The sequence below is a fragment of the Canis aureus genome, chromosome 23 (genome assembly GCF_053574225.1).
Source record: "Canis aureus isolate CA01 chromosome 23, VMU_Caureus_v.1.0, whole genome shotgun sequence".
Lineage (NCBI taxonomy): Eukaryota > Metazoa > Chordata > Mammalia > Carnivora > Canidae > Canis > Canis aureus.
This window is the reverse complement of record NC_135633.1, coordinates 3,218,005-3,290,093: the sequence shown is the minus strand read 5'-3', so window position 1 is coordinate 3,290,093 and position 72,089 is coordinate 3,218,005. Positions and strand designations below refer to the sequence as shown.

The window sequence follows — 72,089 nt, the reverse complement described above, 5'->3', positions numbered from 1 at the left end:
GTGTTTTGGATGGGATTTTTTCCTAAGATCATTGAGTTAGTGTCTGGCACAGCCAGTCCTTGTACCCAGGCCATCTGAGTCCATGGCCCACGTTGCCCATTCATCACCCACTCTCATGGGCTTACATCAGTTCCAAATTGCACATTGGAGGGACGCTTCCTGAATTCTCACTCACCACACAGGAAAACTAGAGTGAATTCATGGCTTACCCAAAAAACAGAAAGAAGGTGGTGATGCCAAGAACATTATGACAACATGAGGGACCTAAGCAACTGATTAATTTATGAAATTCCCCCACTGGAAGGGATTTTGAGAAGCCACACCATTCCTACTTGGCAATGGCTTTTTATCCTGAATACTCCTGCTCCTCTCTTTCTAGATAACATTCTTCCTTGAGGTCTCGGTGTAGATAGCACTTTCTTTTGAAACATGCCCTGAGTAAAACTAGACTAGATTATATATTACCTCAACACCCCACTTGTTTCCCTGCATTCTTCATTATCTGCTTATTTAATTGTCTGATAGGAGGATGAGGGCCCCATCTGTCATCCTCAATAGCCTATCTCCAGACCTACTGAGCATAGCAGCTGGCATGTCAGTTTTTTAAAAATTAATATTTGCTGAAGGAATATCCATATATTTCATATAATCCTATGTATGTATATATGTATAAAATATCTTCTCTGTAGCAAACAAAGATTACCTCTAAAGGAATTCCTTTGAAAGAATGTAAAAAGCTCCGACATCTCATAGTTATTCATTCTAGCATCTTGAGGCCTAACTGCTAGAAAATCCAGCCTTCTGTTGGACACCAGTATCTTGAGGCTTAGTGAATTTCCCTTTTCTGACATCAGCAAAGATGGAGAACATCTGAGCACTAGTGTCTGAATATATTCGTACCGTTATATTTGTTATTTGTTGGCCTTCTCTTCTTTCCATGGTTCATCCAACTCCTCTGTTCTGGAGCTTTCAGGATCTGCCGTTTCCTACATCATTTAAGAATTACTTGCTAGGAAAAAAAAAAAAAAAAAAAGAACTACTTGCTAGAGACCACAAGCTAGACGCTTAACTCTTGATCCTCAGTTTCCTCATTAATATAGTAAGGATAGTAATGTTTTTATATATTTTCTGACACTAAATTAAATGATTTATATGAGAATGATTTGCGTGGTGACTGGCACATAGGAATCCTTCCAGAATTATTCATTATAATTTTTTTCTCTTACTTTTATTTCTTGTGATTGTGTATCCAGAGCTATTTAGTTAGAGGCTACATGGAGTCATTTAATATCTTACTGAGTCTTCAAGGTAATGCCCCAAGATTGCTTTCTATATCATTGTTGTATATAAATAAAATTTGCTAATCCAAGGTCTTTAAATTGCCCTACATTGATCTTTTCTGAGTTTCAAGGGATACCTGTGAGTCCTATATCTTAGAATTTTTAATCTAAATCTTTGATCTTTATCACTGAAGATAGTATTTGGGGATGGTGAAGAATCCAGGGGTTCTGGGGAGTCAGACCAGGAAAGCCAGCAAGATCTTCAGTCCCTATTCTGAGACTAAAGTTTTAAGTCAATAGTAAAGCCCAAAATAGGAGATGACTCTAAGAAATGAAAAGATTCTTGTTCTGTGACAGAGGTAGAGTATCAGGAACCAGATGGATAAGACATTGCAATAGAAAACAGGGATATGAGAACAATAATAAAGACAAATGACCAGTTATACCTTCCTTTGTTCACAATATTCCTTTGTATAGTAGTTTATGCCTCACATTCCAGTATCTGACCCTATCCTATCAAACCCAATATTATTTCATAATCTTGGCCATTGTCCTTTTGGTTTAGGTAGTTCCAATCTAGAAGAATTCTAATTATTTTAGCCTGACCTTATAAACTAGACTTTCCAGTATTCTTATCCAGCAGTGTTATATGACTTAAAAAAAAAAAAAAAGCATTAATAAGGAACCAGGAGATTTGGATCTTACTCTCCAATCTATCATTTACTTACTGTGTGATTTTGGTTCAACCCATTAATCTCTGGGTCTAATCTTCCTTGTCTTCCAATAATAAGGTATATTTTAGAATGAGACTTTCTTCAGAATTCATTGATCTCTCCCCGCCAAAAGAATTCATTCATCTCCCAATATCCTAAAGATGTCATCAATTTAGTCTACATACAGTATTCCAGTTGTCCATGCAACATAGTTTTTCTTGAGGAAACAAATCATGTGTGTTCCTTGTCCTCATTACTGTCCTAAGAAAATTCAAAATTTTATTGGCATTTTGATCACAAAAAGCTGCTAGTCTCATGTCCAAGGTAATTTAGCAAGACCTGACTGAGAACAGAATGTACATGTAGGTGGGGTGTATATCATCCATAGTTGTAATCAGACCAAATTTAAATATCACTTAACTATCACCAGTAATGTTCAAAGTATACATGACACAGTATTAAAGCCAACTGGTCTTTTCTTAGACCCACAGCTATGCTTTTACATAATTTACATTAATATGCTACTATTGTTAAAATAAATAGCTCCAATCTTTGTCTTTTCCTGAACTCTACAAGCATATATTCAACTGCTCACCATACAACTTCATCTGCTTACCCTCTAGGCACTTAAACTCAATATACCCAGTATGGAACCTGTTGATCAGCCCTCTTAGATACCAATATGCTCTTCTTGTTATTATTTTTTACAGTGGTTAAGAATATCTTCCACCCAATCACCCAAGCAAGTCACCTGAGAGTCATCCTAACCTCTTCATTCTCTTACCCCATTTCCACATGTAATTAGCCAAAAGTCCAATTGATTCTATTTATTACATCCCTCTCCATTGAAAGTCCACGTCTCTGTCACCATTGCTACTGCCCTAAACCTAGCCTTCATATTTCTCCCCTGGACTATTACAATATTTTTATAACTACTATCTCTCTGGTCCGAGTTACCATTACTTTTATTATTGGGCTCTTTGCTTGTTTCTTTGTTCCCACACTGCTCCCTTTTCCTCACCTCTATATTGTCCATTCTTCATGTAGTAACCAAATTGATTTTTAATAGTTAAAAAAAAATTTATGTCATCTTCCTGCTTGAAATTCTCTAGTGGCTTTCCATTTCACTTACAATAATCCGCATTGCTCACCGTGTCTATAAGACCTATGTGGCCTTGTCACTGATTCCTTTTTAAGCCTCTGTGTCCCAAACCCACTCTTCACTATATCCCAGCCATGAGAACTTCTTCCTATTCCTGGAACATGCCAGACTGAATGCCACTTCAATCTTTTGTATTACCTGTTCCCTTTGCCTGAAACAGATTTAATCCCAAATCTTCATCTAGTTGGCTCCTTTTTTCATTCAGGTCTTGGTCAAATATCATCTGAAAGAGGCCCTACTGGGCCATTCTATTTAATGCTTCTTTCCTACCTTACATATTACTCTTCATACTACTATTTTCTCTATAACTTTTTCATGGTCTGAAATTATTTATTTATCAATTTGGCTACTGTTAATTTTCTGTGTCCAAGCAAAGATAGATTTCCCTGCTTATCCTGGGTTGTACAGATTTACAAAACCATGCAAACTAGACACTCAATAGTGAATAAAAAAAAAATGTGTGATTTGTTGGGAAATTGAACTAAATTCCTTAGGGAATAGAAATCTTACTTTACTCTTCTACGATGTCTGAATTTACTTTTAATACAAAAAATATAGTTTTTGCAATAATAATTATATATAAAAATAAAATATTGTATGACATGATATAAAACTTGTTTTCTATTCTTCATATCAAAAGAAAACTGTTTAATTTGATGATTTGCTATGCATTTTCATTGTGAAATGATTCCCATAAATAAGTGAATTAACATGTCTAGCACCACACATTATTAAATTTAATGAGAATGTTTCATATCTACTCTCTCAGCAAATTTCAAGTATATTATACAGTATTACTCACTATGGTCACCATGCTATACATTACATCATCAGAACTTATCCATCCTGTAACTGACAGGTTGTAGTCCCATTTCCCCCACCCCACAGCCCATTCTATTCCATTGTTATGAGTTTTATAATTGTGCTTTAATAAAGCTGGAAAAAAAACCTCTTGACTCCATATAGATCATAGAACTAAATGTGAAAAAGAAAACAATAAAGCTCTAACTATTAGGGAAAAGAAGAGTATATTTTAGGTGGGGGTCAAGGAAATTAACATAACACTATGGAAAATAAAAGTTTTTCAATATAAATAGTTTCAGATCTTTTCATTTAAAAATAATTATAGGGATCCTTGGGTGGCGCAGCGGTTTGGCGCCTGCCTTTGGCCCAGAGCGCGATCCTGGAGACCCGGGATCGAGGCCCACGTCGGGCTCCCGGTGCATGGAGCCTGCTTCTCCCTCTGCCTGTGTCTCTGCCTCTCTCTCTCTCTCTCTCTCTCTCTCTCTCTCTCTCACTCACTATCATAAATAAATAAATAAATAAATAAATAAATAAATAAATAAATAAGATAAAAAAATAAAATAAAAAATAAAATAAAAAATAAAAATAATTATAAACCCACAGGAAGTTGAAAGGTATGCCAAGCCCCACGCACACTTACGCCAATCTTTCCCAATGTTAACATCTCACAAAGGATAGTGCAAATCAGAACCAAGAAATTGGCATTGCTGCAATCCACAGAACTTATTCAGATTTCAGTAGTTCTATATGAACTAGTGTGTGTGTGTGTGTGTGTGTATAATCCTATGCAATTCTATTACATGTGTAGCTTTGTGTAACCACACAGCCATCAACATACTCAACTGTATCACTGCCACAAGGGTTCCTGGTGTTATCCTTATGGCCATACCCATCCCCTCTTTTCAGTCCTAGCCCCTGGAAATCCCTAGTCCATCTGTTCTCCATTTTTATAATTAGGCTGTAACATAAATAGAATCATGCAATATATCCTTTTGGCATTGGCTTTTTCTAGCAGTAGAATTTCTTTGAGGTCCAACTACGTTGTTTTACATATTGATAATTTGTTCCTTTTTTTTGCTGAGCTGTGTTCTGTGGTATAGATGTACCACAGTCTGTTTTTGAGTGATTGATGTACTTTCCAGTTTGTATCTATCACAAATAAAGCTATTATAAATACTTGTGCTCTTTAAAAAATAAATAAATAAATACTCATGCATAAATTCCTGTGTGAAAGTACTTTTCCAGTTTGTATCTATCACAAATAAAGCTATCATAAATATTTGTGTATAAATTCCTGTGTGAAAATAAGTCTTCAATCTTGGAGGATAAATACCCAAGAGTGCAACTGATGGGCCATACAGTAAGTTCCTTTTTAGTTTTGAAAGGAACTGCCAATCTATTTTCTAAGGTAGTTATGCAGTTTTCCATTCCAACCAGCAGTATATAAATGGTCCAGTTTCTCTGCATCCTCATCAGCATTGTGTGTTATCATTATCTTTCACTTTACTTATACCATTTTTAACAGATTAAAGGTACAATGATGTTTGCTCATTCAAGTTGCTTTTTCAGTATCATACTTTCTAAACAAAATATTTATTAAACAATTCTCTCATAAAGAAATCAAATACTCCCTGAGATCTTTCAAATCAAAAATGGAATTTTCAAAATTATGTCACATGTGAAAAGAAAAGAAAAACAAGAATATCAATGTTAAACAATTACAAGATAAAAAACAGCAAAGTATTGAGAAATAATTTTTCTTTACGTTTTTCAGTAAATCCCCCAATGATTAAAAATCTGATTTTTCTTTTAAATCATAATATAGCTGCACAAATTCCCAAATTCATTAAGAAGATGCATGCATATTTGCTATTTTGATGAAAAAAAAATTAATTGAACAAGTTCCTCAAAAGGTAGAAATAAGTGTAACAACCAGTGAAAATGTTGAAGAATACTTTCATCCAAACAAAAAACCTATAAGAAAACAAGAAATTTGGCAAGAAAAAAAAAAAAAAGAATATAAAGGAAGAGTGGATGTCTTCCTGTGGCTTGACTGACTCATGAAAGCCATACACAATTGGAAATATGAGTTATAACTTTATATTTTCTGGGCACCGATTCAGGGTTAAATAAGGTTATTAAGCTAGCAAATAATCTTTGTGGCTGGTCACATGACTTGGCTGAAATTAATCAGTAATTATTGCCTAGTTCTTAATTCATAGCATGATTCATGGTAAAACCCACTAGCATAATGGGAATATTTCATACCAGGCTAAACAGAATCAAAGTGACTAGTAAATGAAAATGGCACATGGAGGGGAGCTTGAGTGGCTCAGTAAGCTGAGTGACTTACTCCCGGCTTCAGCTTAGGTTGTGATCCTAGGGTCATGGGATGGAGCCTCACATTGGGCTCCACAAACATTGATCATCCATCTGGGGGTCATCTTTTAAGATTCTCTCTCCCTCTTCCCCTGCCCCCCACCCCCGGCCCCACCCTGCTCAAGCGTGCACATGTGCTCTCTTTCACTCTCGCTCTCTCTCTAAAATATATAACAAATCTTTAAAAAAAAAAAAAAAGGGGAAATTCAGTTGAAAAATGAGTTTATTGGAAGTAATGATTGTATGAATAAATTAATAGATACTCTATTGGTTTTCTAGTTAACCTACTTTAATCTGGATTTATTTCCTATTAAACTGTAATTTCAAAACTAACCAATAATTCAAACAGCTATATCTAAAAACCTTTACTCATTTTTTACCTAGATTACTGAAAATATAAGTGAAGGTATCAATGTAAACTTAGGATACAACTCCTGGTCCAGTCCACTGAAGCAGTACCACCCTTTATCACCTCCGTGATATAGTAGATCAATAAAAGAATATTCAAACTTGATTATGGTGGATAGTAAAAGGAAGGGGAAAAACAGGCCAAGTCACATGCAACCAATCAAATCAAGAAAAACCAGGGAGGTTAGAGGCTTTGAAGAGAAATAAATAAGTCAGTTAAGAGCCTGCTCTCAAAAAATCCCAACCTATGGAAAAATAAAAATTCCAAAGTGTTTGTGGTTCATGTTAGAGTTCTCATGCTACAAATATTTATTAAAAGGCTAAAAGCTTTGCAAATATTGGAGAAAAATCAAGGAATGTTTCAAAGAAGGAGTGGTATAGAGCTGAGCCTTAAAGGAAAGGTCGAAGTCAGATGGGTAGACACAATGGAGGAGAAAATTCTAAGTCAGAAAGATACAACAGTTGAGGTGAAAGTGTTGTATTCAAGGCACATATAAGTGTGTTCGTCTGACTGGTATGAAAATTTCCTTTTGGTATAGAGGAAGATGAAAGTTGACCAAATAATCTTAGTTTAGAAATTCCAGGACTGAAAAAAAAGAAAGAAAGAAATTCCAGGATTGATAGTTTGTACTTGATCCAATCGAGAGAGGTGGTTTAACTTTTAAGAAGATTAAATTCAGGGACACCCAGGTAGCTCTGCCTTTGGCTCAGGTCATGGTCCCAGGGTCCTGGGATCAAACCCCATGTCAGTTTCTCCCTCTCCCTTTCCCTTTGCCCCTCTGCCCCCTACTCGTGTGTGCAGGTTCTCTCTCTCTCTTTCAAATAAATAAATGAAATCTTTAAAAAAAATAAAAATTTAAAAAAGGAGATTAAATTGAAAGGACAAATTGAGACTAGAGACAAGCCAAAAACTTGGAAGAGACAAGCCAAAAACTTGGAAGTCAATTAAAAGATTAATGGTTAATCTTCTAGACCAATGTAGAGTGGCAACTCCGGGAATAAGAAGGGAAGATAGATATTTTTGAAGTAAAGGAAAAACTTCAAATACATTATATAAAATATAAAATTTGATATTTTTTTATTTAAAACTTCTAAGATAGTATGTCTATGGCCTAATATATATATATGGCATAAAAGATTGAGTCATTCCACAGAGGTTTAGAAAAATCTTGGAATGTCTATATTTTTCATTTGATCTTTGTTTGTGTATAAAAGAAGACCACAGTAAAATGATCTGCTTCTTACATAGAAGAATATTGTTCTGCTTATTAAGGAAAAAATCATCTTAAAATTTATTCCAGATATGTAATTTGAAATTGTCAAAACTTCTTTCTTTTCTTTTTTTTTTTTCTTGATTTGTTTATAAGTGATTCTTATTCTGTGCTACCTAAAGTGCCACATGCTGTCCAAGGTTACACAACAAGCTAATGAAAGAAACGGGATTAGAACATGAGTCTACTGGATCTTGGTCTGATGTTCTTTCCATTACGTGCTCATGTCAGAAAGGGTGCCAGTTTATCCCTTGGCTGAAATGGGTTGGGGGGAAAAATGTGATGTTCATCTGAGGGTTCCTTTGGAAAATCTCTCCCTCATTCGATTGTTGAGTTTTCAAATATAATGGCATGACAGATAAATAAATCAACATTAACCCAGTATGGACTCTCTTGGGACCTAAAGTGGTGGTCTCGGCTGCACAATCAATCTCCATCTTGATGTAGCGTGCAAATTTGATCCAAGGGCATTTGTAAAAGTAAGAATAGAAAGATTGCAAAGTACTGGAGAAATGCAAAAATTTACATAAAGAGAGTACCTGCCTTTCTGTCAGGGGTGGGGCTGAGATGGTTATGAGCAGGATCCCTCTCAATAAAAAATGTCTCAGAAATCCAGAGGCTATCAATAGCCCTGGGTCTCATGAAATATATTAATTCTTCTATTAAAATTTGAAAAAGGAGGCATAGTTGGTTAAGCAGCTGACTCTTGGTTTTAGCTCAAGTTGTGAGCTCAGGGTAGGGGGATTGTGCCCCGCGTCCAGCTCCTCACTCAGTGCAGAGTCTGCTTAGGACTCTTTCTCCCTCTCCCTCTGCCCCTGGCCCCCACTCTGCACTCTCTTTTTTCACCCTAAAATGAATAAATACATCTCTTAAATTTTTTTTAAATTTGAAAGAGAAGGATATACTAATGTAGAAAAACAATTCTCCGTGTTTCTGCATATCTTGCCTTTTGTCTGAGATAATTTTTTCAAGGATATCGGTACAGTGAGCAGCCTTAATAAAGATAATGTCTTCCTCTAGAGCAGAGGAGAAGTTTGCTTACTGTTAAGGATAGTGTCTCCATCTAAGGCAGCTATCAGGCGGATTTGCTTGGAGTGCATTAACTGGGCTCTCCTAAGCTCAGAGCTCCTCAGCTGTGGTGCAAACCAACTATGTGTGCAGAATCCATGTGAACTATACCATCTTGCTCCCATGGAATTGGAGGGCAAGAAGAACCAATACAAAAATAAAATTCACGCTATGTGACTCTGCCATGAATGCAACTTTGACCTAAAAATATGTCTTCTTCAAGCAACCAAGAAACTATGGTAGTCTAACTTGTTACCTTACAAGCAGGATGAAACCAGACCCCTCACAATTCTTGACAAGTAATGTCTAGTTAGACCTCAAAATAACCATGTGGTTATTTCTTGGTATTCATGATAAATAGATCTTTATTCAAAGGGATCTTGAAAAATAAAGAAATTAGGTATTAAATAATGTCTCTGGGTTGAGTTATGAGATCTCAAAATAGACATCTATATTGAGAAGCCAGACCGGAAGTTTCTATTCTGGATTCAACAAGGCTGGTTTTGACTAATGAGCTACATATGGTTCTAAGCCAGTATAAGAATGCTTTTACTGAAATTGCTTTTACTCCATGGGCCAAGAATTCAATGTGTGGGTTCCACCAGTTCCATATATGTCCATTCCAAATATATGTTCAGAAACCCGAGAAATAAGCAGTGGGTGCACCCTTATTTGTTGTAGACCCCCTGTGAGATAAACCAGTATTAGAACTCAATTTATTACCTGATTCTCATATATCTCTACTCTCACAAGAGAACCACACAGCACTTTGGCTCCCTGGGTATTCATATCAGCTTGGACTTTGTATCAAGTGGACCTTAAAAATCTGAGCCTTTACCTTTCCCCATTCTAAATGGTCAAATGTTCTGTTTGGGGAAGGATTGGGAAAATCACAACTAAGGAGACGGGATCTCTCTTTCAGCTGATGGGTTCTGAGGAATAGAACTAGCCAGGATTTAAACATTGGTGATGAATTATGACTTGTTATTGAGGGGGCTGACTCTTACTGCCTTTCCATCTATTTTGATTTTAGGAACACCATGTTCTCCGAGGCATAGCCATAGATCCTTATAGAGCAGGACCTTCCGAAGGCCATTAGCACCTTCCTGCCCATTATAAGAATCATGCTTACCTTGCCTCTAATCATTAAGTGTTGTCACCTGGTCTCTGCTGTTTGGGAATTCTATCATTTCTCTTGTTACCAGGGAATCTCAGTTCCATAACAGCATCTTTTACCATCTGAATGAGGTTGAGAACGTACACTCTCTGTCTTCAAGTATTACTATAAAGCATGTGGTGCCATTGTAAAAATGGACAAAGAGATTATAGAATGGAATAAAAAGCCCAGTAATATGCCATTCTTTTACAGTCAAGGTACCTAAATGAAGTGAGGAAGGGCTCTTCAACAAATGGCCCATAATCTCATATGGAAAAACATTGAAACTTCGTTGCTACATCAGATCATAATTGGTCTTAATTTTATATGAATCATATCTCACACTTAAAAGTTGAAATTACAAAGCTTTTAGGAAAATGTCTTTGCATCTGGAGGGTGGGTAAATATTTCTTATTCAAGGGCACAGAAAGTAATAAGCATAAAAGGAAAAAATGATACGTTAAATGTAATTATTAAGTGTCCACTTAAAGATAACGAACTAGGCTTATGTCTGTCCAAGCTCTCCCTCCAGGGACCCTAATAAAACTGGTATATTAGAACCTTAAAGTTGTTCAATTCTAAATAATAAAGATGACAGAAAATATCATCAGTGGATGGGCAATTCAATAAAACCCTGCCAAAAGCATGATACTTTGCAGCACAGCACAGTTTCAAGTGTTAGCAAATATGTATATAGAGAGAGAGAGAAAAAGGGGAGTAGATTATCCACAAAGACTAGAGAGTCATGGAATCCAGCAAAGATAGATTTAGCAGTGGAGGATAGGAATGGTATGTTGGGCTTAGAACAGGAGAAGGGAATCTGCTACAAAGCATGACAGATGTCAGGGGCATTCACTCGTATCTGGGTTTTGTTTCTTCCTGGCACCTGGCAGGATGGTACTGCCCGCCCCCAAGAATTCAGGAGCCTACGTGACTCACTTTGTTAAGTTAAATGCTAGTTGAACTGATGCATCTCCCTTCCTTTACTGTCTGGGACAACCTACTCTCCTGATTTTCACCTCATTCTCTAGCTGCACAAACACACTATTTCACAGGCATTGCTTTCTCCACCCATCCGCCAAGTTGTGTCTTCTTTGTAATTCTGTCCTAGGCCTCTTGTTTTATTACCACAAATCTCTAGGGGTGATCCCATCGTCTATGGCTTATTTACCATCTGAACTCCTGACCCTTAAATCAACATACTCTGCCAAGATATCTCTGCTGACCTCCAGACCCACACATTTAACTATTTACTGGACATTTTCCCTTAGATATTCCATAGACATATAAACTAAACATAAAAACCTTAACTAAATCTTTTTCAAAACTTCCTCCTTCTGACTCTTCTACGAATGAGGTCACCACTGATGACATCACCATAATAGTTGTTTTTGAGTCTCATTTATGTAGAATCTTCCCTTCTCAACAATGTATGACAACAGACATAAAATAAATAAACTTCAAAATATTGTTTTTCCAAATGGCTGACCGTTTTTGATCAATGCTAAAAACATCTTTTTTGAGGTATAATTTACATTCGGTAAAATTTGCACATTTTAAGTAGACTTTTGGATGAATTATAACAAATGTACACACTTGTATAACCAATACTACATTCACAGAATAGTAAATCTCCATTATTATAGAAAGGTTTCGGGGTGCCTAGATGGTTAAGAATCTGCTTTCAACTGAGGTCATGATCCCAGGGTGCTGGGCTCTCTGCTCAGAGAAGAGCCTGCTTATCCTTCTTCCTCTTCTTACCACTCCCCCTGCTTGTATTCTCTGTCTGTCAAATAGATAAATAAAATCTTAAAAAAAAAAAAAAAAAAGTTTTTTTTTTTTTTTTCTTTCAGTAAATCATCTCCCACTTCCAATCCCAGGCAACTATTGATCTGGTCTCTAATTCCACAGATGAGTTTTGGTTGTTCTAGAACTTCATTTAAATACTTAGACTATCTGCTTATCTTATTGAGATGAAAGAGTTCTCCCTATTTTTAATTTAATACAAACCCTTTGTATTAATACAACTCCTTTGTTAGATATGTGTATTGCAACCATTTCTTCTTAAGAGTACCTTGCATTTTCATTAGTTTTATAGTGTCTTGAAGAACATAAGTTTTTAACTTTGATGAAATTGAGTTTACACGCATAGGTTTTTTAGGGTTCTTGTGTGTTTGATTCCTATTTTAAAAACACTTTGCTTACCTCCAGGTCATAAAGATTCTTTCCTAGAAGTTCTACAGCTTTATTTTTAATATTTAGATCTATAATTACTGTTCCATTATTTTTATGATATGAGATAGGAGTCAAAGTATATTTTATCTATGTGGATAAAGTTATTGCTACTTCATTTGAAAGCAAAACAAAGCAAACTATCTTTCCCCCAATAAATTGCCCTGTTGCTTTGTAGAAAATCAAATGGCCATATGTGAGTGGGTTTATTTCTATGCAGTGTTTTCTATTTTACTGATGCTTGTGTAGCCCTATGTCGATGCCACAATCTTGATTATTGTATCTCTATAGTAAGTTTTGAAATCAGATAGGGCATCTCACCTAAATTATTTTATTTGCTTTTCTTTTTTCTTTTTCAAATTTTTTTTGGCTATTGTAGGTCGTCTTTATTGCTATGTTTCAGTTTTAAAATCAATTTGTCAACATCTGCTAAAAAAAAGTAAGCCATCTGAGATTTTGCTTGCTGAATCTATAGGTCAATTTGGGAATGATGAGCATCTTGGGAAAGGTGTTAAAAATTTCGGAGCCTCTGATCTTTTACATGAAAAATTAAAAAACAAAAATGACTTAGATGTGTGTTGTACAGATTAAGTAAGACATTTTGTGCCAAATTCTTAACCTTACCTGGTATGTAATAAATCGTTATCATTATTACTATTACTGTCATTATTATTAACCAAATAGTTTTCTATGAGTCAGTTCATGTGATTCTGAACCTAATCATGTAAAAGCAGTGGCACTTAGTATTATCAAGTATCAAACCAAGCAACTAGCAAGTAATGGAGGAAGGTCTTGAATCAAATAAGATGTCTTATTCTGATACTTTTTTAAAAAAAAATATAATAAGCATTTAGAGTCATAGGAAGAGTTAAGGGGGCAAAACTAAGGTCAAGAATTCATTCTTAAGCTCCAGGATAAGGCTGACAAAAGAAGAGATTCAGGCGTCTTGGTTCTTCTCTGTGTCTACGCCTGAGCTCACTATACCTTCCTTTCTCCTGTCCTGCCACTGCCCCCCCGCCCCGCCAAGTAATCCAGAGAATCATTTTGTCAGCCTTCCTACAATGGACCTAACATCTTACACACCAATGGAGGCCTGGCTTCCCCATCCTTGGGTCACCAGATAAGCTGGGAGCTTAGTCAGCACTTCATCTGCAACTGTGTCCCAAGCACCACCCCCACAGCAGCCACATGTGGGTTGGCCCTCAGGCCACTTCCTGACAGATGACACGCAGTTGAGAGAGACCAGAGATGTGTTTTGGTGCAAATAACATGCTTAGCTTTGCATGCTTGGTTTGATAATTTCCACTTTTCAGGATGACCTCATGTTAGAAGCTTCTGGATAATTAATAAAATTTTCTCACACTCCTTCTCTCATGTCCTGTCCATCTCAGGTGCTGTTTTTTAGTCATTGAAAGAATAGCCCAGCTGAATTAGCAGAGAAAGGCTATGAATTGAGAATTTTCATGCCTGGCAGGCCTATCATTTTGTAGAAACCACTGAGTTAATATTTGAAAGGATGTGTAAACATTTACTTTGTGGTTTGGTGCCAGGTTCAGTGGAATATTAATTTTTATGGACACACTAATAAACTTGTGCTACTTCGGGATAAGAAAAAGGAGTGTAATGGAAACACTGACATATCCCTGAAAGATTTTATTTTATCCAACTCAGAACTATAAACATTTTGCTGGCTAAAAGGCCTAAAATGAATTGGGTAAACTATGGGATATATTTTCTAATAAAATATTTCAATAGAATTGGTTTTGTTTCTTAAAATCAGTTACTGGTAGGAAATGTTATGCTCAAACAGTCCAATTCCCCAACTTCACACCTACCAGCACACATATAATTGAACAGTGACAAGCACTCAGGTACCAAGATTCACGCAAAGTCAATGACACTTGGAAAATCACAGTCTCTGCTCTTAAAAAACAAAAACAAACAAAAAATTCAAGGAGCTTCTTCCAACATCTGAAAGGTTCCCAAGAGCTTCAAATGTTAGAGGAATGTTCACACCTGCACAGAAGGGGATGGCTGGTCTTATAGAAAGGTCCCAATGAGGTAAACGGATCTCTGAACTTGAGGTCAACTTAAGCCCACTCCTGAGGCACAGGAGAGTCCCAGGCATGGTTTCTGAGTGTTTAGCTATAAAGCATCCCAGGAAACACAGGGCTATGGAGGGGTGTTCTGTGACACTTGGATCAGCCATTTTGGTTTAGGTCAGTGTCTAGGATTCAAAGAAAAGGAATATAGGTTTAATTAAAACAAGTTTTCGTATTAAGTTAAGCCTCTGATTTGACAAGTTAGTAGGAATTCTTTCCTTAGGGATTGTTTTTTAAAAGCATATTCATGGGAGAAAAACTTTAAAAAAATATTGTTTCACTTATTTAGGAAACCTAAAGGTATCTAGTACATTTTGCAACTTGTTCACATCACATCATTTAACAATTATTTAACTGTTTGGGGTTTTTACATGAGCTACTCTCAAGCCTTATGGAGCTTGGATTAGGAGAGGATTCCTTGTGAGCAATTTAGGAAGGCACAACCATAGCATAAATGTCTCTCCAGGAAGCATCTCAATAGTGGGAGGAGACATAGAAGTTAAAAGCACAGGCCAACTTGAATTTGTACCTTATCTCCATTATTTACCAGTTATTTGATGCTACGTTGAATGATTTGACCTGTAAGGGCGACTTGCTTAGCTAACAAATGGATAAATGTGGTCTCTACTAAGTAGAGTGAATGCAATTTAAAGGAGACATAATATCGCTCAGCGAATACCAGCTAGTATTAAGGCAAGACATTGGTCTTGGGTAAATGTCATATCTTTCTGAAACAGAGGCTGCCTGTTTTCTGCCCCAAAACTTGACACTGGTCACAGACTATTCTTCACATACTAACAAAACTACGGGAATATGTTTTTGTGATCGGAATGGTGATCATTAGGGCTGGTAGGTGTGGTATAGGACCCCCACCCCATCAGCAAAGGCAGGGTTTCATGATGCTGGGACTGAGCCCCTGAGAATCCCTCATAAGTCTAACTGGGGCAAGAACACTGATATCCTTTGATGTGGAGGAGTGAGGATAGCTTTGGGGAGCAGAGATGGAGGACAAAGGGCAACAAGAAAAAAAGACACCATGTCATACCGGGGAGCTAATTTACCTACTTAAGTCAAAGACCTGTCGACTGCAAAGTAGACGACCTACCATGGCTCTAGTGAAAAAGCGTTCTGTTTTGTAGATGTGGGAGAGGAAAAATAATTTTACAAAAGACCTACCTCAAGTCTACCAGGGAGCTGCAGGTGTTGAAAGCTGTAAAATCTGACAGCAATCAAAATTAAATCTCACTTAATCACATTGAGGGGAGGACTCCATGAGCTTCACAATGGAGCTATTTCATCATCTCCACAAACTTCCCCTGGCTGCATGTCAGGCTGTGTGCGCAGAAGAGAACTTGTCTAGGTCACCCTTTCATTACTGCAAAGGGAGCCAGTGGTGGTTGGAGGAGAAGCAGAAGACTGACTGGCATTTTATTACACAAGATCTGTGCCAATTCCAGCTGTGCTTATGCAGTGCTATCCCACTCTCTGTCCACTTCACAATAGTTTTCACATGTTGCTATATTTAAAAATCCAAACTTTTCAATTGGATGAATATATGTATTTGCTACCGTACCTAGTAAGACCTCCAAGGTTGCCCATGTGATCCGTGGGTTTGGAAGCAAGACAGGGGATACTTTATGTTTGGTATAATTGATATGTAAACTCATGTGAACACAGTTCTAATTGACTTGATGGAATGTGCAGCCTGGATGGTGGTTTCAACTTTACTTACCTCCAGCTAGGCTATTTCTTTTCATTCTTTCTCCTAAAGAAAAATATGATTATTTATATCTGTATTATTAGAATAACCCCAAAACTACTCTCTTCAGGTAACTTCACAGTTCAGTTACTTATTTTCATAGAGTTCATAGCCTGTCCTCTTTTGCATATCACACAAGTTTTCTTTGTCTGTATATTATATCCACATTTCACCATTTTAAGTCAGGATGCTTCCAGTTGCAAGTAACAAAAATCACAATTATCAACCATTTAAACTGTAAAGACGTTTATAACCTCACTTAGAATGAAATTCACAGGTCTGTGATTTCAGGCTTATTTCAGCAGCTCAACCAAGTCTTCAAGGCTTGTCACTTCTTGGACCCAAGATGGCTGCTGCTTTTCCTGGAATCTTGTTCTCTTACAAATGTATGGAAAGATAGAAAAGAATACTTATTTTTAATAAATAAAGGAAAAATAAAAGAGAAACCCTTCCATCGAAGTCAATGAGTAGTCTTTCCCTGAGGCCTATTGTCCAGGATCCGGTAAGTAGCCATTGTAGTTGTCTGATTAGCAGCCTTTAGAAGATATTTCTATGCCCAAACCTCTAGAAACTATGAACCTTAGCTGATTTGGAGAAAGAGATCTTTGCAAGCTCTGTAATTAAGCGTCTTGAATTTGAGAGATCATTCTGCTTTATCCAGGTAAAGAAGGAAATTCCATGGCAAGGGATGGGAGTGGTGGGGATTATAGAAACATATAGACAGAAAGAGGAAGAGGAGGCAATGTGACCGTGGATGTGACTGAAAATAGAGAGACTCTGTTAGTGGTCAAGGAATGTCCATAGCTACGGAAGTTGGAAGAGGCAAAGAACAAATCCCGCCTTAGAGGCATCAGATGGAGGGCAGCCTTCTTGTCAACCTTGATTTCAGATTTCTGGCACCCAGAACTATGAGAGAATAAATCTCTGTGTTTTGTTTGTTTATTTGTTTGTGTGTTTTAATAAGATTTTATTTTTTAGAGAAGTTTTAGGTTCACAGCAAAATGTGCAGAAAGGACAGAGTTCCCATGTATCCCTCACTTCCACACAAGCATAGCCACCCTATTATCAACATCTTACACCAGAGTGGTACTTATTTGTTACAACCAATGGAGCTATAATGACACGTCCTCAAGTCAATAGTTTACATTTGGGTTCATTCTTGGTGTTGAACATTCTATGGGTCTGGACAAACGTTTACTAATATGTACCCACCTTTGTAGTATCATACAGAATAAAAATCCTCTGTGCTCCCTCTTTCATCCCTTCCTCCCCTCAAATCCCTGGCCACTGATCTTTTTAATCTCTGTAGTTTTGCCTTTTCCAGAATGTCATACAGTTGGAGTCACCACTATTATATTCATCAGAGTTCTCCACAAAAACACAATCAATAGTGTATGGATAGTGTGTGTGTGTGTGTGTGTGTGTGTGTGTGTGTGTGTAGAGACAGAGAGAGAGAGAGAGAGAGAGAGAGAGAGATTTATTGTAAGGCATTGATTCACATGGAGCTAGTCAATCCCAACAGTGTGTAGGGCCTATTAGCAAGCTAACCCAGGGGATCCAATGGTTCAGATCCAGCCCAAAGGTTAGCAGGCTCAAGACCCAGGAAGAGCTGATGTTTCCATTTTGAGTCCAAAGGTAAGGAAAATATCTCAGTTCAAACGCCATCAGGCAGCAAGAATTCTTAGTCAAGGGAGAGTCCGCCTCTATGTTTGACTCAGGCCTTTGAATGACTGGATGAGGCCCACCCACACTCTAGAGGGAAAGTTCCTTTACTCAGTCTACTGATTTAAATGTTAGTTTCATCCCAAAACATATTCACAGAAATACCCAGAATAAGTTTTTCCAAATGCTTTTGGGCCCAGTCAAGTGCACACACAAAATCAATCATCACAAGTATATAGTCTTTTCAGATTGGCATCTTCTACTTAGTCATAATGCATTTAAGTTTCCTCCATGTCTTTTCATGGCTTAATAACCCAATCTTTTTTAGTGCTGAATTATACCCCATTGTCTGGATATACCACAATTCTTCATTTAACTACTGAACTACAGACATCTTTGGTTGTTTCCAATTTTTGGCAATTATGTATAAAGTGGCTATAAATGTCTGTGTTAAGGTTTCTATGTGAACAAATGTTTTCATTTCATTTGGGTAAATATCAAGAAGTGATATTACTGGATGAAATAAAAAGAGTATGTTTAATTATGTAAGAACCTTTTCTATTGCTTCCAGTTACTAAATTTGTGCTAATTTGTTGAAGCAGCTTTAGGAAACTGATACAACCATCCTTATTTGCGATGAAAGAAAAATAGAAATTTGTGTCTAGTATTTTGATCTTAATAGAGGAAATGAGGCCATTCTATAATAAAGAAATTTTTGAAAATGGTCCTTGGCTAGGGAACCAACATGTCTGAAATACTCAATTCTTTAAGATGCTGGAAAGGTGGAGCTGCACGGCTTTTAACTACTTGAATTTTCCATGATATTATTGTAGCTTATACTCTAGTTTCAGAGGCCAGAGCCCTTTAATTAAACTAACAAGAACCAACACTTTCATAACTGTGTAGTATAGATTTATAGAAATACTAATCTTCTATACTAATCTTTTTCCGCATTCATTAGCTCCCAATAACAGTCCTGGGAGGCAAATATAACTATTGTGCTCATTTGGTGGAGACCAGTAGAGTGCAGGACACAGAAGCACAGATTGTGAACACCAGCTCTAGGGCCTGTTGTCTGGCAAAACCCAGGCTATGGCACTTAACCTCACTGAGCCTCAGTTTGTCATCTATAAAGTAGGTCTACTACCAATTCCCACCTCATCATCGTAAATATTAAACTAAATTATAAATATATGTGGGTTGGGACACAGTAAGCACTCAATAAACATTAATGTGATTTATATTTATTACTGTAATAAGAGCTGGGAAAGATTCAATTACTTTCCCGGGATCAAATAGTTGTAAATGGCAGGTATGCTGGCTCCAAATCCATTGACCATGCTGTCCCCTGAAAAGGGAGAGTAAAATATATGTTTAAATCTTTGTAAAAATTGAAATCACTGTCTTGCATGGTGTCAAGGGGAAATTCATCACACGATACATATGAAAAGAATGTAGATCGGTACTCAAGACTGAGTAAGGCTCTCGTGTGAGCTTCCATGTATCCTTATATATATTCCATGAAAATAATGTAATTTTTATATAGTCTGCCTGAAAAATAAGAAATTGGCCTGGGACAAGTCAGAGCATGTGTTGTTTTATTTTCTTTCCCCAGAGACATTTAATATTTTGGGCAGCAGACTAGGAAAAGATTGTGCAAATAAATTATAGTTGTAGAAAACACATGAACATGTTTAAATACATATGCCTATCCATATGTACATAATTATAGATTTATTTTACTTTTATTTTCAGAACTCTAAGTACTATCATTTTACAAATACCATGGAGATCCACCATGGTGATATTTAGGAAGAGGAAAGTAACATATGCTGAGGCATTGCGCTCTGTGCTTTTCATACACTTACTCATTTAACCCTTACAACAGCTCTGCGATATACTTACTGTTACTCGTTTTATGAATAGGGGCACTGAGGTTCATTGAACTCCTGTGATTTTTCCCTAAGTTATTCAGGTCTTAATGCTACAGTAAAGGCAGACACGGTCTGTCTTGATTTAAATCTTATAGTGTGCTGGGGCACCTGGGTGACTCAGTCAGTTGACCATCCAACTCTTGGTTTCAGCTAAGGCCATGTTCTCAGGATCATAAGATTTAGCCCTATGTTGGGCTCTGAATCTCAGTGCATGAGATCCTCTCCCTCTGCCCCTCATCTTGCTCGTGCTCTCCCTCTCTTTCTGTCTCTCTCCCCCAAACAAATAAATAAATCTTTATGATTCTTATAGTATGTTGACAGTACCATTTTCCTTGGAAGTCTAACAAAGTTATACTGTATAATACTTTAGTTAAAATAGAATGAAGATGAAGATGGATGAAGCAAAGGCCAGGAAAAGCTAATTACTCGACAAAGCCATGCTTTCATTCCTGAGCTGAAGTCAACCCTGCAGTTCCACTTAGCAGTGAAGGTTTCAGGTAATGAGCCAGTGGTGAATCTGGGCTTTGTTTCTGGACAGTGGCCACAGAGAGACTTGCTGGAATTTTTCTAGTATTTTATGCCAATTTAAACAAACTAACAAACTCTGGAGGTTTAGAAGAGATTCTGTGCATCTGAGAGCAGAGGCAGAAAACCCACAATGCTAAAGAAAAGTACATTAGAGACGACAAAATGAAAACATTAAAAACTAAATTTTCTGCTGTAGATAGATGCTGCCTTCCAAAAGGGGAAAGAAAAGAATCTGTAGGATTAGATGACAGTTAGAGCTGAGAGGACCTACAAAGAACTCTTATTATACACAAATGATCTAATTTATTATTTTGACTACTTGCTTTATGAAGCGTAATTATCAGATCATCATTAACAGAAAAAATAAAATCAGGTAATCATTAACACAAAGAAGTAAGAAGTGGGCTAGAAAAATTACATCCCTTTGTCCAGATAAGTTCAATGATTTGTTTCAAACTCCAAACTATCAGAATACAGAAGAAAATTGGTAGTTTCACTGATTTGTTAGTCCTTTAATATAGTGACTTGCTTTTATAGTGATTGTTTTAGTGAGTTTAATTATCACTTTCTAGAGACCTAACTGTATCTGAATTAAAATATCTTTTAAAAAGTAAAATTAATTAGAAAGCAGACACACACTCACACACATACACTTATGCACACAGAAAGTTAATGAAGCTAAAACAGCTAATTCCCTAAGAGTTTTTTTTAAAAGACTTTATTTATTTATTCATGAGAGAGAGAGACAGAAGCAGAGACACAGAGGGAGAAGCAGACTCCATGCAGGGAGCCCAAAGTGGGACTCGATCCAGGGACTCCAGGATCACACCCTGGGCCAAAGGCAGGCCCTAAACCGCTGAGCCACCCGGGCTGCCCCTGAAACAGCTAATTCTCAATTGACATTATGTACTTCAAAGAATAATTATAATGAACTAAGTCCTGATGGGACAAGTAAGATCTGCCCATAAATTGATTAAGCTTGTGTTGGAGTAAAGAGCATGAAAAATATAAACATTTGAAAATATTTCCTAAAATGCCTGAGGATTTTTAGATTTCAGGTATGCAGATTCTTAACTGTTGTTTCTTGAACAGTTCTCTCTAATGTTAATGTGCCTATGAACCACCTGCAGATCTTATTAAAACAGCTTCTAATACAGTAGGATTGAGTTGGGGCCAAGACTCTGCATTACTAACAAGCTCCGAGGTAACACCAGTGCTGCCGGTCTCTGTCGTAGAACGAGCAATCCACCCAGTGTGCCTGAAACCAAGGACTCCTCCTACAACAAGGGATTTTGTAGCTACATCTGCAATAGCCATGTGCAAGCTGAGATGTTTAGTTACCTTAGGAAATTTTGAATAAAACGGTGTAGACTACACCTGAAATTCAACAAAAGAATTTCTGATCATGCTCAGATTTGTTTGTAAATGAGAGCGACAGGCACACCCATAGGGTTATATGACAGTGCATTAAAATTCTTCTTTCTTTGAAGAAATATATAAATATTTAATTTGCATACAATCTGTATAAATATGGACACTCTGATTAGGTCTGGTCAGAGATGGTTTCATCTCTGATCTAGGTCTAATTTTATTGCGAAGTGAAAGAAGCTCATCTGGAAAGGCTACATACTGTATGATTCCAACTATATGACGTTCTGAAACACATAAAACTCTGAAGACAGTAAAAAGATCAGGGGTTGGGTGTCAAGGGAAGGGATGAGTAAGCCATGAAAATACTCTGTATAATATTAGAAGGATGGGTACATGTTATTATATATTTGTCCAAATCTGTAGGATATACAGCGCCAAGAATCAATCGTAGAGTAAATTACAGATTTATTTATCTGTTAATATAGGTAATACTGAAAAATAGATTCCTGAGAAATTTAGTGGGGTAAAACAGCACACATTTGTTATCTCATAGTCCCTATGGGTCAGGAGTCTAGGCAGAGCCTAGCTTGGCAACTAGGCCTGAAGTCTCTCACAAGACTACAACCAAGCTATCATTTGGAACTGCAGTCATCTCTCAAAACACAGTAAGAGTATTTGCTTCCAGACTCATGTGGCATTTATCAAGCCTCAGGTCCTCTTGGATTCTTGGCCCTGGCACACCTGAATTCCTTGCCACAAGGGCACCTCCATAAAGTCGCTTACAACATGGTAGCCAGATTTCCTCAGGGAGAGAGAAAGATAGAGACAGGGCAAGCTGAGGCCAGGGTTTTTTTGTAACCTACTCTCAGAAGTAACCAACCTTCCATAACTTTTGCCATGTTCTGTTCATTACATCAGCCTGTACCACGGGGAGGGGATCTCACACAGACATGAATATCAGAAGGTAAGAATTATTGGAAGCCATCTCAGAAGCTGCTTACCACAAAAAAAGAGGGAGCTTTTAAGATAACAGAAGTAAAGCTCAAAATAACATCCCTGGCAAAAGGAACCGTGGGACTCGATTGTTCTTCAAGGTCCACTGTAATTGTCACCTGATCTATAAAACTTTTCTTGACCTCTCTGCCTCTCACCAGAAAAGAAAGTCAGTCATTCTCTTTATTCTTTATAGTGCTTAATGCCAACTCTATCCTGCCTGCTACCTATTACATTGGATTGCAATTATTCATTCAATTATTATTAAACATCCATTGCAATTATTCATGACTGTCTCCCCCGAGTAGGTGAGAGGTTCATGAGGTCGAGAGCTGTTACTTGTTCCCTGAGTATTTGTTAGACTAATCAAAGCTGTGACTTCCTCATCATGAGTACTTCTTGGAAGACAGACTGAGGATGAGTGCCTGAAGGTTAAGTGGGATAAATTAGACTTGGAGGGTATGAAGACACACAATACATACAAGTGGCAATATTTGATCCACTGCCGGATGTCTTCCTTTTGCTTCTCAGATCCAATCTCCATGCTTCTCCCTCCCTCCTCTGTGTTCCCGGAGCCTAAGCCTAAGAGAAAATAGCCTGGATTCCCTTAACCTCTGGCTTCCAGCTGTGCTCTGCCAGTAGGAGGCACCAACTGGAGACCAGAAGTAAGGAGATAGTGAGATGGGATATTCATTTCCTTGGTTGATTCCCTGCCACTTCTCCAAGGGTTGCTTGTGTCCTTCTACCAAGACCAAGGTTCCTGCCAGGCCTTTTCCTCCATATAGTACCCTGTCTCTGGCTCCTAGTAACTCTGTTATGCTCTGGTCTCATTAGGTCAATGGGTAGTCCCAGCTCTTTGCTCTTGGTGTCTATGAACAAATGCACTAGGTGCATCATGCTCCCTAACCCCCACCCACATTTTTCAAATTAGTGCTTTTATTAATTTCTCTTCAAATTACGCAGTTTGAGTAAACCACCTATGCTGTGATGGAACTGACTGATAGAACTCCCATTTCTATAAGAGGGCTGGTTTACTCTGTAATTAACCATAACAACAATAACAGCAAAAACCCCATGAAAAATAAAGCTGCTCTTGTTGGATTATATGTACTCTAAGACAGTGAACAAAACAAACATGGTCCTTGGCCTCATGGAGCTTATGACCAAGTAATTATCTCTTCAATCATATCCAGAGGTTTGTGTTTGGTTGGCTGGTTTTTTAAAGAATTGGTTTTTAAATACCATTAGTAGGATTGAAAATAATAATAATAATAATAATAATAATAATAATAATAATAATAAAACACCTCTTTATACTGAAGACCAATTCTTTCAGACTAAAGGAAAGGGAAGAGGAGGAGGAGGAGGTTTGTTGTTACCAATGACTTGTGATAGCAAATGCCACAGGTGGCAATAGTCAATTCACTACATCATAGGGAGGAAAATAAGAAAACAGACTAAAAGCCAGCCTAGAAAATTATGTGGGTATAGAGATAACATGTGTACAGTTGAACATAAGAATAATAACTAAAAGTTATTGAGCACTAAGTGCCAGCCACTACTCTAGATCCTTTATGTGCTTCATTTTTCTTTACCCTTACAAAATACTCTGCAATTGGCACATATTACCCCAGCCTCAAAGATGGGGAAATTGAGGCACAGAGAAATTAAGAAGCCTGATCAAGTAGACAGGGTGTGGGGAATCTGTGGATAAACCTATGATCCATCCTCCCAACCATGACTCAATTAAGGATAAAGGAAAACACTGAATGACCAAACTTAGAGCATCGGGTACTAATCTGTTCAAAAGTACTTGGTTGTATAGTCCAGAAATAGTGTAGGGTGAAAGGTCTTTAGAAAGCTTTCAAGCATCAACCATAAACCAAAGATGTGTAGTCATTAAAGATAAGAGGTAGAAAACGGGACCTACTTTTTTCCCCATTACTTCAATTCTGTCCTGAGATTTATGAGTTTATGCCAATTCTTGATGTCAAGAGCCCACACTGCATTTGAAAATGAGGACTTTTCTTTTCCTGACTCTACTCACTGTCAGGGTAAAACACATGGAAAAAGAATGGGCTCCAATTTGCTTTCCTCAATCAATTCCAGGCCTGACAATCATTTATCAGCAGTGCTGTGTCTGCCCTGCCACACCAAGGCCTCAGGAAACAATTTCCTCTGGTGCAGTTCCAAATGGGCTCAGGGACCGTTCAACACCTTTCCCACCGAAGGACGGTGGGGGGTGCTTCTTGATCTCAGCCCCTCTAGGATTTGCACTTTTTGTTTTCATTCACATTACTCACGACCAGGAGCAAAGCCATTCTATTTACTTCTTCACACGTGTGTAGACCTCACATTTTGTTTCACCTTATGGTAGTGAGAAAAGGGAGTTTTGTTAACATGGTGCAAGTCTGGGTTGTCCATTGTCCACCATGGCTATTGCCAAATTCCAGTTTATGAAGAGTTTAGAAATATTTTTTTCTTTCATGGTACCAAGGGATTAGTAACGAGAAATTGGCAAGAAACTGCAGTCTGCAAGCTGCAACCAATATGATTTGATATAATCCAGATGTGCAAATCCCCCTCCCCTCTCCTATGCCCTCCACATATAGGTGTGTGACCTCAGTGAAGGCAGGGCTGGTAATTACATTTATTTGGAGACATATAGACTCAACTTCCCTCACCCCTCCTTTTCCTACTTTGAGGGAAAGAGTGATTTGGAATGTATTTTTACACTTACTAAAAAGGATGTGGAAATAAAACTTTAATTACTGGAAAAGCTATTCAGAAAAAAGTGTATTTTATTCTTCCAGAGACATGAGTTTTTCAAGACAGAACTAGACCTCGTCAGTTGCCACAACCCCAGGAAGCAATGGAAACCTCACAAACTGGGCAGGGTCCCTGCCTGCCCGTTACAGTGTGGTCAGTTCGATTAAGGGATGGAATGTTCTAAGACATGGCTCATCTGACAGTTTGGACCTAACTGGGCTACAGAATTTTTTTTGCCCCAGTTGCCCTGCTCTTGTTACCATGGCCGCACAACAAATCACCCTAAAACTTATTGACTTAAAACAGTAATAATCACTTGTTATCACTCACAACTTTGTGGGTTAGGAATCTTAGGAGCAAGTCCATAGGGACCTTCTGACTCGGGGTCCCTAATGAAGTTGTAATTAGACAGTGGTTGAGGCTGGTAGCCTACAGAGGGCTCTCACTCACAGTTTTGATACCTGGCCTGAGGAGATTAGAGTCTAGTACAGCTGGGACGCCTTGGGCAACTCTCTTTACATATTCTCTCCAGAATGCGGGCTTGAGGGTAGCAAGACTTTCCATATGTTGACTTATTGCTCTGAGGTACGTGTCCCAAATGAGACAGAGCCAGGCTAGGAAGACATAATGGCGCTTCTGATATGCACGTTGCTTGAGGCAGTTACCATGGTCCAACCACGTGTGAGGGTTGGGCGGGGAGCATAAACACTGCTTCTTGTTTGAGGTCTATCTATCAGTGCAACACTGTAAGAGGAATGCAGGGCCAATCTGATTGGAAGCCTATAGTGTTAAGCTCACCTCCCAGTGAGGGATCTATGAGCTTGCATAGTCATGTAAGGATCATGGTTATAGTAAAAATAGAAAATAATATTTTGAGCATTTACTACATGCTAGTCACTGCCACCTATTAGTTACCTAATTATAATAATCATTAATTGAGCAAGTATTTATCAAATGTCTCTAATGTATCAACACCGATACTGCTGTGGAAACGATAATTAAGGCTGAATCTGTTGAGTTTCCCAGAAGTGAAACAACAGGAACTCAGATTCTAAACTCCAAGCTCTTTCTACCAATCATCTGTATTTGTATGGATTTTACAAAATAACAAGATGCTAACTTATGGTTTCTTACATGAGCTTGAAAAAGTGGTCGGAAAAGATTGGCACTCAGAGACACTTAGCATTCTGTGGAGTGAAACTTGAAGCAAGAACTAAACAAAAGGGTAGATATGCAGAAAAGGTAAGAACAGCCCAAGCAAGGAACAAACCAAGTGTGCATGGGGTGTGTTCCAAGAACAAAGGATAGATACCCAGTGATTTTTTGAGCATGTGATATCAGCATTTTTTTCAAAGCAAAAATCATGTTATTGCTTATCCAAAAAATGGCATCCTTGTTTTGATTTATTTGGAACAAGTACCCAAGTCACTAGGGAAGACAGATATAGACATTCCATTAGAAAACAAAACTAAAGAATATGATATTTTTACAGTAACAAGGATTGAAGAGTGCTTGCCTTTATATTTCTTTTATGTCTTAGTCTTCACAGTGATATTTGTTACTCTACATCTATCATTTATTTAGAACACAAAAGAATGAAGAGTAAGTAGAGAAATAGTAGAGTTGCTTTTTTTTAAGTCTAGGTTATATCAGGTTCTTTGCATAAAATAGTTTTAAACTGTAAATGTATAAACTAGCTATCATAATTCTCTTTCATAGGTAAGAAAAGTACAAAGAAGTCAAACAGGCTACCCAAAGTATCAGTTGGGATGTCCCAAAAGCAGTATTTGAAACTGCGTCTATTGGCTCACTCCAACACCGTGCTTCAATATCAAAGAGTTGATGCTTTGAGTCATTGCCCCCGTAGGGAGGTAGTTTTCACTGATCCAGTCACCTACTACCTGCTGGCCAACACCACTCCTTAACCCAGTGGTCCTGGTTTTTCTCTTTACTAGCCGTTTAGATTTGGAAAAGTCAGCTAACTTCTCTGTAACAAAGTCTATCTTAATACAATTAAATAAGATAATTCTTAGGAAACAGTTATAGAATTGGTCATCCTATACTAAGCGATCAATAAAGATGCTATTATTACTACTACAAATACAACTACTATTCCTCTTACTATAATAACACTGCCTTACTATTACTACATATTTACAGTATAACTAGTTTGTATTAGAGATATAGCTTGGTCTAGGAGAAAATGAGACCCATCTCAGGCAAATTAAGCTTGGCATCATTAACATATTGATCTGATCTAGTCAATGGACTATAGCTTTGTAGCTAGCCTTTAGCACGAGCTCTTAAAAGGTCAGATTCTATAGAAAACAACCATCTCTAGAATTTGTAGTCCCTACTTGCAGTCCTATCATATAATGGGCTTGCCTATCTTGGGACTGTGATTCTTCATAATGCATCTCTAGTTTTGACCATTTGAGTCAACTTGAAAGAAAGTTGATTCGACAGAGGATGATTTATTGGTATAAAACAAGAAAGAGAAAGTTTGACTGGGAAAGGGGAAAGTCCCTAAAAAGTTCATCAAAAGTATAGAGAGTTCTCAGGGCACTGAGGTGGGCACTTGATGGGATGAGCACTGGGTGTTATTCTATATGTTGGCAAATTGAGCACCAATAAAAAATAAATTTATAAAAAAAAGTATAGAGAGTCACCATTATAACTAAGAGGAAAATGATTTAGACATCTCCTCTTGTCCTTACAATTAGAGTTGCCAGATAACGTGTAGGACATGCAGTTAAATATGATTTTCAGATAAGCAACAAATAATTTTTTAGTATAATGTGTCAAATATTTTATAAGACTTACTTATACTTTTAAGAAAGTTTTTTTAAAATCTGAAATTCAAGTTTAACTGGGCATCCTAAGTTTTTATTTGTTAAATCTGGCAATCCTACTTAAAATGAGGACAATCAGTAATTACCTGATGGACTCAGGCATTTTCAGACTTTCTAATTGCACCTTGGAATTTGAGGCAGTAAGTGAAGCCAGATTTTAGAAGGATGGAGTCTGGGCAACCCGGGTGGCTCAGCAGTTAGGCGCCTGCCTTCGGCCCTGGGCTTGGTCCTGGAAACACGGGATCGAGTCCCACGTCGGGCTCCCTGCATGGAGCCTGCTTCTTCCTCTGCCTGTGTCTCTGCCTCTCTCTTTCTCTGTGTCTGTCATGAATAAATAAATTTTAAAAAAAAGGATGGAGTCCCATACTTCTAAGCTGAGTGTGATGCCAAGCAAACATTCATAACAAAGAGTGCATAGTATGTCCAACCTCTTATCCTTATCTCTTGTACTCCCTAGTATGTATCCTATGTTTCTGTATCCTATGTTTCTGCTGAAATCCAAAATTTAATGATTCCCTAATCCTAAACTTTCTTCTATCACTAATTTTTTTTCTTTTTCCTGGAATATCTTTCCCATCAACTTCTACTCATCAAATTCTTGAGAACCCTTTACAACCAACTTAGAAATTTCTGATTGCTCACCTGTCCCATGGCACGGAACTCTGATACCAAAGGCGTGTTTTTTTATAATGGAATGTTAGCAGAAGTGAGGTATTTTACTTCTGGGCAAAGGTGATCAAGATGCAAGTGTCCCTCGCTCTTTCCCCTTTCGCCATTTAGATACAGATGAGCATAAATATTTTGGAAACTATGTAACGTAGATGAAGGAGCTACATGATGGAAGGATCCTACATTTCTATATCATGCTTTTGAGGAAAGATACCTGATGATTAGAAACATGTATTTGGGGAGAAAAAAGAAATATGTATTTGGAATTCTACAGAACTAAAAAGTGAACTTTTATTGCTTTTTAAAAAAAATTTTGTTGTTATTTGGTGTTGTCTTAAATAATATAGCTCATAATGAATCGTACCTTATTCTATGAAGCTTTTATCCATGAATGAGGTAAGATCATCATCAGAAACTAAATACAAATATAGGTGTCACAGATTTTGCACTTGAAAAATTCACTTTCCAGTAGGAAAAATAGGCATGAAACAATAAAAAAGGGTAAGATTTGTTGCAACCTATATGTCACATACTATAACAGCCACTTTATCAATATTATTTCATTTAATCCTCATAACAAATCTGTTAGAAAGATATTATTATTGTCATTCTTATTATTCCCATTCTACTGACAAGAAAACCATATGATAAAAAGAAAAATGTCTTAACATCTTTGAGCCAAACATTCAAAGATACTGAGAAATGTGCTGAAAGTCAAACAATTAAGTGTGGAAATCAAGTTTAAATCCCGTGCAATTGGCTATGGATCCTAAGTGCTAAATCAATACTGATATACCGCATGATAAACGTTATTGAAGAGTGAAGTAAGAACAGAAAGGACTGGCTAGTTTTGCTGGGGCATGGATATCCAGAAAGATCTGTTTTGAGAGGGGTGATTCTTGAGCTGATTCTGAAAGAATGGAGGGTTATAGAATCATGAAGACCTTAAATGTCTTGCTAAGGATCATGTATCTAACCAAAAGATGGCAAGGAGCCATTGAAGAACTAAAAAAAAGTAGTGATAGGGTCAGCCTCACATTCTTCCCAGGCTTCCCCAATTTTTTTTTTTTTTCAGAAAGTACCTAACCCTGTCCTATAATGCCAAACAGTTATATTTTAGGGCAGTGAAGGAAGTGAATTCCTTGATGTAGACTTTTCTGGACAGAAACTACTTGTTCTGAACTCTTTGTGCTTTTTTTGTTGTTGTTGCTTCCTTTTTGATGCTGGCTCTCTGAGAAAACATTCCAAAATGTCACCATGTCAATAGTCAAATCAGACCTGTGATGAGAACAGCATGCTATATTAGTACTAGAAAAACAAGGCTGTAAACTCTGCTTCAAAGACTTCATGTTGCCCTTGGCTCTAGCTGGGGAAAAAGGGTTGAAGCAGGCATATGAATTACACAAGTACAAATGTTGCTTCAAACAGAACAGTGATTGGATAGCACAATCAGACCTGAAATAAATATCAAGATTGGTTCCCATAAGAGTGTCTGACACATAGTAGACACTCGACAAGTACACATGGAATGAATTAAGACTAAGAGAGACTTTTTCCTCACACCTGTATTGGTACCAGTGGATATGGATTGCTCAGGACATTCTCCTTAACTGTGTGTTTCGGGTTGAAAGGAATCAAGCAGGTAGCCAAAAGCAAAGCAGGACTTTTATCAATAACCTGCTTATCCAGAATTAGCCTTCCAACTGTCTCATCCACTAAACATGAAATTGAAAGTAAAACCCAAATGGTCTCCATTAGGCAAAAGGCTAACAATTCCATCTTGTAAGAGAGGTTACAACATTCACATTTGGCCAAAGTTGTAAAGATTACTGAGTAGGCTTGGTATAGAACATTGTACTAGTAAAACCAGGATTCAAGGCTTGTTCACTGTATGGGCCATTTGGTTTTTCTCTGCTTGGCACATTGTAGGCAATCAATAAAATGCTTGTTTAACAAAATAATAAAGGAAAGAGAACCATGTGGTGTTCAAATGAGACTACCAATTTAATATACTTGACTATGCAATGTCTCCATAGCAGACAATTAAGGATAAGAGAAATGAACGAAGCAGTGTGTGGTAGGTGACATTGATGTCAGGCAGGTAAGGAGCCTTCAAATGTTAACTTGGCCACTTACCTGAGTGACATTAAGCCAGTTACTTGACCTTTCTAAGTCCTTTTTTCCTTTGGAAAATGTAAATAATTTTACCTGTATCATAATGTCCTCTGGATTAAATTAACTAAAATAAGTCAAGACTTGTTAAATGCTTGTCAGGTAGGGGGTAGTTAATTAGAGGGCACTGATCCCTAAGGACAAGGCTGATAATCTTCAAGTGCTCACCAATTAGGCCCTATGGTTTATTCATGGCCAGCACCCATTCTGATTGGTTAGTTCCATTATTTACTATTACTAAATATTGTGCCTCTCACCTCTGCCTAAAGAAATCACCATAATAAATCAATACATTTAATTATGATCTCGGGTCATCCAGGAAAGTGTAGAGTAACATTCCAAATCTTTTAATAAGTAGGTAATACTCTTAAAGACCATGATCTTCTCAGAATAAAATTTTTTGTGCAGATCAAGTGGTTAGTCATGATTTATGTGGACAATTCACTTGCTAGAATACAGAAATCCCTGATGAGGCTAGATCAACGAAATGTTCTGGTAGTAGCTATGCCTCATTTACTTTTGGAGAAATTTGCTCACAGGAAGGACATGGGTTCAGATAAAATAAAGACTTGTAAACAGGAGTGTTTTGTTAAGATGAACTAAGCATTGACAAGCCAAGGCAAAGGCTCAGGAAAACAGGACTGGGCTATGGCCTTCGGGCAGTGGCTTTGCCTAAAGAGCAGTGACAGCCAGGTCTTATGTAACAGAGGGCCTCTTTAACTCCAGCAGGAAACCCTATGTCCAGACGACACCCTGCTTCCAGACACTGCCAGGTAACAGCCTGACTGCCTCCTTTCTTCTCCCTTCCCAATGAAAGAGAGACCCAGAGCAGATTTTTCCCTCACAGCCTGAATTCATTAGATTTTTTTCTCCCAACCATGCTGTGGAGGTTGAATTGCCCTCATTCATAAGTTGACTCCAGACCAAGAGAAAGAGACAGCAAGCTCCAGCTATTGCACCTAATAAAAATGTGTCCACTGGAAATCACGAGCAAAAACTGGATGAAAGACCCTAAATAACAAGGGTCCTCAGAAACCCACACTGGAATACCAACACTTTTTATAGGTTTTGGGGTGTATGAAGATGGTTTGGGCTTAGTATTTAAAAAAAGACCCTCTTCATCCTTGATCATCATTTTTTTTCCTGGTTCCAGATGACTTTCAAGGGGTTTCTCACCCCCAGACAAAACCCTTGCTTTTTAAGGAAGAAAGTGGATTGGTCTTAAAAGTAGATCAGAGACAAGTGATTGAGAATCAGATTGGTCTCAGCCAGAGCTCCTGCTCTCTTCTCTGAACATTCTCTTCTCAGGACTGCTCACTAGCACTGCTCATAATTATCTGCTGTCATGATGCTATTGCTTTTGGCAATAAACACTTAGCACATTGCTACCGGTTTTTGCCAAGACAGCATGCCCCACTCAGATTTATGATCTAAAAGATGCAAGACTAGCTTTCACACCATAGTTCATTCCATAAAAGAAAGTAATTATATAAAAAGTCACCTCTCTCACCGTCACTCCACTTTTCCCCAGGTCCAAAACAAGCTACAGAATCTACAGTTGAAAATAGGAAGGCTTTATTGTTTTTTTTAAGATTTTTAAAAATTTATTTATTCATGAGAGACACAGAGAGAGAGGCAGAGACACAGGCAGAGGGAGAAGCAGGCTCCATGCAGGGAGCCCGATGCGGGACTTGATCCCAGGACCCTGGGATCATGCCCTGAGCCAAAGGTAGACGCTTAACCACAGAGCCACCCAGGTGCCCCTGGGAAGGCATTATATGGTGAAAAGAGCAGAAGCTTAATGGGATATGAATTTGAAGTCTGATTTGAGGTCGATTTCTCCTGTCCGAATATACTTGCATTAGTTCTTCAAAATAAAAAGTAAAGAAACCAAGGCAAAATCATAAATTAAATATAAGTTTCACATTAACACTCGATAGCCCATCCCCTACTGTGTTTATGGTGCCTGTATTCATCCCCTCCTGAGTATCCATCTTATCCAAGTCAAAATGGCAGAGAACACCATCGGCTTTAAAGCCAGGTGTACCTGGGTTCAAACCCACTAAACCTCTTTGAGTCTCAACCTATTTTTAGATGAGTTAATATCTGGCATGAGAACATCTTCTCTTCTTGCCTAGTTTGAGAGTTAAATATAAACCTAGGTTAAACTGGCTGGTGTAAGATTAGTGCTTACAAAAATTGCTGGCTTTCTTCTTTCCTTCCCTTTAACCTTTTAATTGCCCATCACATTTTCTCTGTAAGCTTGTGTATCCCCTGAAAGGCCATTTTCCTTTGTCCTGACCTGTGCAAAATACTATGGGCACCCCATCTTCTCATTCCCAATTCACCTGTTTCCTTTCCCAGGCTCTCAAAACATTGCTCTGCCTTTTGTTGTTCTGATAACATAACTACATATAAAGTAAACTGGATGCCTGTGGTCAATGTGTTATTCTCTGAGGTGACATCATTATTTTAATAAAAATGGAGGTAATACCTTCACCCAAACTCCTGAGGTCCTCAAATCATTTAATCTGGCAAACATTAGTGAATGCTCACTAATGCAAAGCACTGACACGGATGCAGGGAATGACAAAGGAAAAAGACCCTTACAGAATTTGTAGTCTGGCTTGTAAGACAGACACAGAAATAATTATTAAAATGTTAGGTTCTAATGAGTATCAAAATGGAGGTTGGGCCAAGAGTCAGTCATAGGAGTATGTGAGAGAAGGAGATGAATTCCAGCTGGAGATGTAGAGGAGCTTTCCTTGTAGGAGGCATATTTGAGCTGAATCCATGAAGATGGGTTTTGAGAAATGATGAGTAGCTCGAGTGAAGAGGGAGCTGCTAAAGAATTAATAGTGCTTTTGGAGAATAGCAAGTAAAATATGGTGGTTGTCATATAAGTTACAGGCTGGGAATGTATGGTATATTTGAAAATAAAATTATAAACAAAGTTGAATATAAATACTTGAGGGCTCTTCTTAGCAGCTTGAGTGATCTGAATTTTTTACTTGCAGAAGTCCATTATAGATTCTAGAGCAAAGAGGGTCACAATGATGTATGATAGAGAGACGACTCTGGCAAAACATTTGTATTGGAATCAGAGAGAAGCTTGTAGTAGGTTGACGAGTTTAAAAATGGTTGGTCTAACTTAGGTCCGCGGTAACACAGCAATAGCAGTCAGAGGGTAATGAAGTGACAGAAGGAAGGAACAGATGGCAGGGACATTCAGAAGCAGAGACAACAGGGCTTGGCTTCTCCACAAAGGGCAGAGAGTTCCAGAGAAGGAAAAGTTGAAGATTAATCTAAGCTATTTATCCTGGAAGACGGAAAGCATGGCAATGCCATCAGTGAAATGGGTAAGTGGATGAGTTTGGTTTGGGGTTTATAATAGAACAAATAAAGTACAGGCAGATCTTTCCTGATCTCAGGCAGCTTTCAGCTCACTGGATCACAATTGTCTCATCTATAAAATAGGCATCATCACTCATGTTGTGATTATCTCACCGGGTTCCTGGGAAAATCAGGCGGAGTCATGAGTGTGGCTGTACTTTTTTAAACTGTCAAATCCATTCCCAAGTGAGGGATCAATATAACCATTCAGATCCCCTATTGCACACAGAGACAACTCTATGTAAGTCAGCTTGGGGCTTCCCACACAGGAAACAACACCTTGACCTGTAAGGAGAGTTGCTTGGTAAAGAATATCAAGGAAATTTTCTCTAAATATCACATTTTTATATCTGACCCAGCAGATATTTTAACTGCCAAAGTGTTTTGGATTGAATTAAATTCATTTAGAGTTTTGAACAAAAAGGTTTTTCAAAATGAAAAAAGGAGAACAAAACAATGAATTGTTATGGAAGCCTGAAAAGTCTCCATTTCCTGCAGTTGGCTCACAAGTGTGACTTCAGCCGTCACTGAGCAGCTCATGGTATGAACGAGGCCAGGCACCAAAAGGGGTCTGGAATGTGAAAGTGAATTAAATTTAGCAACAAAAATGGTACAAAACCATATTTACCAAACTGGCAGGGGAATTTGGTATGTCTACACATCTAAGTGTCATGTGTGTGTGTCTTTGTAGAGTTGGCAATTGGCTCCCATGGGTTCCTGGGAACCCCGAGATTAGTAAGAGAATTGAGAGAGCTCCTTCTGAGAGGATGTGATTTTGGCACCTGCTTTCTGCTGGAAATGGAAACAGCTGAGAGAGAAAGGGGCATGTGAGGAGATGCTATTCATCAGACATCTGGTTAGTATATGGAGGCTCTTTATTTGTCTAAAGTCTAATAACAATATTACATACATGACCTTTTCTTTGCCCAGTATGTATGTATGAAGGTATGTATATATGGATGGATGGATGGATGGATGGATGGATGGATGGATGGATGGATGAATGGATGGTTTTAATTCATTTTTTGTTTATTTATATGCAGACTTTCTTCTAGAAGAAATTAAGGAAGTTTAAAAATTAGTATTAAGGGTAAAGTTAATAGATGAGAACATTGGAACAAAAGGAAAGTGTTAAGGACCTAATGTTTGTGTCCCCCTCAAATTCATATGCTGAAAGCTAATCCCCAATGTGGTAGTATTTGGAGGTGGCAACTTTGAGAGGTCGTTATGTCTTGAGGATGGGGCCTTCATGAGTGGGATTAGTGTCCTTATAAGAAGAGCACCAAGCTAGCCTGAAGCTAGCTTGGCGTCTTTCTACCCTATGAGAATACAAGGAGAAATTGGCAATCTGTATCCTGAAAAGGTTTTCTTACAAACCCAACTATTCTAGTCTCAAGAACTCCAGTCTCCAGAACTGTGAGCAAGACATTTCTGTTGTTAATAAGCCACCCAGACTCTGGTTAATGTGTTCTAGCAGCCTGAGCTAAGACAATGAGAGAAAACAAATAATAAATCTGGGGATAGTACTAAAACCAAACCATATACTCTTTTTAAGAGTTGCCAGTTGGCTTTAGATTTCTTGGTAGCCAAAGGAAACATGAGCGCATGCTCAATGTCCCTGGGTATTCAGGAGGCACACAGCTACTTCCAGTAAGACTCAACCCAAGTTTCTGCTATAGACCCTCATCAAGGCAACGCCTCAGAATACAGTGGACCTCTTCATCATAAATATCACAGAAAGTCCCATCTGGTTGTCTTTATGATAATTTTCCTCAATGAATGAGAAGCAGTTTCCTAACACTGAGGTAACACACAGCTTGGTGTGTATAAAGATCATTGTTGAGTGAATTGACGAAATTGGAATTTGTAATACAGGAAAAATTACTGTATCAAAGTAAATTTCTTGAAGTTGAGAACTATGGTTATGTAAGAGAATGTTTTTATCCTTATGAAATATACACTGAAGTACGGAGGAGTAAAGGGACATGATATAAACAAACTAGGCTCATCTGGGGGTACAGAAAGCATAAATGATAAAGCAAATGGGGGCAAAAATGTTAACACTCAGTGAATTTGGTATTCCAAGGGTATTTGGATGTGCAATGTGCTAATCGTACATTTCTACACGTTTGAAATTATTTTCAAATAAGACTTTTTTTAAAAAGTGATTAATTTTCATTGGAATTGAAATGCAAATCTCATTTAAAAAGAAAAAAAATTAAAAAAAAATTAAAAAAAATAAAAAAAATAAAAAGAAGTATGAAACTCAAATTAACTGACAATAATTTTATGAGATAGAAGTACCTGAAATGATAATGACTTAATGAAAGCTCCATCAGTAGAAGAAAGACCTATCCTGAGAAGAGAGTTTTCCTAGGTCCACACTCGTAGGGTAGCCATCTTGATCAATGGGGAAAACATTTGGTCAAACTTGTGTAACGCTACAACATAATTCTCTTAAATCAGAGTCCAAGGTGAAACACCTGTCCCATAGTCAAAAGACCAGCATTCTCATTTAGTCTTTCCTCCTGGTGATAAGCAATGATGTCAAACATGCATGTGAAAAATTTGAAATGTTCAATGTGAGGGACAGAGGAAAAGTACATGCAATAGTGTATTTTAGAAAGTTATGGAAGTAATAAATACATTTTGGTTTATAAGTAAAGATGACTACTTTTCTCTCCTTGATCTGTTTGCTTAATTCAGTCAAGACTACATATGACGAAATATAAAACAGCTGCAAAAACTTCCAAACATAGTAATGACCTTACTTAATGTTTAAATGAAAATTTTAATTGTTACAAAAGTGGTACACTTACAATGCTGACAATTTAGAACACAAAACCAAAATTAAAACCACTCGTAATTTTATTCAAGTATTGTGTTCAAATATTTATTCAAGAATTTGCATGCATATTTACAAAAATGGAATAATACTGTTCTGAAATTTGCCTTTTGTGATCTTGATAGAAATTATTTTGTATAAAATTTTATTTTTTAAACAGTTGGATGTGATTCTTAACAGTCTATTACTATTCATTTTATCTAGCGTATATTATTGGTACTGCTTGTATGTGTAGAAAGAAACTCATAAGATAATATAACTATTTAGTAAATTCTAGAAATTTCATATATAATGTAATTTAGGGGGAAAAATTCTTGCTGAATTAGTCAAATCAACCATGAGGAAAGCCAGTAAACTATAATTAATCAATTTAACTTCTGTGCTTCTGTTTAAACAAAATAGTTGATGGTGATGGGATTTTACCTTCAATTTTTTTTTTTTTCCTCCAATAAAACTTAAGTAATAGCAATGCTGGAGCAATTAGAGGCAATTCATTTTTTCTTGTGAAAACTTTTCCAGTGAACAGGAACTCCAGCTTTCAGTTTGCTTCCCCATCTGGTTTTTAGGTGAATTTAAAAATTAGAAGGAGATGGCAAATAGGAAACAAAAACATAAATGGTGAGAATGAAATCCTAAAAGTTTAATGAGTTCCCCGATTCCAGAATGCCTGGTTAACACCATAATGTAAATATACGGGGCGAAGCCAGAAGGATTTCAAAGTAATCTATTATTTCTATCAGGGTTCTTAAATATTTTATCCATGGAGGATTAGGAAAAGAAAACAGTAAAACCCCTTTTCAGTAAGGAAATAATTGCTACCTTCTCATACAACCCGCCTGTCCTTCAAGGCCAACCAGGCATTTACTATTACAGTCATTTAAGGTAAAATAGGCTGTTTACTTTACAAGGGAGCCAAGTTGGAAGAAAGCAAGTTGTGGGAATGTTTCTACAACACATTTTCATGCAATTTGGAAATAAAATGTATTCAGGAGTCAAAGATTAGCCTAGGCTGAAGGGGAAACAAAAGGAAATTATTCTGTCCAGGGACAGAATGATGTGATTTTATTTTGGAGACAAATAATATCCCTGATTAAGCGCCCTTCTTGTTTTGAAAATCCTTGAGACAACTTTAGTGTTTACAGAATTCCTAATCCAGTGTTCTTACTCCGATCTGCTGAAGCTGTTCCTCAAAATAATCAGACTCTCGTGTTTTAGATGGGAAAAAAGCCAGTAAAAGGCAATATTTTGAATGAATTGTATTGTCTTGGTGTTTCCACTTCTTTCCAATCACATTTCCTGTTAAATTTTATATCCTCAACATCACTAGGCCTGCCGTCAGTCTGCTGCTGCCCTATAGCCTGGTTCTCTGTATGTGTGGGTGTGTGTACCTATGTGTATATGTATAGATATACACATACTGGGGACCTCAGGGTGCCAAACTCATGCTAAGGGACAAAGAGAAGAGATAGTTCAATCAGAAACCTCATACCTGCTAAAATTCTGATTAGCTAATGAGTCCTTTCAGAAAATAATATGCCTTGATCAACTCAAGTCCTTAAAGAACTTTAGTCTCTAAGACAAGGAGAGATACTCCTTGTCCCAGGGACCTTCCTATGAACTAAGAAGGTAGCCATCTACTTCATCCATGGGAAAAACTAGATCCAAATAAGATCTTTATTTTGGAGTCCTGTTAACAACTGATGGTATCCTGAAACCTAAATGGTGACTATGGACTATTTCTTTAATTTCATAATTGAAGAATCCAAGTTTCAGAGAGATTTATTGCAGTGCCCAAGATCAGTGAAAGAGTATGTGCCAGACTGGGTTTAGAAATAAGTTCTATGGGGATCCCTGGGTGGCGCAGCGGTTTGGCACCTGCCTTTGGCCCAGGGCACGATCCTGGAGACCTGGGATCGAGTCCCACGTCGGGCTCCCGGTGCATGGAGCCTGCTTCTCCCTCTGCCTGTGTCTCTGCCTCTCTCTCTCTCTCTCTCTCTCTCTCTGTGTGTGTGTGTGTGTGACTATCATAAATAAAAATTTAAAAAAAAAAAGAAATAAGTTCTTTGGTTCCCCTACCAAACATATTTTCCATAATATCCTGCTCCTAAATTGGGAATTTCTAATAAGATTACAAAATATAGTGAATAGCCATAGAGAATTAGGAGACTTTAACATAAGATACGTTACAAATATCTGGAACTCAGCCTTCACATTTTTTTCAATCATCCTTAGACTAAAAACATTCTAATTGTTCTGGAAAATATGTATCAACCTTAAATATAACTATCTCCTCCAAGGCTAATTTGTCCATTGGATTTGCTGTATAATCTGGTTTAATTTGGTATTATGTAGTATTTGAAACAGTTAATTTAGAGTGTTATCCTGATCAATTGCTTGTATATATTTGCCTGATTGCTGGTTCTTTTTTATCCAGAGATATTAGCATGAAAAATAAAGGCAACTATATGAATAATTTAGGCAAAGACATTTTTGAGTTTATATTAATATAGAATATTGTAGGAGAAAACTTGGTGCTATCTGATAAAGCAAATCAATTTCCATTTCCTGTGTAGATTTAATACAGATCTTTTTTTAAGGATTTTATTTATTTATTCATGAGAGACACAGAGAGAGAGGCAGAGACACAGGCAGAGGGAGAAGCAGGCTCCATGCAGGGAGCCTGATGTGGGACTCAATCCCGGGACCCCAAGATCATGCCCTGGGCCAAAGGCAGGCTCTAAACCACTGAGCCACCCAGGGATCCCCTTAATATAGATATTTTAAGGAAGGATAATACATTCTTTTCCCTCCCTAATTTTTATGTGTTTTACCAATGACATTTAATAATGATAAAGGAAATCATGAAGGAAGAAAGAATGGCAAGGAGGGAGGGATGGAGGGAGGAAAGCTGCCTATAATCCGTAACTTGAATACAGTAACTGTCTTCAATTTTATATTCTCTTCTTTATACAAGTTGTTTCAGAGTTGTGGACATAAATAAATAATATTTTGATTCCATAGCAAACAACAAACATTTTGTCATGGATATAGGCATGTTACGTGTTTTGTAGTAACTTAACGACTACAATGTCTGGTGGTTGTTTATAGCTCATTAAATTGAAGAACATGTGTCACCTAAACCACTGTACTATTAGGGATTTTATTGTTTTCCAAACTTTGCTAATGTAAATAATGCTATAACAAATATATTCTAGCAAGTGTCATTTGCTCTTACATAGGCTATACATTTCCAGGACATTAAAAAACTGGCCCATAAATATGCAGTTTTGTGGCTCCTAATACATAGATCAAATTACTTTGAAGAGACATTGTGCTGATTGTTAATAAGGTAGGTTATTCTTAAAATTCTTTAAAAATGACATAGATTGTAATTTTAGGGGTACATTATACTTATGATTACATGACTTACTGATTATTCTTTACTTTCCACAGATAAATAATTAGAAGAAAAGTAGGTCATATCTTTCAAATCTTTTAATTCCCAAAGTTCTCTTTACACTGGATATACATGGTGAAAGGAATAGGGCAAAAATGCAAGGATATCTTTACTAAACATTCAGACTGAGCATGACATTTTATTTTTATTTATTTTTATTTTTTATTTTTTTGCAAAATGTAGAATGAGAAATGAAGCCTATGGACTTAACATGGCCTAAATTGATCTGATGTGCCAATAATAGTCACACAAGAGCAGTTTGAGTTTGACTGTATCTTTGTCTAAATACAGCAAACGGGAGAATTAACTCAAATGAAACGTATAGAAAAATTACCTGCAGTGTCTGAATGTCTTAGGTGAGGTCTTATTCTTAGTACCTGACATCCAAATAGTTTTCTCTACCCTTGTATATATTGCAACATTGGGTATCTATGAAATCATCATATTTCTAAACTGCATTGTAAAAATAAAAAAAAAAATTAGTCTCCATACCACTAACCATAGCCATTATATAATTAGAGATCCAGGAATTGTGATTACGGGATCATATATCTTCAATGTAATTTAACCATGGAAAACTTGAAAATATTACATTGATACTTACAAACTTTTAGATTTTAGTTGTGGGGTTTGAAGAAACTATATATGAGAATATCTAAAAATGTTTATTAAATTTCTCATTTTCAGTTGTAGTAAAGAAGAAAAGTTTATGAAAGTGGCATTTCAGACACACTAACAGATATCTTCAATTTAACAACCAGACTGAAATTTAACTTCAGAGTTAGCAATTTTGCAAGAAATCTACTTAAAAAGAAACTAAGCTAAAAGATCTTTCTGATTATGTTAGCAAATTCAATAAATCTAGAAAAATAGTTGGCCTCATTTCGCTTCCCAATTTTCATGAATGCAAGCATAATTTTCTTAAATGCATGAGAAAAGACAAAAGAAACATGTACACAAATACAAGAAAACAGAATTGTAAAGAGTCATTGACATCATTCTTAATCTAAAAAAAAAATCCAACAAAATACAATTCTAAACTATCTTTGAAATAATTCAGTCAGCACAATGTATCTAGTGTTTGAGTTGGAGAACTATCTTCTTTATATGTGCTTTTTAAAAATACTTTGGAAATACAAAGGAAAGTTAGAGAATTCTTGGGAAATAGCCAGCTACTTTCCATTATATATTTATTTGCCTCTGAGAATTCTTATCCAAAACTGTATCTATTTTCCAAAAATGAATTCTTCATTAGTTGATTTCTAACTTAGGCTACCCCTTCTTTTCCCCCAACCCAATATCCAAAGGTAATTTTACATTTGACTGTCTTCCTATGCCTGATTTTTAAACATAAAAGCATGCTAATTATTATAAGTAACAGTAATTGAAGATTTACTATGACAGGCATTTTGCTTCACACGCTACACATATTTTCTCATTTTACAACAGTCCTATGACAGAGGCTGTTATCTTCCTGTGTTAATTAGGAAAATGACATGAAGAAGTGTCTTGTTCAGTGTCATAGAAATAGTAAGTAGTGAATTTGCAATTTGAGCTCAGATCTGTAGCACTTCAAAGTTCTAAAGATGCTTTAATGCATGATATTGCCTTCTGATTGTATCTTTGGTAAAAGAGTAGGGTAGCTGAATATTAACCTGTGTGGAAGGATAGAGTTTTTAATGAGTTAAATTGCAAAGATTTGGGGATTCTTTTAGCATTATGAAAACATATTAATTTGTTTCTGGATATGATCAATTTAATGGAAAACATTTAAACAGACGTTGCTGATAGACAAAATTGAAGAAAGTGATTTGTATTCCTTTGAGAGGCCCAGGAGTCTCTGGCTAGAGCCAGGAGGAAAAAGCTCACAGATAGACAATCTTTAAGACATGTGGTTCAGACTTTAGGTCCATTTCTTAGAATTACACTACAAAGAGACTAGGTATTCAAGACAGAGAGGAGAGCAGATGTGTAATAGGTTCCTTTTGGCTCCCAATCCAGGGAAAATGAGCCACAGTTGACTACTCCAGCTGGAGCTTCTGGGTGGTCTCAAAAGGTAGAACCAAACAGGGAGCTTCCTAATCCAGTCTGGAGGTCCCACATGTGCAAAGGAAGAAAGTGTTGAGAGTGTTCATAGTAAACACTGCACTCCTACATTCTTTTTCTGTCGCTTCCAAGGATTTCAAAGGCACTGGTTTCTCATTAAAATGGGGTATATAAAGTGAATGTTAGGAATAACAAGAATATTGGTACCATCCATTAGTTGGTCAAAAAGCAAGGGTTTCTCTACCCAATATATGCTTTAAAATGAATGTATAGTGAATGACTACTACATACCAGCCACTATTATTGATCTACCTTTTCATGTAATACTTCTTTCAAGCTCTGAGGTAAATAATAGAATCCCTGTATTACAGAAGGAAATGTGGGTTGCCTCCAAGACCATATAGCTTGAATACAAGAAAGCCAGGTTTCCTAAGTCATCCTGAATCTTCATGCAGCATGCTGACTTCCTGTCCCAGACTAGTATTGCCCTTTGTGGCACCAAAGGACAAAGCTGAACTGTCTGCTTCCATTACACTCATTCTGGCCACTGAGCATCCCTGACCCTTCCCATCAGGCCTCTTTCTCTTCCCATTAACCTTTACTTTCACTCACTTGTTTGGGGGAAAGCACACTATCTTTGTACTGGTTTGCCTTTTGGGCTATGACAACATTCCAGGGAGACTACGGAGAAAACTAAAAGGCCAAGTCAACACACCAGTAAAGATAAGCATTTGCCGTGTGACACACTGAAAGAAAAGCATATGTTCTCCTGAAACTGTTCATCCCATACATGTTTCTACTGTATTTCAAAGGACTGATGCCTAACTATTTTGGCCTTATTCCATAATTCTGTAAAGAATTTTTAAAACTATTACATCTTGTCTTTTGATTAAAAAAAAATCTTAGTTGAATATGCATTGGGAATTAAGTGAAACACATTAACATTGTTTTATGAAGATAATCCAAAAATTACATCATGCTGTTTGTTTCTACATATGAGTACAATTTTGTGTGAAACTATTTAGGAACTATGGGACATCTGCTTCTGAAGTTTTTCTATCAAATTGCTAAAGCGAGATCCCTTTTATGCAGGTATTGATACATTTATAGGCATTCTATATCCTTCCTTGACAACTTACAGCTATTCTTTTAATTTTTAATGAAAATCAATGTTTTTAAGATTTTCATGATCATCACAGGAAATGCTTCAGTAGAATCACACAATCAAGCGTGTGATGTGATGTATGGCGTGATAACATGGTTCTGTAAATTATCATGTTATTTGCTTCCAGCTGACTGACAAGGGCATGCAAGTGTATACCGTTTCAAAATTAGCTTGACATTTGTCTTCCTACTTCCTCCTTTGGACAACAGAGGATGGTGGTGTTGGTTTCATTACCTCCATTTAAGTGTTGAAGAAATAGAGGTGCAGAAAAGTTAAGCAACTTACCCAATGTCACACAGTTGTCGGTGGCAGAGAAATGATGAGTGCCCGGGTGTTCTTGATTCTAAGCTCTTGAATCATTTTCCCAAATCAGGCCTGTGGAGTACTAGCATACTGATAAATAGGAAAAGGCGTTCTGATCAAAACAAATGTTCCAAGACCAAATAAGTTCGGAAAATAATATTCTACATATTTTATTATTGCCTTTAGAATTTCATAGCAGTCATAAGATATTAAAAGATCAGTGAAGTCCTATAACTTAAAATCTGTTTAACTCAGAGTTTCATCAACTTTTTGGTCCATGAACATCTTGCAAGTCCACTAGCATCCCCCAGTACCTAGTTTAGAAAATGTTACACTAGCTGTTTATGTAAGTTTTACTTAGTGTCAGAACTGAAGGTAATTCAAAGACATCACTATACCTTATATATTTTGTTTTTCACAAAGTCAGGAAAATGCTAGAGCTAAGAGTCTAATGAACATTAATTGGGTGATAAAATCTATGATATAGGTACTCTTAAGTAGAAGCATCCATAAAAATATGGATGTCAGTTTACTGAAACCATAAACTAGTTTTTTGAGCACCTCCCCCTGAAAAAAACAAAAAACAAACAAACAAAAAAAAAAACAAAGAAAGAAGATATATTGAAAGTTCTCTGTGAGCTAGAGAAACATGTTTTATATGTTGCAGTAGGGACACATACTGAGAAAGAATGCAATAATGTGGAGAAATCCAATATATTAACAAATATGTATTAAATATATATTGAGTACATACTCAAACATACAAATGCTTCCTCATTTACTCTTCCCCGAACTTTATGAAACAATGTTGTCATTCAATAATCAAGTCGATTAACTAATATGTATTAATTATCTGAAATGTGCTTGTTGACCTATCTCTCAAGGTTTAGTTTAAAAGTCAAGTACATGTTGCCATTTGATAAATATTTAGTGAATGAATGAATATATGCCAAATCACCGTCACCTGGCTCACACGTTATCATTATTCTAAGTTGTAGATCTCAGATGCAAGGCTCTCTGCTTTAGGAAGGTAAAACACCATCATTCTTGTACTCACTTGCTAACAACTTGCTAACTTGCTCACAACTAGCTCTGTAAACTTGATTATGTTATGAGAGTTCTTTGGAAATTTTTTTCTTGTTATTAGTTGTTAGCATGATTTTGTATACAACAGTGGACCAGATAGTTGATATTTAGGTAATAAATTTACCAGCATGGGTTACTACTTTGTGCCCAGCCTAAATGGTTTTTGTCTCTCAATGGCCAATGTCTAGCCACCCTAGTTGTTAAATATTTCCACTATTGCCCTAGGTAGGGGGAAATAGCATTGGAAGAAATGGGACTTGAAATCCCCAGAATCCTAAAATTTTGTGACTCAAGGACCAAGGATCTATTCTTCCTTATTGATTCCTGATGGAATTTATGAAGATGTCACTAGCCAGATGGACATAAATAACAATTTGAGTCAAATTCTAGTCTTAGGAGCCCAGTCATGTAGCTTAAAAGTAAAAGCACATATCCTTAGTGACAATCTGCCATGCAAATTACTTCTCATCCGAGTCTGAGGCATCTCAAAAAGGTGGTCCCACTTGGCATGATTGCAGAGTTAACGTGAACTCGGAAAATTTAAGCTTTTACGTTTAAAGATCAACGTCAGGCTACATATTATACGCCGCTTGCTTGGAGCTCAAAATGAAGTGACGGTTTTGGCTCTGACATTTGAAAAAAAAAAAAAAAAAATTCCCCCGAATTCAACAAAGCCTTGAGATGCCAGAGTCATCTTGTTTCAGTTATCCAATCAATAAATATAACTAGATGTTCTGGGACCAAAGAATCAAAAACATTTGTTGCTATTCCCAAAATAAAAAGCAGTACTCACAGGTGTGCTATGTCAGTTAGAGCCCCTTCAACTAAATTGAAGCCCCATGTTCCCATTGGCCATTCATCATTGGCCGTTCACAGAGGTATCTCCTGAAGATTCTGTAGCTGTCGTGAAGTAATGCTTGCTTTCTGCCAAGATCTCATGAGGACTGAATTACTGTGAGTCATGATTTCCCCAGAACTAGTAGAACTCTTTCTTGTACAACCAGGCTCATATATCTCAATAACAGCTCTGCTGCCAGGGGAAGTACAGGTACATTTTGATACTGAAACATTCCTTGATGTTTGATTTGGCACAAACTGATTCAGACTCTTCCATGGCCTCACTGCATGATTGTTAAATAATGTCCCATTGGAGAAAAACAAAATGGCCATTGGTGCCTTAAACACATACACACACACACACACATAACCTATTGCTATTACTCTTGAAAGCTTAGCTAGCAAGATTTATGACTTGCATCAGGACATTCCATTTGTTTTAAGACAAGGGGAAACAATGGTTTGTTTGGGCCTACTTCTATGGGCTTTCTCTAACTTGGGTCCAAATATTTGCTGGGGCAAGGCCTTGTTTCTTTTCATTGCTGAGCTCTGGCTCCGCAGGATGTAACCGTGAAGGGACTGCGGTATGTCCTCCCACTCACTTGTGTAATTTGGTTGTTTTAATTACTTATCTAAATGATGGCTCTTCCTGCAGACATCGGTTTGAGTAACTTCCTTCATGACGGCTTCCTCTGTTAGACCAGGCTTCGCTAGCCTTTTCTGCCTTTGCAGCAGTTACAAGTTGTACACACAGGCCACAGAGTCGTTTTTCATAATATGCTTTCTTTTTTCCATTGTTTTCTTCATATCCTTTCTTTCCTTCCAAGTTGAAAATCGTGTGTAGGGCATGTGCTCTGGGGCCAGAATTTCTGCAGTCAAAACTTAGGTTTCATCTACCAGGTCTTTTACCTTGGGGAAGTTCCTGATTTTTCTGTGCTTCATCCTCAAAACAGTGATAATAACAGAATCTACCACACAGGGGTAATAGAATTATTAAATGAGATCACGTCATAAGCTCTTCCATAACACAGTGCCTGGCATGGTAAGTGTTCATGTAGTGTTGTTGCCAACATTGCCTTCTGGAAGTTGGGAGGCACACCTGTCAGTTTCCGAGGCCGCAGGAGAAGGAGAGATGAAATTCAAAATCAAGTCCACCTTAAGTCAAAGTCCAAACTATGTATATAGGTAGATATAATATATGTTCAAAAGACAAACACACACACACACACACACACACACACACACATTATAATCAAGCTTTGTATTTTACCTAATTAAATATGGCTGGTTTATAATTAGTGCTAGGTTCCCAAAATTTTACATGATTTTGTATTATCCTCTCAAAAGTTACCCCTATTTATCAACCTGGTAGTCCTGGGGCTGTATTTGAATTTAATATAAATATATATTATATAATATAAAAAATATAAATATATACTTTTTTTTTTTTTTTATTCTTCAAGTCTGCCTACTGAAAATCTTCCTTTGATACTAAGGTAAAGGAAGACAACTTGCCTTGAACTTTATGCTTCTTCCGGGACCTCCTCCATTTCTTTCTTCACAGGAGACAACTGACAGATTATACACAAAGTCAGATAATAGTGATGAGGGCTAAGTAAATCCTCACAAGCACCCTATGATCCCTATGTTAGCAATATGGAAAGCAATACCTAGTAAGGCTAACCAGTTTGTCCAAAAATCCATAGCCAATGTAGTTAAGGTAGGAACCCGCAACTATGATGCCAAAGCTGAAGCTCTGAATTATTAAATTATTGTTTCCCAAAACATTAAAATCCTAGAAGAGACGATTTTTAGTACTGCCCATAGAGATTTCATTCGGAACCTTGAGGTTTAGTGTATCCATAGGAGTTCATGTGTACATGCAGGTGTCAGAATGTTACTGTGTGAGCGTAGCACTGCTCACCCCTGCTCTTCTCAGTGACCCATCTCTCCATTTGTAATACGTCCCCACGGTTACAGGTGAAAGAGTCGTACCACACCTCTGATCTCTCTCTCCAACCAAGAACCAGATTACTTATTTAGAATTAGAAAAGAAACTAAAAAATTATAAACAATAAAAAGATGGCATGTATCATAAATATCAAAAACATTATAAATATAACATTTTTATTGTCATCTGCCTGGTATTATAAAATATATTTCCTATATATCTTAGCCTATATACTCTATGGATGTTTCTTCATATGACAATATCTTTTGTAATATTTTCTGAAGAGAGAATAGAAAGATAAGTTAACCTTTCTTCTCTCATGGTTGATAATTTATTACTGATAATTCAATGTAAGTTTTTAAGATGCCTGTCGAGTTTGGAAAAAAAATCAGCAATATTCTTTTAAGTATTTTCTCACATGTAGATCGTGAGATTTTGTGGCAGTTTAAATTTTCTTATTCAGTGAATGACGTTAAAATTTTTAAATTAGTGATAGTCTTTAATTAGTGTGTTCTAGATGTTTTCATTATAACAAAATGAAAACAGTAGTTTTTTTATGTTGCTTTTATTCATGTTAGTATTTCATTTCAAATCAGAGAGGTATTCATTTATTTTTCTTATTCATATGATTCATTCCACCTTATTATCTTAATTTTCCATCAAAATAATAGTCTATTCATTACTTATATTCAAAATGTATATTTTCTTAATAAATTATTGCTTTGGATATACTGAGAAAAAAATTATCACATATATTTCTCAATATCAGAATAATTTTTACAGATTGCATACAATAAGCTATGAAAAATAATTTCATTCTATCACATGCTAGTAATTTTATATGCTACATTATTAAGAATACTCCTTGTAGGAGAAACCGTCCTTTTGGACTAGACATTATTAAGAGCTGAACATGCGGCATTAAATATTATATCTGATAATTGTGAAATCATTCCTCGGACTAGATCTAGGTTCCTTTCATTTCAAACCTTGTTTCTCCTCCACTCCCTGCATACTTCCATCATCCAGGGTCACTGGGAAAGTTCACATCATGATATGGCAACTGGCCCCACCTCGTTCACTCTCAACTACCGAGTGACATGATCTTTTGAGAGTTAGGATTATTCCTGAGTCATACTACACTGAGATAGCTAGCAATTACTAAAGTATATACGGGGGTGACTGCAAGCCACATAAACATAACCTTTAAACCCAAACTGAATATATCCTTGAGCCAATTTCCCACTAGATGGAACCCAAAGATATCCATAGCCACTGCAGCACCCCCAGACAAAGATCAAGAGACTGGAAGTGAGAATGGAAAGAGACAATGGCCTTAAGCACTGGTGCTGAAAAAATATCCTATGTTGGCTGTGTTCAGTGAGAGTCCTTAAAGTTTAGCCCCATCAGTGTCACAGCCAATCCATCTCTGCTCATACCTGTACTCTCTATCCTGCCTCCTATCTAGATGCTTCATGCCACACAAAACTCAGTGCTGTGACTCTCTCTGAACATACTTCCCAATACAACTTACCCCCCCCCCCCGTTTCCTCACCTGAATTTCCTGAGCCTTCTTCCTTCCTTTGACTCTCCCTTGTGCCCTAAGATCTTTCTATTCAAAGTGTGGTGAGTTAACCAATAGCCATAGGAGACCTTTAAAAATTCAGAATCTTAGGTCCCATGCCAAATCTACTAGTTTGAATCTTTTTTTTTAACAAGATCTCCAGGAGCACTTCCTACACTTTTTGGGTTTGAGAAGCATGTCCTAGAGGATACCCCCCCCCCCCAATTCCATAGAGATGGAAAGAACACTTGTTTTACTCTAAAGAGAATTTTTCTCATTGCTACCTCCATGTCCAATCAAACCGAGGTGCTTAATACCACCCTTTCACAAAGACTGTCCCCACTTCTCAGACTCCAGGTAGGGTGGACTGACCTTTGTTCTAATACTTGTTCCTTCTTCTAGACATCAAATCTGTTATCATCATTTAGTGAATCAGCAGGCAGTTTGTCTCAGTCTTGGAGGATTGTCTGTACTACTAATTGCTTCCACAGATACATTTAAACATGTAAGGGTCCAGCACTAATATCACATTTCTTTTTTTATCCTTCATCTCATGATTGTCCACATTTTGATGATTTGCAAAGCTGTTGACCTCATGTTTCTACTCAACCTAAGCCACATAAGTATTATTAATTATTTCAAGTAAATGTTGTTGTCTCCCCAGTTAGTTTTATGTATTTTGAAGGAATGATGTGGATGATGCATTTGAGCCTGGGGTAGTACTTGACACATTATAGTTTTCAATTAAGCCTTCTGGTTTAATAAGGGAACAATTAGATATTTCCCTGATGACTGAGGAACATTCAGGGTTCCAGAATTAACACTTTGAATTATAGTTCTTATTGAATATGATAAAGAACCGAATGTTTTATTAGCATGATTATCATCAAATGTGCATTTCTTGCCACCATGTGTCTCACACATTTTTACTGGAAAGAATGGAGTTTAATCATTGTTTTATATTGGAATTTAATCCAGAAAATTTAGTGTAATGGAAATGGCATGGAATCAGAGGTGCTGTTTACCAGTCCCTGAACAGTCATCTATGAGCTGTGTGACTTAAGTTAATAACCCTCATTCTCCCTGTTTCCTTGAACAGTAACAATGCCAACCTCATGAGGTTATTATGACATTTAATGAGATAAAGTATATGGGAAAAAAATGTAAGATCTCATACAAAACCTTAACGTATTTTTCCTCAATTTATCATTCTAAATTATGATCTTTGATACTGAGATTTATATCATTTTTCTTGTAAGTACGGTGGCATTTACTATTACTTTCAAAAATAAATAACAACCAAAAAAGTTTTAAGTTTGGAATTAGGCCATAGCTATATAGCTACTTGTACTTTCCACCCTTTAAGTGAACCATGGAAATTTCAAAATTAACAAGGGAATTTTGTGCAATGACTCAGATGATTAAGAAAGACATTAAAATTCTTTTAAAAAATAGAGGTAGGGTGTGAGCCTTTTTCACTTTGTTCTTTGAAGAAAGAGGTGTGTTGCTTGAGATTGGGAATCATGATGAGGTAATGCTTACTTTCAATTAGCCCTAGGCTTCTGGACTTTCCCAATAAAGTTTATCAAAAGCTGTATGCAGGAATTCTAGAAGTTGGACAGTAGAAACAGGCAGAGAAAGAAAAGAAAGAGCAATGGACAGAATCTGTCCTGCCAAAATTCATATATTGAAATCCTAATCCCCAATGTGTCAGTATTAGGAAATAGGGCCTTTGAGAAGTGATTAAATCCTCAAGGTGAGGAGTAGGGCCCCCATGAATGTGATTTGTGCTCTTATAAAAGCAATCCCAGAGATCTTTTCACCCTTTCTGCCATATGAGGACCATTAATGAAATGTGAGTGAGAGAGATACCCACCAAGGCAGAAGCTCTAAGGTATGGCAGGATCTTGGCCACATCATGGGTTTTTGTTTGTTTGTTTTGTTTGTTTGTTTTGTTTTGTTTTTCTACCAGGTTTACAGGTATTGGCTTCTTTGTCAGCCTACCTACCACAGGAGTATGACAACAACATGGAAGCCACACTCCTACGTATCCCACAGCGGTAATAGAGCAGGATGCAGAAATAAACTAATGGCTTTAAACCACTTGGATTTGGGAATTATTGCATAAGTCAGGGTTCTGTAGAGAAACAACCAACATGATATATATGAAGAGATTTATTTTAAGGGACTGACTCATGTAATTATGGAGGCTGGCAATTCCAAAATCTAAAAGGTAGGCTGGTAGGTTGGAAATTCAGCTAAGAGTTGATATAAGAATCTTAGATTGAAATTCATGGGCAGGTCAGCAGACAAGAACCTCTAGCAGGATTTTTATAGTAGAGTCTTGAGGTAGAAATCCATCTTCAGAAATTTTCAGTTTTTGCTCTGAAGGCCTTCAGCTGATTGGATGAGATCTGTCATATTATGGAGCACAATTTGCTTTAGAGTCAACTGATTCTACATGTTAATTATGTCCACAACACATCTTCATAACAACATCTAGACTACTGTTTGACTTAATAACAGGGCATCATAGCCTAGCCAAGTTGACACATGAAATTAACCATATTGGTTCTTTTTTACTAGGGAATAATCTAGCTTGGCTTGACTGATACATACATTTGTTGAGAAAAAAAAAAAAAAAACCTTAGAAGTTATAAAACAATATTTAAAAATAACAATTACTCCTATTTTACCATAAGATCTACTATACATATTTCATTGTACTTTATTCCAGTCATTTTCCTGTACATTAAGAAAAATTTTCCCATACATTTAAGAAAACTTTGTCAAAAGCATGTTATATACCTGAATAGTTTATATGAATAGAAAGAAACCAGTATTTTATGACTTTTGCTAACATCCAAAGTATTAACTAATAAAAATGAACATTTCACTAAATATATACATATCATTTGTACAATCAATAATATTTATTTATACGTTAGGCTTTTCTAATATTTAGCCATTAACTACAAATTCAAACACCCTTAATCATAAAAATTGCAAATTAAATATACTAGAATATTTGAAATGTTTTAATCATCTATATTTTCAGAAAAAAAGTTTTCACTGGTTATTTTTATAATTGAAAACCCAACCATCACACTTTTAAAATTTTATTTATTTATTTATTTATTTATTTATTTATTTATGAGAGACACAGAGAGAGAGGCAGTCTCCATGCAAGGAGGCCGATGCAGGACTCCATCCCGGGACCCTGGGGTCACAACCTGAACCGAAGGCAGATGCCCAACCACTGAGCCACCCAGGCATTCCCCCAACCAACACACTTTAATTATGTTGAAACCATTTAAAAGTGCTAAATATGAATTCTATTTACCGCCCCCCCTTTTTGCTCTAATTCTGATTTCTTATTCTCCTAAGAGCCATAATTTCACTTCCCCAACCTAAGAGGGGATTGAATTTGAGGCAGAGGATGACAAGTGAAGATTTCTAATAGAGCCCAAGTCTTGAGTATTTCAAGAAGATCCTACCTATACTCATTATCCAACTAAGCTGGTCTTTGTTTTAGATCTTGACTGTTGTATAAAGGCTTAGAATTATTAGCTCTGACCAAGGCTATAGCATTGGATTTGCATGGGTTGGTGGGGAATGCACAAGTTTTATTATCATCATCAGGCTGACTCGTTATGAGCAGCTTGTTAGGACAGCTTTGTGAAGGTCTCCTTTGCAAGTATTTGTTCTCAGTTTCTTCATTTTTTAAAATATATCAGATATAAATAAGCCTTTTTTGGTGCAACTGCTCATTCTGAATGGGTCCAGTGCAGTTCAATGAAAACTAAAGGCATTTTTTTCTTTAGAAAAAAATAAATAAAAGCATTTCTTAATTATTTCACTGAAATTACAAGTTTTCTCCCATATCCACCAGTAAGACTTAGAATGTTATGTCATAAGCATTTTGTCCATAGCTATAAACAATTTTGAAACATAAGTGTCATGAACAAAACAAATGAGCAAAGGGGAAAAAAGAGCAAGAGACAAACCAAGAAAGAGACTCTTAATTACAGAGAACACACTTGAGGGAGGTATGGGGGGGGCGGTAAATAGGCGATGGGGATTAAGGAGGGCCCTTGCTGTGATGGCACTGGGGGGTGTATGGAAGCATTGAATCACTATACTGTAAGCATGAAACTAATATTACACTGCATGTTCACTAACTGGAATTTAAATAAGAACTTAAAAAATACTAAAACATAAACAAGTTACTGATTGTCATCATTGATTAAAATTGATACATGGCAACACTATAGGATTTAAAAAGTGCTACATTTTTCAAATGGAAAGCAGCAGTATAAAGATGTCTTATTAAGGATACAAATTAAAATATTATTGGGATAAAAATTAAAAAATAAAATGTTATGGGAATGGTAAAGGAAAAAAATAGATCAATCACAAAGGCATATAGATTATTATATAGGTGGATTATTCAATAAATGGTATTGGGACAAATGTCTGGATATCTGGGAACAGATGAGCAAATTGTATTTCTACTTCATGGTTTATATCAAAATAAGTCCTAGAAAGTATGAAATTAAATACATTTTTAAAATAAAGCAATAAAAGTGCTAAGAGATATATTATTGAACATTTGTACAATCTCTGGCAGGACATTACTTCGCAAGTGTTCTATATCTAACACCAAGTGTGGAAACCACAAAGAAGAATATTAATGTATTCAACATAAAAATTTATAAAAACTTAAGCATGTCTAAAAATAATCTTTAAAAGTTAAAGGCATAGTCTTCAAAAGTGTCAAGATTCTGAAATATGGGAACTGTGGCAGACAAGAGGAGACCAAAGAGACACCTAAGTATAATGTGGGATCCTGGAATAAAAAACACATGTGTTGAAAATGGATAAAATCCAGATAAATTCTGTACTTCAATGAATAGGAGTACACCTAAATTTGTTTCTTGTTTTTTTTTTTTTTTTTTTAATCATTGTTCTATAGTTATGTAAGACATGAACACAAGGGAAGTTGAGTTTGGGTAGATACAGTAGTTTTCTGGATTATTTTTGCAACTTACCTTAAAAGAAAAAGTTGGGGGAAAAAATTAAAGGCCAATGACAAAGTGGAAAAATTATTTTAAAATGAGTCATGAGAGACATATATTTAATGTGCAAAAAGTCTCCTTCAAATCTATATAAAAAAGGAATTCCCTAATAGAGAAATGATTCATTGACACTAAAGGACCAATCATAGAAAAAAATATAAATGGATAATAGATATATTAAAATATTCAATCTCATTAATCAAATGTCATTATAAAATTCTATTTTCACCCATAAAAGTACAGATTTAAAAATATTTTAATACCCAGTTTTAGTAAGGATGTGGGTAAATATGAAATCCTACGTTCTGCTAATGAAAGAAATGAATATTATCTTTTTTAGTTCATTTTGGAATTACGTAGGCAAGCTTTCATCGTCTCAGTGCTTTATACTAAAGCAATAATCACTGAGGTGCACAAACCTGTAGCCGCAGTAGTGAGGTATTGATAATAAGAGCAACAATCAGAAATAGCTTCTGAGTTAAAACAGATAAAATCATGATTGAATCATATTATCATGATCAAACCGAAGTTCCAAAAAGTTCACTGACTTGCTCAAGGCCACCCAACTAGGAAAGAATCTCTGCTCTGATTTGAATCCTAATTATTTCTCCAAGTCCTTTTTCTCCGCTGCTGGTTTAGAGAATTTGGGGGGCGAGTGTGGAATACCAGCATCAGAATGCAGAAAATCAAGTGGTGCAACTCCACCCAGTTGGGGAATCTGGAATTCCTGTCTCAATACATTGTTATGGCAATTCCACAGATGCTGTTCAGCCCTAAGCATGAAGCTCAAGGCAGAGGGTGACCAATGGAAATACCTTCCATTTAAGAATCATGATTTTCCCTTAGAAAGTTTTATTTAAAATGCTATTGACTTAAAACATTACTAACCTGGTCCAAGAAGGTGGACCTCATACTTATCATTTCTTTACTCAACCAATAAATAGTTCATGCAAGTGTACCATGTACTAGACTTTCGTGTTACCATGATAGGTTAGACCCATGATCCCTGCTTCCAGGAAAGTCAAATTATTCCTAGTGTATTTGTCTCTTTGGTTTTCACCTTTTTCCTCTTGCCTTTCTTTCTAATTTCTACTGGTTTGGTTGGTAGATAATTCATTAAATCCTGTAATTTGGGATTTCCACTGTACTCTTACATCCTATTTTATACTTAACTTTCCTTTCTGAACATAATAACCAGGCACATATTTAACTTTTTTTTTCCAAAACAGAGGCTGTTCCCTTGGTTAAGATGTCTACCTCATCAATGATTTCTCTTCTTTCCCCAATACAGGTGGACCATTAAAGTTATGCCCCCCACACTAAGAATCTGTAAAGGACACTTACTTTCTCCCTCTATCTGCCCTTCAAACTTGACCAAATATTTTTGGTTTGGGACAATTATGGAGGTTTCCCTTGTAGTCTATTTTTTTAGCTTAATTATTCTTATTTTATGCTTAAATTCCTCATTTTGATTAAAACTGCTGGAAAGCTTATCGCCCTTCTCTTCAAGTCATAATCCACCATCCTGAACCCTCAGTTCTGATTTATTTGCTTTGTGTTTAGAGTTCCTACATCAATATTCCCTCAGATGGGATAGAAGAATTGTATGAATTCTTTGATATCTTGAATATCTTAAGGTATCTCTTTCTTATCCACACAAGTAAACGTTATACTTGGTTTGCAACCATTTCTGCTAGCTCTTCTCTACATGCTACTCCACCATTTTCTAGCTTCCAGTGTCTTGTATGAAAATGAGATGCTGATACGATTTTTATTCTTTATAAGAAAATTATTATTTATCAAAGCCTTTTTCTACCTCCTATCATCACCACTGTGTAAAATTCACTAGGTACTTCTCCATCTTCATTATAGTTACTAATATATTTTGTTGTTGTTTTTCTTCAGTTATTCTTTCCTCCTTTTGAAATTTTAGCATCATTTTAGCATGCTGGGTATCCTGATCTGTTCTCTGAGACTCCTTTCCAAAACAGTATCCAACTCTTGGTATCTTTTACTTGTTTTAAGATATTTATTCCAAGCCCTAGCTAAGGTCTCAACCATGATCCTTTTCTTCTTCTATTTAACTAGGTGCTTTTTTTTTAGTCCCTAAGTCATGTTTATTAACAGAAAAAGATTGGGCTTTTTTTTTTTTTTTTTTTTTTTTTTTTTTTTGTATTTGACTTCTTATAGGTGATCTTTTACATTGAAAAAAAAGTGCTGTTGTCTCTCCTCTAGCAGTACCATTCCTCCGGATGCCAGATATTTTGTGTCTTGGGTTTGTTCTCTGTCTGTCTATCTGTCTCTATTTGCTGAGTTTATTTGCCTGCTCAGTGGAACTCAGGACCAACTGTTCAGGAGCCCCAACTGGCAGCAGTTCCTTGGTAGTAAGCACAAAGTCTCTACATACATGATATGAGCCACACAGCTGACATCAGAAGAAACCCTCCTTGCTTTACTATCTCCAGCCACCAAAGCTGGCAAAAGCTGGCAAATTGCAGTTGGCACCTTCCCAGCTTCAAGAGAGGAGGAGGTTAAAGTCACTTATTTGACTCTGTCACAGCTCTTGATGCTCAAAACATGGTCCTTGGTCCCACAGCAGCGAATCGAAAAGTAAAAAACGTTAAGAGCTGGTTAGTAGAGCTCAGTGATGCCCAATTTGTTTGACAGTTACTCCCACCAGTAAGACTGGATTCATGGTTTGAGCGTTGTGTCAGGTCTCAGCACAGACACAGTCCCTTGTCACATTGTATTATGTCTGGGTGAGCCCAATCTGCCTAAAATGATGACTAGTAACGTAGCATCCAATTAGTGTAACAGGTCGTATATTTGAGGATCCCGGGATTACATAATTGTCAATAATTGTCATGTTCCACAGATAATTTGTGATTCAGAATTGTGATAATACTTCCTAAGGTCTGTAAGATCACAGATGTGTATCTTATAGTTTTTTGGATAATGAACAGATTCCTGGGAAGCCAAATTATAAAATTTGTCATTATTCCTGTTAATACATTTCAATTTAAGATCTCAACTCAGATTTTCATCCCCGATTGCCTTCAATATAAAAAGTACAATCTTAATAGGTACAACATGTGTTATGAAATTGAAATTGAGCTGTGAGTCACACAAATAAAGGGTCACATTCTGAAATCAGTGAAGCATCCCCAAATTCATTCACCAAGGCCCCTTTTCCTTCAATCTTATAATTAGGCATTATAGAGCTCTCCCTTGCCCTGCTTTTCCTTAACTATAGAAAGGGCCATATAATGATACATTTTTTTTTCCTTCTGTCTTCCAGTGTTTTAAAAAGTTAATCTGGGATCCTTCTTAATATGTAGAATGTAAATAATCTAATATCTTTCATCCAACAAAGGACATAAAGAGGAAACTTATTGGAATACATTTAAATGTAAGTAATGTATTTGGTAACATGATGCTTGAATTCATTTGGAGCCTTTCATTATAGCTGCAGACAAGTACAATACGTCACAAGATGACAAGAGTCCACAATAGGATGATAAGTGTACCAGACAGAGCTTACAAGAAGGCACATTCTTAGTCATCCCTACTCTCACCTCTTCTGAATATGCCCAATCAATATTTATTATGGGATTTAGATTGTTTTGATGATTAGGGAGGGACAACTTCTAAGCTATTTGAAGATAAAAACTAAATAAAAGTTAACTTTATCCAAAAACAAAAAGCATTTGAAATTAAACTTGCTGCATCTCTTTGCTTTGCCTCCTTCCATGAAACTGATATGTAAAAATTTCCTGAGATTTCTCAAGCCACTCTGATCCACCAACTCTTTTATACCATATGACCACAAGAAGACATGCTTTATTGCTAGGTTTCTCTTGGCTAAAAATTATAAAGTGTTTGGATTATTCATAGAGTCCCTTAAACCATGGAACAACTAGTAGCAGCGCCCTCTATGCCCTTTGGGGCTCTCAGCATCCACTATGCCACAGAACTCTCACTATGTCTCCAGCATTACACCATTTGTAGTCCCTATTTCCCTGAACATGTCTTGTTGTTCAGGTACAGAAATCACAGCCCCTCTGGCAGGTGGGAAATGAGGGAAAGTAGGAAGGTAGAAACGCAGGTTTGGTCACAGACCCTCTCTCCATGCCTCTCAGGTAAATATTCTCCTTGTTCTTCTGCCGTATGGAAACAGGTGCTAGAAGCAAAGCTGAGGTGTGCTTACACAGCCTACACCTTTGTTCTGCTCCTCCATGCCTGATTCTCAGGATCTGCAAACATTCCATGCTCTCAAACTTTGTCTTCCTTCTTTTCTCACTCTCTGCACTCCTTCCGCGCTATTTATTCAAGGGGAGGCCTCAGCCTTTATGTTCTGAAGTACTGAAGGTGGGAAGAGCTATAGAATCTATCGGAGTCTGGATTCCTCTTCTTACCTAGGAAGTCCAGAGAGGAAACTTCATTAGCTCAAGTTCACAAAACCGTACGTTGGCTGGCACTATATCCTGGGTCCTCTTTCAGTCAAGTCCTCTTTCTACCACTCTCATGCTTTGTCATAAAGGAAACAAACAAAAAAAAAAAAAAAATGGAAGTTAACATACACCTTGTGATATAAAAATAATTTTTAATTATGATCTTAAAATTTTTAAATTGGGATTTGGGATCTCACTCTCAGCTTCCTACTTCCACTCTCCCACAAGGCTAATGTAGCAGGAGTTAGAAAAAGTGTCCCACTGATCTTCAATATTCATTGCTATTTTGAAGGATTTGACCCATAAGGAAGACATCATTTTTCCAGGAACACTATCCAGTTAGTCTCTTGAACCCAACAAATGTGCTTGAAGGCATACCCCAGTGTCAAGTCTGGAGCATTGGATATAGGAACAGTCAACTTGAAAAGGGGTCATTTTCTCTGAGGATTCAACTACTTTTAACAGAAAAGACATTATCTCACAAATAGGAGCTTGTTTCCTGCTTTTTGTTAATAAGAGTAGCCAATGCTAGAATGAAGGCCTTAGGGATGAAAAAAAAAAATGAGTGGAACAGTTCTTTGGCAAAGCTGCCTGAGGGATTTGGCTTCTTGACAGTGAAAATAGGCCTCAACTATATAAATTATGCAGGTTGGGACAGCCTGAGTCTCAGCCTTTCTTGATGGAGTCATGTGGGAAAGAACGTCTAGACATCAGAAATCAAATTATTGCTTTTATAATTCTCTGTTTTAAAAACTGCTAAGAGCAATACCTCCAGTGGACTCTAATGTAGAGCTGTGGAACATCAGTCAAATTGACTTCAGCAGCCATACGAAGCACACATTTTGACAGTTGGAAATGATCAATTATTCCAAATAGCATCACTATTTGGAAAAATACTACTTCTTGCTGATTGAAAAGCACAGTTACTTACAGTTTAAAAAATGCTTTGTAAAAGGAGAAACTCAATAGACAATGAACCTACACCTGCTACGTGTGAGTTCTAGAGTGACAAGCCTTCTCAGAGCCTCCCAGAGAAAAGGAGCCCTCCTTTGAAAGGTTTCTGGTGTCTCAGTTTGTAGTAAAGGAACATTAAAGGAACACAGACCCAAACTATGAGCTATTATCCATTTAAATTGCTTAGCCATAATCAAGAATAATAGTTGAGGTGACTGGCTCAGTCAAAGGAGCATGTTACTCTTAATCTTGGGGTAGTGAGTTCAAACCCCACGTTGGGTATAGAGATTGCTAACAAAAATAAATAAATAAACTTCAATAAAAAAAGTAAAAAATATTATTTTGGGTCTCAAAGAGAATTCAAAACTCTGAAACTGGACAAAAAAGAATATAAAATGTGACAAGAATCAGTGTAAAATCATGCATTTTGATTCTAAACAGGAGTTCTTGGATTTTCAGTTTGCTACAAGAGCAATATAACCTTATAATGTAATAAATCCTTAAATTGACCAATGAAATCTTTATTTCTTGCATAGAAGTAAAATTTCTATATCAGAAGTAATATATCCATTTTTATTCCCGAACTTGTCTAAACCATACCTCATGCATTAGGTTGATCTTTTGATTAGGCGCAAACATTTTATGTACATTCTCAATCAATTCCCACAAAACCTATTGGATAACTGTTCTTTTCATTCCCATTTTACAGCTGAAGAACAGAAAGATTGTATTTTGCTTAAATACACATATGGATATAACTTTCTTCAACCATGTGAAGTGATATGATGTGAAAGAAGAAATTGCTTTGTTATATAGAATGAAGATCAGTAGGTAAAAGTATTAGAAGTTCAAATTCTGAATGATGATTCTTAGGCCAATTTGACTTATTAACGAAGAATTATGGACGATCATACAAAATAGTGATATTAGCAAACTTTCTCAACCAGATATTGTTTTTAGTCTCTCAGAAGATTAAAGCCAAAGATATTCTGGTATTGGACATTTTAATATTAGAGTTTATGAAAAAAAGGGAGAGGAAGATCCTTCCCTTAAAAATAAAATTCATGATACATGAGTCCTAAGCTTTCTGGTGGAAAGAAAACCTTTAGTTGTCTCCTGAAATGTTTCCTGTATATACTGCTTATTTTTAAATACATTGGGATCAGTATCTATACCGAGAATAACAATCTGGAAGAAAATAAAAAACATGATACTTATTAAGTAAATACCCTTCACCTAATCATAGACTTAATCATGTGGTGCAATCCTGAGGAGCAAAGGTTGGTTGAGTCTCTTGCTCAAAGCTTAAGTTAAGGGGATACAGAAAATAGCAGAGTTGGGAGGTACATAGATCTCAGCACTAATTAGGAACCTGAATCCCGAACACTGGCAAGGGAATTTGGAATGAGTTTTTTAAATTATGGGACCAGAAGCAGACAGACACCAAATACTGGAGGTAGTGTTGGAGAGAAGAGTGAGCCCAGGAGTGAGCGAGAAAGTGGATTCAGAGCAAAGAGAAAGCAGAACCGGGCATGACTGTTTTTTTTTTTTTTCTAAGTGGGACTTCTCTGTGCTCAACTACAGGAAAAATCACAGCATGAGTCAGAGAGTTGTGTTGTTTGAGGTATTTTTGTCCAAAATAAGGGAGTGAACCTAAAGCAAGAGATCTGTAGGGGCTTCTATACTGCTGAACCAATAAACTTGCGCTATTTATTTTGCAACCAATTTGAGGCTTTACAAGAGATATAAATGTGGCTCAGCCTCCTTTGCTCACTCCATTCCTTATTCCTGTATGTGTGTGTATGTAAAATATATAATTCTAGATATATATGGAATAAAAGAAATATCCCAATTTTTTTGTCTAAGTTAAATTAAATCCAGACTGAGGTTCATCAACAAGTTGACAAAAAAAAAAAAAAAGGTGTTTTTTGTTAAAAATCATCATCTTGTGTGCCCCATTGGTATAAAAATGTCCAGCACCTCATCCCAGAAATAAAAAGGAAATAAGTTAGTTCTAGATCTCAGTCCATTGGATCATCCCTGTTAATAATTCTAACTCCCAGTACCCATGTGAAAGTGAGTGTACTTCATAAGGAAAAACATGAGAAGCTGCCCAAGGCTCCTCACGCTTAGTGCCAAGTGCCGGAGGGCAGTGTCCTCCAATCCCTTTTGCATAGGAAGTCTACAGTTAGAGATTAAACAAGGACAGTGCTATTTTTCTAAGTCTCATCATTGCTTCCTGCCTATTTTTTCTTCCCTGTTCTACCTGGCTTCAAAAATAATTTATAATACCTTAAGAAAAAACATGGATGTAGCAAGGTCATATTTCTTTAAACCAGAGGAAAGAAAATACATAAGACTTATTATGAAAACTGGATATGAATGAGGCATTTGAATACAGATGTAGGGACAGAGCGGCAATGGCAAGGCACGCAGCAAAATAAGGACAACATAGCCTCTGTCTCAAGGGATTTACAGCTCACCAGGGGAAATACCAATAATAATAATTAAAATAATAGTAACCCCTTCAGTTTGCACAGCAGTTAAGCTTATATATAGCTCTGGCATGCAAGGCCTTTGCTTGCACAGAGTGGCCTTGTGCAAATTACAGAAAAGTGCCCCTTCCAGCTGGATAAATTAGGAAAGTGTACCCATGCTCCCAACCTGTCTCAAGTGGAGTTCCTCACCTGAACCACAGGACACCAAAAATAATTTCAGCAACTCTTTTCTCAGTTATTCAAGGATGGTACGTACATGGTAGATGGATAGCAGATGCGTTACTTAACTGCACGCAGCGGGTGCCTTAGGGCACTAGAGCTTGAGTCCCTTATCAAACTCTAAATGAGAAGGATTCCTGGATGCAGACTTAGACTGGACTCAGCCCCTATTCTCTCCTTCATCGGCACAGTCGAATACAGTGGCCCAGAGAGCTGCTTTGCTTTTATTAGTGCTCTGACTTGCTTCGGGTCTCTAACTAGAAGCTAAATCACAATCCCTCATTGCCTTGTCATGGTAAGCACCAAAAGAGGGTAAAAAAGAGGGTACATTTGTCCAGGGAGTCAAAAAGTGTTTTTTGTCCAAAAACCAAAAAAAATATTTCACGAAGAAGATATCTAATATTTTAGCCCTGCCCCTGTGATATGATTTTAATTGTTGGAATGGGGAAGGAGGGTCCTAGTAGAGGGCGCCGAGGTGTGGATGCATCTCAATTTTGCTGGAGTAGAAAGTTTGTGAAGGAAAGTAAGTTATGACAACACGGTGGAGGATGTCAAAAGTGACTGAGGCACTTGAAGATACCAGCAGGAACGAGGGAGCGAGGGGAGGAAACTCTAGTACCAGTGTGTGTAATAGATTCAAGGACAATGACTTCAATGCTTATAGTATCTTTAACCTGTAACAAGCACTAATAAATCTGCTTATGTTCTAGTAAAAAATAATGTAAACTCAAGGGAAGATATAAGAGTTGGGAAGGCCGCAAGAATATTGGTTAGGAGCCATAGCTACGGTCGGACAGACTTGGGTTTACACCCCCCCCCTACTACTTATTACTAACATGAATGGAGACATTGTGTTTTCTGTGTCAGTTGCCACATTAATAAGATGAATTTTAAAATTTGGAAACACCCATCTCAACGGTTGTTTTAAGATTTAAAATACATCAAGGACATAACCTCTGTAAGAGCCCGACATACTGAAGTTCTCAGTAAGTGGGGTGATGATGATTGAGGATGGGGGGAGAAAAAGGAGACAGAAGGGGCAGGTGCAGGGCTGGGTCAGCCTGCAGCGTGACCTGCCCTGCGACTGGAAGTAAGGGCGAGAGCAAAGGCCTGCAGAGTCCGGGGGACCTGAGGCTCTCAAGGGTCCAGGACCCGGAGGATGGAGGTGGCTTTCAGAGAGTCAGGGCTACCAGCCAGGGGGAAGCTCAAGTCTGAACGGGAAAATCAAACGACTGCGCAGATGGTTAGAGGACATGGTGCAAGTCCAGGTCACCCCCCAACACACAGACACAGAACTCGGGGCTCCACGAGAGGGACAGCTCCCCAGCCTTCGGTGACGCTGTGGCCTCAGTGCCGTCTAGCTCCGTGCCCCTCAGTGTGGTCCATGCACCTGCAACACGCAGCCCTCGTCAGAAATGCAGAATTGGTCTGTGTGTCCTTTTCTGTGCCAGGACCTCACCGTCCTGGTGACCACAGCTTTGTGGTACAGCTGAACCCCGGCATGTGGACGCCCTCGGCACTGGTTTTCCTTTACAGCATTCCTCCGGCTATTCAGGGTCTGGATGGGGTGAGCACTGGGTGTTAGACTCTATGTTGGCAAATCGAACTTGAATAAAAACAAATGAAAAATAAATAAAAAAATAGATAAATAAATAAATTTTGTTTAAATTGTTCTCTTAAATCTCAAGGATAGATGTATAATCATTCATTATATCAATCTCAAATGTATGTTTAAGATTTTTACATTTTTAACTGAATAAATTGCTAGAAAGAAAGAGAAAGAAGAAAAAAGAAAGAAAAAGAAAGAAAGAAAGAAAGAAAGAAGAAAGAAGAAGAAAGAAGAAAGAAAGAAAAGAAGAAAGAAAGAAAGAAAGAAAGAAAGAAAGAAAGAAAGAAAGAAAGAAAGAAGAAAGAAGAAGAAAGAAAGAAAGAAAGAAAGAAAGAAAGAAAGAAAGAAAGAAAGAAGAAAGAAGAAGAAGAAAGAAAGAAAGAAAGAAAGAAAGAAAGAAAGAAAGAAAGAAAGAAAGAAAGAAAGAAAGAAGAAAGAAAGAATCTTTGGCTTCTGAGCAGACCGACCTGATGGGCGCTGTGTTTTAACAAGGTTCCCGGGTGATTCGTATGCAAAATAAGTTTCTAGAGGCACTGCTCCAGACCACAGTGGAGGCAGGAAGGGGGAATGCCAGTCAATTAATTAGAGGACTGAATCTCCATTGTTTAGTTCTCTTAGGCTGTAAACTGATTAAAGGAACTTTATTGTATTTGTTGACTCCATGAATAAAGTAAAGAATCACATCTCCTCACTGTGCCTCAGTTTGTTCCATTTTAACTTTACGGGCCCTTTATAGGCCTGGAAGAGAGACCCCCCCCCCCAAATAGGACATGTTACATTGCTTAAACTAAACCCATTATGGAATTAAAATAGTCACACATTTAAATTCCACAAAATAATAAAAATTATCACCAAGTGATGACATTTTTCCCTCATAAAGGGACAAAGGCTTGGCTTTTAGCATTAGGTTCAGGTCTTGAAATAAAAACTCTTCTATCCAATTACTCAAACCATATGTTATATTTTCTTTAGCAAACTTGCCATTATAAACCCAGGCAGTTTTCTTTTGTATGCTTCAGGTGTAACCTATACTAGAGTTTTATATAAAATAAATTATTTTTGACAGGGGTAATTTAGAAGAAGCTATCATAAAAATGCCACACCAGACCATCTGGAATTGCTCAAAGTCATAGTGGAAGTATTTACTTTTATTGTCATAGCAGATCATCTCTCTTACATATTTTGTGGTGCATTCAATGTTGATTCGTGAAAATTGCTTCAGAAACGGTTTCATGTTTTCCCTTCTGCATAAGGAGAAGAGAAAAATGTTAAATGAGGATACTAAAAAGCAGAATTAGATTTTTCAAGACATATTAGATTAACCAATATTTATCACTTCGTGTTTTTGTTTTAAGGAGTCAAAAATAGGGGCACCTGGTGGCTCAGTCAGTTGAGTGTCTGACTCTACATTTCATGGGTCATGATCTCATGGGTCGGGGGATAGAGCCTTGCATCTGGCTCCAGGCTCAGCGGGAGTCCGCTCTGAGATCCTTCTCTGCCCCTGCCCCCCAAATTGCACGCACACTCTTCTCCTCTCAAATAAATAAATAAATAAATATTTTTTAAAAATAGTCAAAAATCATTACCTGTATTCATCTTGTATGTAACTGAGCACCTCTGAATTCATTCAAAAGATATTTACTGAACACTGACTGTGTAAGGGTACTAGAAATCGTGCATTGGGTACTCAAGATGCAATGGTGAGAAAAAAAATACATAATAATTTCTCCTAGGGAGCTCACAGAAATTACACAAATAATGTACAATGACAACCATGTCAGATGTACCTGATGCAGTGAGACTATATGTTATGGGCACTTGAAATCTTCTGAAGGTGTCATCCCAAGGAGGTAACAGTCCTAGTAAGAGATGGAGGGAATACAGTAATCAATTTAGGTGCTAAGAGTAGTAGAGATAGTGGTCAGGGAGGAGAAAGCAGCCAATGAGTGAATTCCAGGCACAAGGAACAAGAAAGCCCTGTGGCACAACTCATTCCAGGAAATAAAAGGCGGCATCACCAGGCCAGGAGTACAGAGAGCTGCACCCCAGGATGCACGAGGCTGGAGCAGCGGGCCCCAGGGAGACCGAGCAGAACATCATGGGTCATTTTAAGGATTTTACTACGTTATCCTAAGGATCATAACAAGCTCGATTTAATTAAAAAAAAAAAAAAGTGTCATGTGTTGTATTTCCATCGATGGATTAGGAAGAATTAGAAGTAAGGGAGACTCTTCAGGAGGCTCATGCAATAGTATCAACGAATACTGTAGACCCCAACCCTGCAAAAAATTCAGTTTACCTCATGTTCACCTGTGACCCTTTCCAGGGACCTTCTTTTCAATCTCATCTATCACTCTCCCAACCCTACAACCATACACCCTACGACTTCTTACTCTTCTGTAAACGTTACACCTTTCTTTCTTCTGAGACTTTATATAGTGTCCCTTCTACTCAAAATGCCTCTCTCCTTTCTCTACTCCTCTCTTTCTTCAAAACCTAGTTCACTTCCTTAAGAACACCTTGCCAGCCCTTCCCAGGAAGAGTTTCTTGTTTCCACCTCTCTGCTGGCATTAAGACCTTATTAAAACTGAATACAGAACATGTATCAAATTGCGTGGTGATTATTTTTGTTTTCCTCCATGAACAAATCAGTGGCTTGCAAGCTGTTGTTTGCCTTCCAAAACTATTCAATAAACTCATAGAAACCCAAAATATAAAACAGAAGTCCAGGGTTTTTTAGCTTAAGCAGGGATAGATGTTCTATTACTCATCTGGACTTCCCTTGGAGGAGAATCCAAAATGACCCCAAGTGAGCTTTGTCTGTGAAGTCCAAAATGAATCATCAACAAAACACATCTTGGGTTTAATATTGGTGGAAGTGAAGTTACTTCCCAACACAGCTATTTGATGACACTAGAAAGCCATCATCTATTACCTTTAGAGTATTCTAGGCATCAAGCAAGCAACAGTCTCTTTACCCCCACAAACTCCAGTCAAACTCCATATATGCTTTTTTTAAGGCATTGCCACTTGGCTTGAGATGAAAGATAGGGAGCCCACACAATCCAACCCCATTTTGGAGGTATTATTGAGGAATTTGTTGAACTGAGAATCACAAAACTGATTCTCAAGTATTGCCTTCATAGATCTGCATAGGTGATCAACATCTCATCAGGCATCTGAGGGCTCTCCTGATTAGGGGTGTCAGTCAACACTAACACATCATAAAGAATCTCACGATAGCATTCTGTTAAATATATACACAGCTTATCTTTAGCATAAGGAGGAAATGGGGGGCAGCCCGAGTGGCTCAGCAGTTTAGTGCCGCCTTTGGCCCAGGGCGTGATCCTAGAGTCCCGGGATCGAGTCCCACGTCAGGCTCCCTGTGTGGAGCCTGCTTCTCCCTCTGCCTGTGTCTCTGCCTCTCTCTTTCTCTCCTCTTTGTGTTTCTCATGAATAATTAAATAATTTTATTTTAGAAAAGAGGAAATGGGTGGGTGCTGTTCATCATTTTCACCAGGGCACACTAGTGTATTTTATTTTACATTCTGTAATCACATTGGCAGTACCTTCTGCCCTTTCAAAAAAGTGAGTGCTGACCATAAGCCATTTGAAGACATTGGCTGGAGCTTACATTGTGGGAGAATGACAATAAATAAACAAACAAACATATGATTTATGGTGATAAGTGTTTTAAGGGAAAAAGCAAAACCCAGTGTGGCTTCAGAAAGTAATGTAGTGATAAGTGGAGTGGTCAGGCAAAATCACTATGAAAATATGATGTTTGAGTAAAAACTTGAATAAAATAAAAGAACAAATCATGAGGATAACATAAGGAGGAGCCTTCCTGGCAGAAAAAAAAAAAATGCCTGAGATGGGATCATGCTTGATGTGTTCAAGGAGACCAACAGTTCTTCAGTGAATCACCTAAAGAAGAATTGGTAATAAGAGATGAGTCAGAGAAGTGGTCAGAGACCAGATTAAACAGAGCCTTGTAAATCCTGCTTAAAATTTTGGATCTTATCCCAAGGAAGATGAAAATTCTTAGAATGTTATGAGCAGAAACAGTGACAAGATCTAATGTAGGTGTTTAAAGGATTTACCTGGCTGCTGTGTTGACAACTGAAAAGGACCAGCGTTATAGCAGGAAGACCAGACAGGAGGCTATTACAGTAATTCAGGTGACAGATGAGGGCCTTGTATAGCGGCTACAGAAGTGGTGAGAAATGGTTAGAGCCTGGATATATTTTTAAAATAGAACTATTAGGATGTTCAGAAGGAAAATGAATGTGTGAGCCTGGAGTTTAAAAAGAAAAAGTTGGGACTAGAGGTAAATGTTGGATTTATTAGCATATAAATGGTAATTAATGTCATGGCACAGAATGAGCTCACCTGAGGAATACATGAGATAGAGATGTTCAAACACTGAGCTCCGAGATACTCCAATGTGTATATAATAAGAATATTAGAAGGAGGCTGCCTGGGTGGCTCAGTTCATCAAGTATTCAACTCTTGATTTTGGCTCAAGTCATGATCTCAGGATAATGATATGGAGCCCCAGGTTCAACGTTGGGTATGGGGCTTGCTTAAGATTCTCTCTCTCTCCCTCTGTCCCTCCTCACCCCAGGCTCAGGCACATTTTTTTCTCTCTCTCTCTCAAAAAAATAAAAAAATGGAAGGAAGGAAGGAAGGAAGGAAGGAAGGAAGGAAGGAAGGAAGGAAGGAAGGAAGAAGGAGGAGGAGGAGGAGGAAGAAGGAAGGAAGGAAGGAAGGAAGGAAGGAAGGAAGGAAGGAAGGAAGGAAGGAAGAAGGAGGGAGGGAGGGAAGGAGGGAAGGAAGGAAGGAAGGAAGGAAGGAAGGAAGGAAGGAAGGAAGGAAGGAAGAAGGAAGGAGGAAGGAAGGAAGGAAGGAAGGAAGGAAGGAAGGAAGGAAGGAAGGAAGGAAGGAAGAAGGAAGGAGGGAGGGAAGGAAGGAAGGAAGGAAGGAAGGAAGGAAGGAAGGAAGGAAGGAAAGAAGGGAGGAAAAAAGAGAAAAAAGAGAAAGATTAGAAGGACCTAACAAAGGAGACTAAGAAGGAGCAATGACTGAATCATAAGAAGACACCGAGAGAGTGGTGTCCTAGATTTCAGGTAAGGAAGGTATCTCAGACAGGAACAAGTGAGTAGTAACTGTGGCACATGCTGCTGAAGGAATAGAAGGCAAGAAAGTTCAGAAACTTTAGAGATATTTGAAGAGTTGTGCTGTAAGTGGAAGCAAAGGAAAGGAGAAGTAGCTGAAGATGAAGAGGGAGTCTTTTTTTTTTTAAGATTGACTGATTGATTTTAGAAAGAGAGAGAGAGAGAGCACACATGAGCTGGGAGAGGAAGAGGGAGAGGGAGAGAGAGAAAATCCCAAGCCGACTTCCAGCAGATGGAGCTCCATCTCACCACCCTGAGATCATGACCTGACTGGAAACAAGACTCAGAGGCTCAAATAACTGAGCCATCCAGGCACCCCAGCTTCATCTCCTTCTGACCCCATCATACACTCAACTATTTGCTGTCCTTCAAATGCACCACATTGCTGGCACCTGCTCTCCTCTCTGCTTGAAATACCCTTAATCCTAATGAGCCTTTAAGACTCAACTCTTGAGTCCTCTTCTTGGTCTTTATCAGCCCTTTACCTACCCTCCCAACCAAGGTATTCATAGTCTGTGTTCTCCTAGTACATTGAATATAACAGCTTTTAAAATATACTCTTGGTTCAATGGCTGCCATCCCCCCGCCCCCCACATCATTTAGCTCTCTGAATACAGAAACTCTGTCATACATCTTTGTGTCTCCAGAGACTACCACAGTTCCTGGTATGCATTATGTCCTAAATAACCAACTAACAAAAATGAGGGTGGTGGTGGGAATAATGCTACATTAATGTGAAGTACCTGGGGGATTGAAACCCAGAAGAGTTAGATCAGCCTAACTTACAGCATAAATTTGGATACATTTCCTTCAATTTTAGGTTTTGGTTTTCTCATCTTTAAAATCATGTCTCAAAAAAATAAATAAATAAAATAAAATCATGCCTCTTAGTGAGATAGTCTCAAAGGCCTTCAGCTCTAAAATGTTCCAGACATATCTGTTTGAAATCAAGTTGTTTAATCTAACTCTGCTTTTTCAGCAAAACCCCAAAGCATGCAAAGTCATCTAGCCACCTGAGAAAGTCAGTTGTCTTCCAAACAGTGAACAATTTATTCCCTAATCACTGGCAGGAACACTTCCCTTTTATAAATAGAAATCTTCCAGTAATATAAACAAAATTGATTGGACCAAGAGATTGAACCTTTGGAAAATATGAACACCCTCCTTTGGAAGATGAGTATGGTTTTTGAGAGGTTTCATCTGAAGTCAGCTTGTACATGAGAATCCCACTTTGGATGTAAATGGCATTCATGCTTGGAGCCTTTCTGCTTAATCTCTATAGTCATTTGCTAAGTTCAAAAATATTTACAAAATAAGTATTTTTGATGAAATCTTTGCTTCCCTAATAGCATTTGGAACTAAAAAAGTCTTCTTGCTTATGGAATATTCATTATTGGCAATTTGGGGTGCATTTGCAAGCCACAAAAATCCTCTGCTGATTATAGATTCTCTCCAATTTGTCATAGTGTGTTCTGGAAGGAGCTGAATTTGGTCAAACTGGAGCCAAGGTATAGCGGCCTTATGCTGGAAACACACATGGCGGTCAAGTGTCATGTTATGCTGCAGCGTGGCTGGGTGGGGAGTATCATGTGAGACATTTGGAATACACAAAGCTATTTTTTAAACTACCATTTAGTCATAGGAATATATAAGAAAGGCTGACATTAAGTGACTGTGAATACGATAACCCTGTGACTTCTATAACTATAATTACTTATGTTTGTGGTAGAGAATCAACTAAGTCTCAGGATAAAGTCACTGATGACTGATGATGAATGGCAGAAATTCAGCTTGTAGTGGATGTAACTCCAATCTCTTCCTGCTAAACATCAGCTCTCATCGCCAGGATGTCTGCAACTGGTGTATAGAAATCATTCATGCCATACTTAATACAAAAGCACAATTGGTATATCCCAAGTTATTTTCAAATGTTGGTCTTCAAAAATAGCTTAAGCAAAAAACATTTTAATGATTTTAAGGTTTTAATGACTTAATGATTTAATTTATTTGTGCAAAATTTGTCTACTATTTGTTTTAAAAGTAAAATAGATTAAGAAACATTCTGTCTCTCTCTCACACACACACACACACGCGCACACATGCACACACAGAGTAGCTCAGGACTTGACCAGTGTGTTTCTGGGATGAACAGTTGATATAGACATAAGGTAA

General features: G+C 37.3%; 1 long non-coding RNA gene across 1 annotated transcript; it reads left to right on the top strand.

The window, feature by feature from the left end:
* Window positions 1–34,502: 34,502 nt before the first annotated feature.
* Window positions 34,503–62,266, top strand: LOC144295226 (uncharacterized). Its single transcript, XR_013362566.1, has 4 exons — window positions 34,503–34,643; window positions 35,369–35,533; window positions 58,308–58,418; window positions 61,124–62,266. It is a non-coding gene; the product is annotated as an uncharacterized LOC144295226 (long non-coding RNA).
* Window positions 62,267–72,089: the final 9,823 nt, after the last annotated feature.